Below are 69,852 nucleotides of genomic sequence, written 5' to 3'. Positions count from 1 at the left end.
AGTACAGAGGAGGAAAGGGAAGTAGCTTGGAGAAAAGGCAACAAGGACGAGCTGAGAGTGGAGGAATCCCCTCCACGTTTATCTTCCATCTCTTCCCTTTTCTAAATCTGTAACTCCATTTTTAATCTGATATGTTGGATATTATGGTTTTTGATATTTCTTTTAGCTCTGCATTTGTAAACATAAACTAATTTGCTATAGCTGGGATTATGATGAACCCTGAGTTGTGATGATGCTTAGTTAATGTTTGATGTTAAGTGACATTTTTAATTTCGTTCATTCAAGTGTATCTATCGTATTTACTACTCATTGATGGAAATTAATTTGTAGTTATTAATTGGATTTAACTTTGGAAAAAGATAAATCTAGTACATCTAACTTGGATGATGCAAGATCAGGAAATCTCATTGGAATTTGCTTGATTTGTCACAGTATAGAAATATATTGTTACCTTGTATAACTGCTGGAAATTGGTGCATTAAATGATGTTTTGAAATTAGATTTTGCATAGGCATATGTTAGATCTAATTGAGAAACCCAAACACAAGTAATCTGGGAAGATTATTGTGATTAACGTGTGAAATCCAGGTTGACGGAACGAAAGTTTTGCTACAGCATTAAGCAGCAACACGAGCGGATCTGCATCTTAGGGGGATTCTAAATCCTAGCTAATTTTTACCCTTATTATCGTATCTTATAAGCTTAGAGTGCTTTGAATTCACATTACTCATAGTTTAATACTGTTTGTTTCTTTGAATTACATAGTCGATAATTGAATATCATTTGCGTTTTAGCCAGTCTCTTTATTAATTTGTTTAGCAATAGATCTTTATAATTTAGCTCAATTGTCAATCTCCGTGGGAACGATAACTCACTACTCTTTATTACTTGTTGGCTGTGTACACTTGCATAACAAATTCACATTATTTTGAGCGTAAGATATTGTGCAACACCCCACATATCCCCCCAAGCGCCAGAAGCGTCGACGGATGAACCCGGAGAGGTACGAGGCACTAAAAGAAGAGGTCGACAAATTGATCAACAATGGGTTCATCAAGGAGGCCCATTACCCGCGATGGGTCTCAAATCCCGTGTTGGTAGTCAAGCCTAATGGAAATTGGAGAACATGTGTCGATTTTAGCGACCTCAACAAAGCCTGCCAAAGGATGGTTTTCCACTCCCTCGGATAGACCAAATGGTCGACGCCACAGCAGGACATGAAATGCTAAGTTTTATAGATGCCTACTCTAAGTACAACCAGATCCACATGCACCCAGCCGACGAGGAGCACACATCCCTCATAACCAACAGAGGCCTCTACTGCTACAAGGTAATGCCTTTTGGCCTAAAGAATGCGGGGGCTACTTACCAAAAGCTTGTTATTAAGATGTTCGCTCAACAGCTCGAAAAATCAATGGAGGTTTACGTTGACAATATGCTTGTGAAAAGTGCCAGGGCCACCCAACACGTCGACCATTTGGGTGAAATGTTTAGTATATTGAGAAAATACCACATGAAACTAAACCCCCGAAAATGCGCCTTTGGAGTTGGATCAGGGAAATTCCTTGGTTTCGTGGTCAGTAACCGGGGGATAGAAGCTAATCCTGAAAAGATTAAAGCCATGCAGGATATGTGGTCCCCAACTAAACCGAAAGAGGTGCAGAGGTTGACAAGGTGCGTCGCTGCTCTAAACAGATTTATATCAAAGGCGACGGATAAGTGGGTCCCCTTCTTCGATACTTTGAAAGGGAGTAGGCACTTTGAATGGACACCACAATGTGAAGAGGCCTTCCAGAAATTGAAGGAGCACTTGGGCAAGCCCCCAATCCTGTCAAAGCCCGTCCCCGACGAAGAGCTTAGCCTATACCTCTCCGTGTGACAACACGCCGTGAGCTCTGTGCTAATAAGAGAAGAAGAAAGGATCCAGCTGCCAATCTACTATGTGAGCAAAAGACTCCTCGACGTCGAGTCAAGATACACCAAAATGGAACGCCTGGCCCTCGCCTTAATGGTAGCCTCGAGGAAGCTTCGACATTATTTTCAATCTCACACAATACGGGTTCTCATAAATCACCCGTTAAGACATGCGCTGCAAAATCCCGAAACTTCTCGTCGTCTTCTCAAATGGTCGGTGGAGTTAAGCCAGTTCAACATTAAGTATGTACCAAGAGCAGCGATCAAGGGCCAAGCGCTGGCCGATTTTCTGGCTGAATTCTCCCATAGACCGGCTCCCACCACACCAGAAGAAGTCGAGAGGACAGAATGGAAGCTCTACGTGGATGGAGCGTCGAGCGATAACGGGTCAGGAGCCGGCGTCTTGTTGATCAGCCCAGAAGGTCACAAGATTACCTCAGCGGTTCGATTTAAATTTCAGGCATCGAACAATGAGGCAGAATACGAGGCGCTAATTGCGAGGTTGCGACTGGCTAGTCACTTGAAAATTGAAAGGCTCAGCATCTTCAGCGACTCTCAATTGACCGTCGGGCAAGCGAGAGAAGAATACCAAACGCGCGGTAAGAAAATGGGTGCGTACTTGAGGAAAGTAAATGAAGAACTCGTCAAGTTCAAAAAATACGAGATACTTCAGATACCGTGAGCCGAGAACACCAACGCCGATGCTCTAGCAAAGCTAGCATCTTCAAAAGACTCTGACGCACTAGGGGTCGTTCCTATTGAAGAACTGGAGCGGCTGACCATTGAGGAAATAATTGTGATATTAATAATCCAAACAGACGAAAGTTGGATGATGTCGTCGTCCAGTACCTGATGGATGCAAAACTACCAAATAATAAATACGAGGCCGGACGGATCAAGTATAGAGCTGGTAGATACTTATTGTATGACGGTTTGCTTTACCGACGAGGCTATTCGACACCTTTATAGCGGTGCCTAGACAATAATGAAGCCCAGAAAGTCTAGCAGGAAATCCACGAAGGAGTCTGCGGTAATCATACAGAGGGGCAGTCTTTAACTCTTAAGATTTTGAGACAAGGGTACTACTGGCCCACGCTTAAGAAGGACGCATACCAATACGTTTGATGTTGCAATAAGTGCCAAAGATATGCCACAATTGCTAGAGCACCCCTAGAAAATCTAACCTCCATTCTCAGTCCATGGCCCTTCGCCAAATGGGGGGTCGACTTAATCGGGCCATTACACCTTGCACACGGAGGCTTTAAGTTTGCCATCGTCGCAGTAGACTACTATACAAAGTGGGCAGAGGCAAAGGCTCTGACTACAACCACGGAAGCAGCCTGCACCAGTTTCATATGGAACAGCATTGTGTGCAGGTTCGGGGTCCCCCACTCGATAGTGTCCGACAATGGGAAACAATTCGATAATGCCTCAACACGAAGATTCTGCAATAGCTTGGGCATTCGAAAGGACTTCTCGGCGCCGATACATCCACAATCTAACGGGCAAGTCGAAGCAGTCAATAAAATATTAAAGTATACCCTAAAGAAGAAGCTCGACGATCTAAAGGGAAAATTGGCTGAGGAACTTCCTAAGGTCTTGTGGGCATACAGAACGACGAGTCGAAGTACCACGGGCGAAACGCCCTTCTCCATGGCGTATGGCGTCGAGGCAGTACTGCCCATAGAAATTGAGACGCCGACTCTAAGAACTGTAGTCTACAACGACGACGGTAATACGGAAGGCATGAATAGAGAACTCGACCAATTAGAAGAAAAAAGGCTCGACTCCCAGTTACGCCTCGCCGCCTACCAGCAGAGGGCAGCGCAATATTACAACAAAAAAGTCAAACAATGAAGGTTCATCCCAAGAGACCTAGTATTGAAAAGGGTAACACAGAGTACAAAACCCAAAAATATTACTCCTCTGGGCCCAACTTGGGAAGGACCCTCCCGAATAATAGAAGTGTTGCGTCCTGGCACCTACATTTTGGAAAGCCTCTCCGGTAAGAAGATTCAGCATCCATGAAATGCAAAACAGCTAAAGCTGTACTACCAATAATGTATGTAGTTTTCTAAACACATCTTAGTTACATTTTTGGCAATTTAAATAAATTATGAGTTTTTAGAAATATTGTCCAAAAGTAAGAAGAATTCACCCCTTGAATAAACTTGTCTACTTAAAAAACCAAGGTATATTAAACAGACAAGGAGGCAGTAAGGGATTTACGGATCACCAAAAAAAAAACTTAAAAAATTTTACGAAATTCTCTAAGGTGACGACCCCAAGGGGCAAAGCTGACGCCGACTCTTCCAAGGAGGAGAGGCGAGGAAAAACTTAGAAAATTTATGAAATTTTCTAAGGCGATGACCCCAAGGGGCAAAAGCTGACGCCAACTCTTCCAAGGAGGAGAGGCGAGGAAAAGCTTAGAAAATTTTACGAAATTTTCTAAGACAACGACCCCAAGGGGCAAAGCTGACGCCGACTTTTCCAAGGAGGAGAGACGAAGAAAAACTTAGAAAATTTTATGAAATTTTCTAAGGCGATGACCTCAAGGGGCAAAAGCTAACGCCGACTCTTCCAAGGAGGAGAGGTGAGGAAAAACTTAGAAAATTTTACAAAATTTTCTAAGGCAACGACCCCAAGGGGCAAAGCTGACGCCGACTCTTTTAAGGAGGAGAGGCGAGGAAAAACTTAGAAAATTTTACGAAATTTTCTAAAGCGACGACCCCAAGGGGCAAAAGCTGACGCCGACTCTTCTAAGGAGGAGAGGCGAGGAAAAGCTTAGAAAATTTTACGAAATTTTCTAATGCAACGACCCCAAGAGGCAAAGGTGACGCTGACTCTTCCAGGGAGGATAGGCGAGAAAAAACCTAGATAATTTTATGAATTTTAAAAAAAAAAAATGAACCCCAAGGGGCAAAAACTAACGCCGACTCTTCCAAGGTCCTTCTAGAGAATGAGATACAGATAGGGGAAAATATTATAAAAAAAAAAAAAAATATATATATATATATATATGTCACATTACACAAAAATATATAAAGAGGAAAGCTTTAGGCCTCGCTGCTAGCCACTGAGTTATCACCATCACCAGGCAGGGAAGAATTATCATCATCAGTAGGAGGAGGAGGAGCAACATAAAGGAAGCTCAAATCCCACTCAGGATGCTCTTGTTTTATCAGATCAACGATTTGTTGACCAGCAGAGTGAAAATCCTTGGTGCGAATATCGATGAGCTCTGGAGAAGCCTTGAACTCCTCAATGATCTCCACACACTTGGCGTCGAACATTGCTGCAACCTCGGCTTCGGCTTCCTTCTTCCCCTCAGCTTTTCCTTCAGTAAAGCACCTCTTCACCGCCTCGGTAGCCTCGGCTGACTTCTTCTCAGAGATTTCTGCCCGCTTTGTAAGATCCGCAACCGCAGCAGTTAAATTGGTCAACTCCTTCTAAAGGTTTGACATCTTGGCCAATTCACCTTCCAAACTCCTCAGTTGGGCCACGGCCATATCCCTCTCCTCGACGGTAGACGAGCACTTATTCTTGGCATCGTCAAGAAGAGAGTTAAGCTTGGCTTCCACGCTGTCCATCTCCTTATTACGTTATTCAACCTTGACTAGATCAATAAGGTTGAGAATGGCAAGGACTAGGCCCTGAAAAATTAAAGGTCAGAAAATAAAGATACAGACGACGAAATCAACAAAAAGAAGAGGCAGCTCGATCGAGGCTTACGTGGATCTGGAAGGAGATCTGCTTGCGCTGACGATCAACCAGAGAAGACTGGGCGGCGGTGATCCAGTGCGGCTTGAGAAAAGACTCATATAGAGCCTGGAAGATGAGGGAGAAACGAGGGGGAAGTTTCAGCATAGCCCCAATCTCGGCATCAGAAATATCCGAGACTTAGAAGTTGGAATCCATGATTTTTGCCCCCGGGATAAGCACGCGTTCTCTCGGCACCGGAGGAACATCAGTAACATCAGGAATTGGGACCGTCAGCGTCCAAGTTTTGGTCACTAGTGCCTTCTCTTTGCACCTCCTTTTCAGCGCATGAACCTCCTCCTCCGACACCGAAGGGGCCTTTGTGGCCTTTGTGGTTTTCTTTTTCCTCGGCGCCTGGGAAGAAGAGTTGGCATTCTCCTTTCCCTTGGATGAAGGCTGTTGGCTTAGCGGGAGCTGCTGGCTTGGCTGAGGTGGCTGATTACCGAGAAGCTGAATCCTCAAAGACGCCATTTCTGTGCAAACGACGAGATAAAAATATAGTCGACGTTTGGATAAACAATGCCAGAATAAGAAAGGCGGCGAGCCAAGGGTTTACCTTCGTCGCTTAGGTGAAAAAACTCACGAACGGCGTTAAGATTAGTGGGGTCTGGAAGATCAAGAATCAACCCAGTCTGTCGAAGGTTGGCCTCTATCAAGAGGGTGTCAATATGTCGATCGCTCGTCAAAAACGAAAAGGCCTCCTCAACCCTCACCAACCTATTTCCAGCAAGCTTCAGCCGATCGTGGCTAACTGCAGATAAAAGAACTGTCTACGTTAAAAAAAAGATAGAAAAGTAGGGGGAGGAAAAGAGAAGTTAAAACTCTCACCCATATTCCCAAACGACGCTTGCACCTTCCTTCGGCAGGGCAAGCGGTCGTCGGGATGGAAGTTAAAAGGCCCTCATATCATAAGGAACATGGGTTTTCACCCGTGCGACGATGAGGGTATACCCAGTATTAGCTTACCAAATCTGGGCTGAGATCTCCCGTGCCCACTCGAAAAGTACCACCCTTCGCACTTTGCGACGTGGCATAACCTATACATAAACCTAAACTCGTCCAACGGCAGATCTGTATCAAACCGTTGGCTCCACAAAATCCAGGCGCCGGTGAAGCAATACCAAAAATTTGGCGCCAACTGAGCAGGGGAGATGCCATAGAAATGGCAATAGTCCTTTACAAAGGGATGGACCGGTAGGGTCATCCCCGCCGTGACAGCCCTAGTATAAACAGGGAGGTATCCGGTCGGAGGCATGCTAGTCCTAAAATGCATATCCGGAAGGAGGTATTCGAACCATCTCCCATCAATGCAGCCTTCTTTGACAGCCCAGCTGATATCTTTGTTCTGGACCCTCGACGCCACAACATCGGCCGTAGAGAACGGCCTGTCCGGGTCTCCGCTTGTAGCAGCTAGGGGGGCGTCCACCAGTGAAGCAGCGACCCCACATATGCTGCCGCCTGTGAAAGGCCTCCTACTAACTTCTTCATCAATCATTCGGCAGACGTTCTCATAATCATCACTACAGTCATCGCTTGGACCGGCCACATGTTCCTCAACTTCCCGTAATAGTGAGTCGCAGTTTGACGAGGAAGATGACCATGAAATCTCTGCCACAGAAGGGGAGTCTGGTCGTACAATAGACGGTTCCTCTCGACGGATGTTTTTTGGGGCCATTATTCTGATAATAAAAAAGACAAGGAGCTAAGTCAAAATCCTAAGTCGAGAGGAAGGAGAAAACGGTGACCACTTTAAGCGACGACCATTCTAGACAACGACTATTGAAATGCCTCAACATAACGTCGACCATTCATATAAATATGGTAACGACGAACGCTCGTAACAACCAAGGTTCATCAGAACCTAGAAGCCAGAGACTTACGTTCAACCAAAAATCAGAAAAAACTATCCTACGTGGATCAAATAAAGCATAGTAAGTTACTGTCCTCTACATTTTGCATATCAATACATACATATGATTCACAGGGAAAGCCAGTAAAGTCATCCAGCAACGCAAATAAGCAATGATTAAAGCATACCGATAAGTCAGAGTCTGGGCGGAGTCTGGAAACCAAGTAGCTTCACGATGCACCAAAGTAAGCAAGGAGTGCAACTCAGAAATTCACGAGGGGAAATTCAGGCAGAGCAACGGCAGTTGTAAAAGTTTGGGAAAGAACGGCTTCGGTGCGAAGAATATTTAAAGGAAAACAGGCCCTCGACCCCTGACCGTCAGATGAAGCTCATGAAAATCCAATGGCAGGGGCAGTTTTCCCAGATTGAACGACAGCAAAACGAAGGTGAGAAGATGAAGGGATATGATCCGAGGGCTTATATTCATCTTTTCAAAATAAAGCCTTACGTCAGCATGGGGAAGCGGCCGACGCGACGATTGCATTCCTCGAGAAAATCTGAAGCATCCAGACCATCATTGCAGATGAAGGCTCAGGATCAAGTTCCCACACCCGAAGCATGAAGGTACGACCGAACCTAAGCTCGAGGCTGTCTAAAAGAAACCCTCGACCTGGGGGCAGCTATTGTATGGAAAAATGTGGATGACGCGTGAAAAAATAACAGTGTGACACGTGGCCTTACTTTCTCTCAAAAGGCAACAACCCTCGACGGTGGGGACTCCATTTCCTTCTGCTGCAGAGGAAGCCCAACTTTGGACGCCGACTCCTCATGATGACGACAAGTCGTACCGTCGACCTTACGACGGGAATCCTTCAGGAGGAAATCAATTGCCAAGAAAGACAATTAGGCTGAGCAAATAGAGATGGCGAGAGAAATGCTCCAATAGGGGAAAGCCTGACATTGCAAGTTCCGTGCAGAAATGAGAGATGTCTGCAGTACAGGCATTAATTGCAAACCCTTAAACCGCCCTACAGGGGACAGAAAAGGGTTACGACTACACACAGAGCCGTAATGGGAGACTATTTGGCTGAGTGAACAGTTCGCAAAAGTGATTAGTGGGCTACGGTCTGGGCCTAGAAAGGCAGACCACTTGAGTGCTTCTGCCTACAAAGGAAACCCACCCGACGAAGGAAGCTCGGCTATAAAAGGGGTGAAGCCTCATACAGGAAAGAAGTTGGTTTTTCCTGAGAGAAAAGAACGAGAGAGCAACAATTGATGTAAATTGTAACAATCTCAAAAAGAATATAAAACTACGGTGGATGTAGCTCTTGATTAACAGAGTGAACCACTATAAATTTCGTGTGTTCTTCTACTTTAAGCATATTCTTCTTATATTGCTCACCACTCAAAAAATACCACAAACACTTCACTCCATAAACTGAGTATACAGTTAATATCAAGCCGGTAATCTAACGGGATACCTAGAGGTGACCCGGCCTATTTCTGTTGACGAGTTTTCACCATCAACAATAGTGAATACGATTATACTTTTTATAATAAATTGCATCTCAGCAATTGAGGAGTGATAATTAAGGGCATTTAAGAGCATTTAAGAGCGTACTCAAATCATAATTTAAACTTTTTATATGAGATAAAATATTATAGTAAAAAAGTTGAATTTTAATAAAAGAATTTAAATTGTAATTTAAATTTAGAAAAATAACAAAATTTGGTGCCATGTCGACAAACTAATTTCGTGGTTACATATAGTTTACCGATCTATCCCAAAAGCTTAGCTGTTAGGATGTGAGCCAATAATAGTTTTTTACTTTAACACTCTTCCTTATGTGTATGCTGGACAATACACAATCGTGTGGGTAAATTAATTGAAAAGCCCAATACGTGAATATTAAAGACCTAACACATGACAATTTTTAAAAGCTTAAACTGTTAGGAGGTGAGCCAACAATAGTTTTACACTTTAACACATTCCCTCACATGTAGGCTGGACAATGGGTAATCGTGTGGGTAAATTAATTGGAAACAATGGATAATCGTGTGGGTAAATTAATTGGAAAGCCCAACACGTGAATATTTAAGCCCGAGATATATTAAAGACCTAACAGATGACAATTTTTAAATGGGGATAAAGAGTGCAATTACGAGGGTTTGAACTCAGGACTTCCCGCTTTGATACCATGTTAGTTTACCAATCCATCCCAAAAGCTTAAGCTTTTAGGAGGTGGGCCAACAATAATTTTATACTTTAACACTCCCCCTTACATGTGGGCTGGACAATGGGCAATCGTGTAGGTAAATTAATTAGAAAGCCCAACACGTGAATATTTAAGCCTGAGATATATTAAAGACCCAACACATGATGACAATTTTAAATAAGGATAAAAAGTGCAATTACATGGGTTTGAACTCAGAACCTCCCGCTCTGATATCATGTTAATTTACCAATTCATCCTAAAAGCTTAAACTATTAAGAGGTATGTCAACAATAATTTTATACTTTAACAGTGAGATTCGCAATGTTGTGAGCTTCACTTCTTTACAAGTTTTTTTTTTTTTTTTTTGGTCGCACTGGTAATTTGAAAATTGACTGAAACTATAACATGACGGTCAATGTAAATTTGGTGCTATAATATTTATCATCAACCAGTTGCATTTTATAATTCCCAAAAGAAAAAAAAAAGCTTAGTTAAATTGAGAATTTCCAGCTAAACTGCGTTCAGAACACCCTAGTAATAACTTGTGTGTCTATTTATTTAGTACAGCAAGTTTGAGATAAATGTAAGGATTTTTGTTCTTATTATTTTATTTCCCCACAAATAATCATAGATTACGTGGTTGTAAGCTTAACCTAATAGCAGTTACACTAATCACCATTAATGTTTTATCAAGTTCACCCCGTGAATCCCCTCCGTTCTCCAATATATAAAATTACCAAACTAGTCATATCAAGTTAATACTGTTATATACAAAAAAGAAAGTTTTTTTTTTATGTTATTGAAGTTCCATAAAAAGAATATTCTCAAAAAAAAAAAAGTTCCATAAAAAGAAATACAAGCAAAAAAACTTTCACATATAAAAGCATAATTTCATCAGGTGCATTGTTGAAACATTTAAAATTAGGGGAAAAAAAAAACTCTATTAAGTTGATGTCGGGACACAAACAACCATTTGGACTGCATGGTCATTTTATTTTTCTTTTTTTGGGTAAACATAAACTCAGTAGAAACAAAAGAAAACCAGCAAACAAACAACACCGACAAACAAAGAATACAAGGAGAGCTTTAGACAAAACCCAATGTTGGTCATTTATAACCTATGTAACTAATTTTTTTTAATGGTACTGGCCTGCAAGTACATGTATATTATGTTTAATTATAAGATAGCACGTGTGAGAAAAGTGAATGTTATTATTGTTAGTTTAAAGTAAGAAGTTGGACATAAGAGTCATGCCGTCAGTTTCACGTACGAATTAATCTTTAAACTTTCATCTGCATTAATTGACGAATTAAGACGTAACAAAAACATTGGGGAGAATGTACTAAATGGTGGCTGCCCGTGTTACTACATCTTGGAATGAAACATACTTTTTTTTACGAAGCATTATTTTTGAGACAAAGAATATATATGTATACATATTGTTGTAAATTTTCGGTGAAAAGGTTATTTCACTTTACATGTAGGAATTTTTGTTGTTTTGAATTGTTGGTACTAGTTTTTTAACGCCCGCATCGATTCATGTTCGCATTAAAAATTTATCACGCACAGTACAAATCTATTCATGTTACAAATTAGACCATTTAAAAAATAATCAAATGCTTGTAACAAAATTTTTTACGGTGAGGTAAATCGCATTCTCCACTATAAATACGTACGAATAAATACCAATTATTCAATCAAGTTGTTTGCTGAAAGCAAAACCACGTAGCATTTTCTTTTTAGGTGGATATCATGTATTTTCCGCTGGACTCATTTTTGTTTGATTATCCCTATGGCGATTATCAACATTCAATTGCATATGTTGCTAGTACAATATACTTTAATCATATATGTATTGTATGACAAAATAATTGAAATGTCAGACAAAAATATAATATATTTCTTTTTTGGTGTTATAATGGAATTTCCCAAAATATTTTATAAAATCGGAATTTTAGTACAGCGGAAAGAGAAAATGGCTGAGGCCGAGGACGAGGGTAAAAACAGGAAAATGACAATTAAACACATCGCAGTGTTAGCAGACATCTAAAGACGCTTGCTATTATTTTTATATAGGGCCGGTAATATAGGTCACGACACGATGATACGACTCAAAAATGACACGAATTTTATGGGTTAGGGTTGAGAAAAAAGAGATTCGGGTCAGAATTGGGTCGACCTGAAATTGACACAAAAAATACGGGTTAATTTTAGATTGGACCCGCCTAACCCGAACACGACACGAAACTCGTAAAAAACTAAAAAATACATATATTTTTCATTTCATATTTTAAATTTTATTATGAACTTGTGATATCATGATAGTTATACTCAAAATCTTATACTATTATTTGCTTAATTTTAATGGATGTTATTGTAATTTAGTGTGTTATGAATTTTAAATTATTTCTAATATGTAAAAAACTAAATAAAAGTATACAATTTTCGTGTCAATTTCGGGTTCACGGGTCAATTTCGGGTTCACGTGTCAATTTCGGGTTGTGTCGTGTCAGCTCATAAAGTGGTCGTGTCGTGTTCGTGTCGCGTTTTTTAAAAAATTTCGTGTCACGGGTCGTGTTCGGGTTGACTAAAAATTTTAAAAAAATGATCAAAACACGACACGTGACACGAATTGCCACCCCTATTTTTATCATTTTTTATTTTTTTTATTTTTATTTTAACAAGAAACCCATGAAGAAGCGTAACGGTCCACAGAGTAGATTGCCACCTCATTTGTGGCCCAACAAGATCCACGTGTCGTCTCTGAACTTCTTTCCCTACGATGCTCCGACGCAGAGACGGTCGGGCGGCACTGGAAAACTAACGCCGTTATAAACTTTGACGAAAAAGTGTGTGGACGTCCCAAGGCAGGGTGTTTTACGGCGACGTGGACAGTAACAGAGCCGCCTTTTTCCATAAATCCCCCCGCCATGCTAAGAGGACGTGTCGCTATCACCGTCGTAATTGCTCCTGCCATTTTGTCCTTTTTACCCCCTCCCCTACCTGCCACTTTTCAGAATCATCATTTTTCCGTTTAAAAATAATTAAATAATATTTGTCCTTTTTTCTGTTCGAAATTAATAAAATAAACTAATATATAATTCGAACTTGGATGGTTCCTTTTTTGGCTACAAAAGTTGATTAAGACATTGTTGGTTTTACATATTTGAATTGAAGTTTTATAAATTTAAATTTTTAATTAAAGTTGAGATATGATATTTTTTAAAAAAGTTTAATTATAATAAAAAAATTAGATGTGATATTTTTTAAAATTTTTAACTGTAAAAATTTAAAATTAAAAATTTAAATTGGTGAAATGAATTAGGCATATTTTTTTTGCTACTTAATTTGAAGGAGAAAAACTCTGAACACACGCAGCCAATTCCAGCAACGTTTGCTCTCCATTGCAGGACATCTGCTTGCTTTAAGGCCGACACTTTAAATTTATTTCCTTTTTAAATAAAATTGGGTTGTTTAATATATAGTGTTTTGGGGTAGATATAGATAATCCAATTAAGAGGGAATGTGTACCCCAAAACACTAACAAGTCCGTTCAACACATACAATAGTAAGTAAAAGTATATTTCTTAAATTTTCAAGCCAAAAAAAAAAAAAAGTTTAGTTCTATATATTATTTATAATTTTTTTATTGATTTAGTGCAGGTGGACCCCACCAATTGTAACATGGTATCTAGCTAGGCCATTTATATACATATACAGTTTTCTATTTTTCTTTTAACCTTGCTCGGGAAAATGAAAGGGTGATGGTATTTATGTCGGGAGTACAAATGAATAGTGACGGCTATAAAATTTTTAAAACCCTTCCTCGTTGTTTGAGAAAGAGAGAGAAAAAATTGAAAGGTGAGGATTGGCGGAGAAGGCCATAGAAAAGGGAGAGACACGAATCATGCATTTATATGAACAATATTGAACATGCAGAACAATAATAACAATAGACGCATAGAACTTATCGGCGTGAAGTACTAGCAAATATCGCCAAACCCTTTGGAAAAACAAGAAAAAATGGAAGAAGAGGAGGCATATATAGTAGGGAACACATATATTATATTTTGTATTTATATATCTATAGCGAGAGAAATCTAGCTTAATTAGCATTAATAATAATATTAAGAAAAAGGGAGAGAGAGAGAGAGAAGAGAAAGAAGACAGGAAATGCAGGTGTACAAAACGCACCTACACATTACACACCCAGTACGACCCACCTCATCACACATTAACCCCTTTGCCTGCTGCCTTTGCCCTTTTTTTCCCTTCCTTTTCCTAGTTGTTTCTTCTCACTCCTCCAAGAAATATATATATTTTATACATAATATAGTTGTATTTATACTTATGTACGAATATAAACGTTACAAACAACATCATTTCTCTTCATTTACGCACACACTTGACCTCTCTCTCTCTCTCTCTCTCTCTCTCTCTCTCTCTCTCTCTCACAAAATATATATAACACATACAAACAGGGCGTGTACTGTGAGAGACGGGAAAAGAGAGAGAAATGGTGTAGTATATAGTCCTCTATGTGTGTTGTGGCGTGTTGGCGGGGGAGTGGAGGTGGGCAGAGAGAGAGGGGTTACAAAGACCCACACATTGAACGCTTCTTGTTGGACACGGGACACCCTATTGTTAAGCCTTTTCTTAATTTGTCTTCTTTCTTTCTTGTATTTTTTTTCTCCTTCTGGGTCTTTTTCTTCTTCTTCCTTGTTTCTCTTCTGGGTTCTTCTTCTGCATTGATTCCCATATTCTTCTGAGGAGATAAAAGGACTCCGGCTTTTGAGTCTTTTGAAAGAGAGAGATGGGTGGCACGGAAGGAGCGACTAAGGAGAGCAAACGATGTTCAGGAAGTGCTAATTCGCCTGCTAATAACAACAACAAAGGTGATACATATGAACTTCAATATTTTATGTGTGTGCATATATGTTTGTGTGTATATCTATATATATATATATATATTGTGTCTCATGAATTGTTGGGGTGGTACTGTACCTAGATAAGACATGTGATGCTGAAAGCTATTATTTTCTTTTTTCCAAAAAAAAAAAAAAAAAAGAAATCAGGCAGGCCTGTATCAGAAAGTTGTATTTTTTTAGCCATATTTCTCAAGAGATGTTAAAAAACCGTCGTGCATGTGATGAGCAACATTTTCACACGGACATTCATTCTCTTTTGAAATAAAAAAATCTTGATTTATGATTGTGATGAGCATTATGATTCTGCTAGAGACCCTCTTTCTTTATCTAAGAAACACAAGCATATAAATATATATATATATATTTGTATGTTATTTATAATATAATATTGATTTAAAATTTATTTGACTGATTGGAACGTTAAATCTAGACTGGCCTGGCAGTGACTTATTGTTCGGGTGTAACCGATTAAAATGTTCTTATAACTCATATATATACCCATGTAAATACACTTCTTGGGCTCTCCGTGTAATACTCAATCGCCCTTCAAATGGGTTTTAATTGTTTTTTATTTTTTATTTTTTATTTTTTTTTGGCCCACTATGTATTGATTTATAGGTGACGATGAGATAGATGATTTGTACATTGAACTATGGCATGCATGTGCGGGCCCCCATTCTCACGTTCCGCGGCTTGGTGAGAAAGTTTACTACTTTCCTCAAGGTCATGTTGAACAGGTTTTGCTCCGCCCTCGCTAATATTATTTTTCTACCATGTTGTTTCAACTTTCATGTAAACTGTGGGCCGTTCGGTTGCTAATTCGAGTTTTTAATTTGAATTGAGATGTGATATTTTGTGAGTTTTTTACTGTAGTAAAAAAGTTAAATGTGACTGTTTCTAAGAGCTTTTTACTATAACAAAACTCGAATTTTAAACTCGAATTAGTGAAAAGAATGAGACTTAAATATTCCGCATGAGTACACTCAAAGTGCAACCTCTAATCATTGCTAACATGGCTTCATTATGGTAAAACATGAGAAAGATTAGCTTTATTTGCTTGGAAACTCAAAGGATTTCATTATGGGTGATAATCTCTTTGAATGCCCACAAATATGAGAAATATTAGCTTCATTTGTATCTCACATGTTAAATGATATTTGTCACAAAATTTTATTGGTTCGATGCTCTTTAAGGCTGTGTTTGGTGGGAGGGAAAGAAAAATGTATAATCTAAGTGAGGAAAATGGAGAGGAAGGGAGGGCCTTTCTGTTGTTGTGTTTGATATGGATTCTCTTCCTTAATCCTTTAGTGTTGAGAGAGAAAAAAATTGTTGTGTTTTAAGGATTCGAAATCCTTTAACCAATCCATTCCCTCCGCTTTCTTTCCTACCAAACACCATGAGTCTCAAAATACTCCACTAATCCCCTCACCCCTCTCCTTCATTCCACTTTTCTCTCCTACCAAACAAGCTCTTAAATTTAGTTGTAGCTTACGAATTTTGAAAACGAGTACTGATGATTCCATTTAACTTCATTTATAGTCTAAACATTCCATATGTAATATGATAATAGATAATGAGTTGACAGAACCATAACTGCCTTGTTTACTTCATGCGAGCTTGCATTAACTTGACTGATTCTCTGGGACAGGTTCAAGCTTATGCTAACCAAGATGGTAATATGGAGATGCCAATCTACAATTTGCCATCTAAAATCCTCTGCAAGGTTGTTTATATTCAGCTGAAGGTACATCATTTATCCTTGAATTTTCACCAGCCAAGATATATAATTTACTCTTCTGAAATTCTACTTTTTTCATGATGGTACATTGGAGTGGATTAAAATTTTTGGCTCATGAATTTTTGTATGGTGTCCATCTATTTTTGCAGGCTGAAGCTCACACAGATGAGGTTTATGCTCAGATCACTTTGCTTCCACTGACTGAGGTTTGTTTCTTATCATATTAAAAATAGAAGAAAATATTAAAAAAAAAAAAACCATGTTAGCTAACAAGTGTTCTTATGATTCTGCTAAAAAACTAAAACAACAATAATCCAATGTCTCAGTATTTTCAAATTTCTTGTGTTTTTGTTCTATGCATGGTGCATACCCTTTTATCATTGTAGAAATTCATTCACACTTGTAGCCTTCTCTCTCTCTCCCCCTTCCTCTTCTTCTTTTCTAGTTAGAATTTGCCACGATAGATGAGTACTAGTTATGATTTCTGTGCCTCGCAATCATGAATTTTTTAAACTCATATATCACTCATTTCCTTTGGTTTTCAAAAGCGGTCCGTTTCTTTGTATGCATGATCATAACAACGATACTGCTGAGTTCCTGCAGCAAGAGCTAAGCTTAGAGGATGAAGAAGTGCTACCTTTTCCTCAGAAAAGCAGTGCATTCTCTTTCAGCAAGACTCTCACTCCTTCAGACACAAGCACACATGGTGGATTCTCTGTTCCTAAACGATATGCTGATAAGTGTTTTCCGCAACTGGTCAGTATTTTCGCATGAGTTTTTACACAAACGACACCCTTAAGTTTTTTTAGTACACAGCATTTTCTTTCTACAATCATTTTATTTGAAACAAGGAGTGTTACGCTTGTACTTCACAAAGTTCGCATCAAAAGGATTTAATTAAGACATCAAAGTTTTTTTTTTTTTTTTTTTTTTTGGAAAATTATGTTGGCAGGTCGTTAACAAGTTATGGTTGGTTGCTTGTTGCAGGACATGTCGCAGCAACCACCGGTACAAGAACTGGTTGCAAAGGACCTGCAAGGATTCGAGTGGCACTTTCGTCATATATTTCGCGGTATCTTTTATTTTAGACAACTTTGAAGACAGGCCTAAATATAAGATTTAGGCATATAATTAGTTTTTAATTGAACCTCTAAAATCTATGATTAGTTCATTACAACAGTAAATAGGAGTTTAAATTTGGACAAAACCATCACTTTTCATTCATTCCTGTCTTAAATTTCTACCTTCTCCGTCTCTTGGAAAACTAATTTTGTAGTTTAAACTAAATATTCACCAAAAACTATTGCAGGTCAGCCAAAGAGGCATTTGCTTACTAGTGGTTGGAGTACATTTATCTCATCAAAGAAGCTCATTACTGGGGATGCTTGCATCTTTCTTAGGTCTCTCTCTCTACACACAAGCGCGCGCGCGCGCACACACATATATATGTGCTATTTTTTTTCTTTACTTTCCAAGAAGCCATAAGTCATGTTTTCGTTGTTAAACTAAGCTTGGTCAGGAACGTCTAATGCTGAGCTAGCTGTCTTCTGTTTTGGTTACTTATAAGTAGGAACCCTTGTTTTGCAGAGGAGAAAATGGAGAACTTCGGGTCGGTGTTCGTCATGCAATGAATAGAAGAATCCCGAGCAATACATCAACGTCTGTTATCTCCGGACACAGCATGCAACATGGTATACTTGCCAGTGCTTTCCATGCCATTTCTACTGGAACCATCTTTACTGTGTACTACCGTCCCTGGTAAGAGATCTTAAGAGAACTAGCGCCCTTGTAGATTGTTTTTCTAGCAGTATGTATCAATTGGCTTGTGAATATCAGAAGTGAAGACCTTTTTATATATGCTTCGTACGCAGGACTAGTCCCGCTCATTTTATGATACCTCGTGATCAATACCTGAAGTCAGCTGATCGTGAACATTTGGCTGGAACAAGATTCAGATTTGATCTTGAAGGTGAAGAATGTATAGAAAAGAGGTACAATTAAGGCCAAGCATTAAGTTGGTATTTTGGCTAACATTTTTTAGTCTAATTACATTAGGAGTAACTTTTCTTGTCAAGTTTGTCAGAGACACAAATCTCATTCAATGGTGGACATATAGATTATTTGTAGATAATTTTGGAATCAATTATATTCTTCTGATTGAATGCATTCATTTTGTCAACTAGGTTTACAGGTACTGTAGTAGGTGTTGAAGATCATGATCCCATAAGATGGCCTAATTCAGAGTGGAGGTGTCTCAAGGTAGTAATTTAGTATCCAACTCCTAGGTAGATTTTCTCTGGGTGTTTTTTTTTTTTGGGTAAAAAATTTCTCAACCTACATCTCCTTTTAGGTCAAATGGGATGCCAGTTCAAATATGTCTTCACTTCCTGACAGGCTTTCTCCTTGGAGCATCAAGCCAACAGATTCTACTCACAATGCTGATGCTTTTCTCCGATCCCCACCGAAGAGGGGGCGTGAACTTGATCTTTCATCGCCTGGATTTTCTAGCTTGGCCAGAGAAGGTTACTAGTCCCCTAACATCCTCTTTCTTTTTGGAGAGACTCTAGATTTAGAAAAGAAGTTACCTTTTGTTATTTATTTTTGCCATGACTGATCAAACTCGCCTTTTCCTTTAAGGTTTCTTGCTGAGTTCAGTCAAGCGGATTATGCCACAAAGACAAAAGGAGGTCTTGCAAGGTCAAGAAATTAGCAATGTGCATGTTCATGAACCGGGTGCGAAAATGGCACCAATGTTGCCACAGTTCATTATGCCACCAAATCCCAACTGGAAGAGCCTCTTGCAATTGGAAAATCATCTCCAGTTTCCAATGCAAGCCCAAGTTTATCAGTGTCCCAGGGGTGAAATTGCATTTCCTGGTGAGACTATGGTGCCTTCAAGCCTCACTAACCAGTTGTGCTCAAAGTTTGCTACTTATAGCAGAAGCTTCTCAGTTTCAAATGGAAACTCTACCAATTCTGGGTCTCAGGAATTTGCTGAGCAGAGGAGCAATGACGAAGCTCCTCGCCAACCGAATGGCTGCGGCAAATACATGCTTTTCGGTGTCAATTTGTTCCATGGTCACCCGGAGCTCCCTTCACCACAAGTTGCTACTTCTAATGAGCTGTTAAGCTCTTTTTCCCTTCCTCCAACTTCTCAGTCTAGTGTTTCTGAACCACCTGTCCATGTTTCAGATTCATCTAATAACAATAGTGTTTTTGGCCTCCTTTCTGAGAAACAATGCAAGCAATGTTGCTCAATCACTAACAGGAGTTGCTCAAAGGTACATACATGAATTACTTTTTTTTTTTTTTCCTCTTCTCTCTTTAAGGTGATAGAATAACATTATCTAAAACCTTAATGGTTGACTTGGTTATGGAAGCTAATGTTTTTGGACTTCTCAACACTCATTCCACAGGTGCTCAAACACGGAACTGCCCTTGGAAGATCCGTGGACCTCACCAACTTTGGTGGGTATGAAGAACTCATCTCCGAGCTCGACGAGATGTTCGAGTTCAATGGAAGTCTGATAGATGGAAGCAGTGGGTGGAAAGTGACCTACATGGATGATGAAGGAGACTTGATGTTAGTAGGAGATTATGATTGGCAGTTAAGTCACAACCAGTACTTTCCCAAAAATGCGCTTGTTTAACTATTATAGCCTTCATTCTTACACACTACATTGATCTAATTTTTCCTATTCAGTAAATCTGTTTTACACTTTCAGGATGTTCAGATCCGCGGCCAGAAGGATGTTCATCTGTCCAAAAGAAGAAATCAACAAAATGAATCCAGGGTCACTCAAGTCCACCATTTCTCTACTTGATGAGTGAAAAATGGTTTCAATAAAAGTACTCTTTTAAGAACTTGTCATCTTTTTGTTGAAAACCTTTTGTTGTAACGCCTGAAGGATGGTAACCGCTTTGTGATAGGCAGCAGGACTGTTATTGCTGCCCTGAATAAATCCCCTTAAAATAGGAAAACACCACCTTTATTTCAATAATAATGGACAGCTTGTTTAGAAAATAAATTTTATCTTTAGCTGTTTTATATCAAAACTAGCTTCATTTATTATCTATTATTTTTTTTTGGTGAAGATTACGTACTCTCAAGTGAGATCAGTTTTAGTAAAATTGCCGCATCAATTGTTGTTCAGCATTGATCACGTATATTTGTTTGTTTTTTTGGTGAATGAAGTATGCTTGATGTATTTGATATCTATGGATAAATTTAAATCCTTAAGGTACCAATATATGAGTAGCTTAAGCTGTTCGTGGTTTTTTTTTTTTTCCTTTAAATGTCTTCTTTTTGTTTTAAATATAAGTAGGTTATTTATAGCCTAAACATCAATTATTCAAATTACTTTTACTATTTTCTGCAAGTTTTTATATTTTATTTTTTTTGAAAAACTTCCCTCTGTAAAATGACATGTAACTTGTTTTATAGTGTAAAATCGTTGACAGAGCGGTATGTCGTTTTCTCGTTAAGTCGAAACGACATTAGAGAGGAACGACACGCACGACCCCCTAAAAAGGAAAATAGCAATAATCAATCGTTCCACAACTGTTAGAGAAAAAAAAAAAAAAAAAAAAATCTCTCTTTAATCTTCTCGGACAGGCCACGTCTTCATCCTTACAATCCTCAGACAGAGAGTCCAGCTTCTGTTTTCTTTCCCGCCACCAACAATTTCCACTCTCAAACTCAAATAAAACAAGGACAAAGAAAGAAAGAGAAGAAAAGTAGGAAACCCATTGCCCCCAAAATTCCCAAAACCATGAATTCTTTGCTGGGCGTTCGTCCAATTACTGCCTGCTCAAACTCCAATTCCTTCTCTCGCTCCGCAATTTTCGTTGCACTCGCCGTCGCTTCGCCTTCCCTCAATGTCTCGGCGTCGTCGCTGAGTCTGACGATTCCGACTCCGAAGAGAATCCATCTCTCGCACACTGCTCTGAGATCTCGGTCTTTTTCAAATTCCCAAATGGGTCATCGGGGAGGAGAAGAGGAAAAAGAAGAAGAAGAAGAAGAAGATGTCCAAGTTGAAGACCTCAGGGTTCCAGACCATTGGTTGGAACCTTCCAAGGCCTTGGAGGTATGAATAAATTTTCAATTTCTTCTTTTGATTTTGCATGATCTTTGTCAAATCTGAGTTAGTTATTTTTTATTTATTCATTTATTTTCATTGAACTGGGATTGCTGGAAATTTAATAGGATTTTTGGCATGTTTGCCCATGATTTTTTGGGTATTGACGAACTTCTCTCTTGAACTTTTAATTTTTTCGCTTTACCCCCAACTTTTCAAATCCATATAATGTGCCCCCTTTTATCATTTTTGGGTCGGTTTTGGCAGTTGATTTGGAATCCTCATGTGAGACGGTCGTTGACTTTTCTGTTTAACTAATTTAAAGGCCAATGGTAAAAGGGACACATTGCGGCAATTTTCCAAGTTAAGAGTGAAGAATCAAAACTAAAAGTTTGCGGGGTGCAAGTTATCAAAATACGGAAACTTTAGGGGCAAAAGTGCCAAGAAACCTAATTTAGAAATGCAGATTTAGTATTAAGTCAGTAGAGCATCTATTATGTTTTTGTGATTGTTATCCTTTAGCTGATTTCGAGACGTTTTCTGGTTCTTAGTGGTGGTTCAGTTATAAGTTGTTCGTCAATTCTGAATAAGCAGAACTAGTTTAAGGAATTATGGGCTTTGCTTTGTGAAAGAAGGTTTCGGTAAAAACCAGAAATACCACTCAAGATGATAAAAATATTATTTATGTCACTACACTCAAAAATAAACAATTGTCATTCCATTAATAAAAGAGAAAATAAAAGGCGACAATGCCACCCAATTATTTAAAATGACACGAAGTACAAAACCATGGCAAACCATGTACTTTTTTCAAGAGGGGAGGGGGGAGGAGGGAGGAGGGGGAGTGGTTTTTTGGCTGTTATGCATATGAATTGGCATAAAAAGCTTGTCCTAGGGTCTTCCTTGTTTTCTTTCTTTATTATTTTAGAAAGAAAGATAAGTTTGGTGAAACTTTTTAGGCCTTTTCAAAGCTGTATCAACATGATAAAACATGTGACAAATAGATGATACTGACAGCAATTGCATGTCATCACATGTATTCAGTTTTTTTTTTTTTTTTTTTTTTCTTTTGATAAATTATTCAGTTTCATGTTAAATGCTGCTCAATGGGGCTTTTAAGGATCATTAGGTGGCAGCCTGTTAGCAAGAAACGTTTGTGTAACTAATAGGTCTGAAAATTTTAGATGTTATTATATGTTAGTAATCTCATCATGAAATATGGTCTATCATTTGTGCTAAGAATGTCCTAAAACATTATCTCGAACTTGACATTGGTTTACCTCGGCTCTATACTGGTCCACTTATTGCGAACTTGATGCTTTTCCCGAATATCTGTTCAGGAATCAGAGTGGCTGAGGGTTACACTGCATAAATGGTTGGATGATGAGTACTGCCCAGAAGCCACCAACGTCAAAATAAGCAAGGTTGCTGCTTTCTCGTACTACAAAAGTTTAACAGAAAAGCAGACAGACCTCGGTGAGATTCTGCTGAAGATGGCCAGAGAATTGGAAACCATTTCATATCAAGAGAGTTTTCATGGGGCATTCTCATCAGCCAACGCAGCTATAAACTTGATTGCTGAACGCATAGATCAGCAGGCCTAATTTTCTAGCTAATTGGAGGTTTGGACCCTAACCACACCTGCCTTTTCCTTTGCTAATTGTCATTGCACTCCCTTCCCGTTCTGTGAAATTCAGTTTTATGACACCGATGTAGTAATAATGACGACAGGTAGCTTACAAACTTTCAAGAAAATCAAGATTCTTAAATCAATCTCATACCAAAAGCCGATCCTATGTCAAAAACTACTTCTGCTATGGGGAGACCTATTCCTATTGTGCTTCAATTTTTTATGTTCTATACTTATAGTAGACACATAAAAACGACGATATGAGGCTTACAAACTTTACCGTAGTCCAAATTTTTAAATCGATCTCCTACTAAAAAGTTGACAAGATTGTTTGTAAAAGTCCTATAATGATTTTGGACGACGATAATGCTGCAACTTCCTCTCTTCTATACTTGAGAGGCATAACAATGCATACAGCATTGTTCGAACAATGAGAAATATGGTTTACAGACTTGGTATAAAATTAAATTCTTTGATAGATCTTGTGCACAAAAGCAATTATATGTTGTTGTGTGGGAAAATATGAGCTGCCACGTCAGAGACGGCCGACCCTTCCAAGGAGTAGAGACATCTAGACGGCCGACCCTTCCAAGGAGGAGAGGCTTCCAGACGGCCGACCCTTCCAAGGAGGAGAGGCTTCCAGACGGCCGACCCTTCCAAGGAGGAGATGCCTCCATAAAGAAGGTTCTTAAACCTACCAAGAGCCCCAATGCGCATCCATGAGGCCGCCCCCTCCAAGGAGGAGAGGCCTCCATGAATAAGGTTTTTAAACCAATATCCATGAGGCCGACCCCTCCAAGGAGGAGAGGTCTCCATGAAAAAGGTTCTTAAACCTGCCAAGAGTCCCAAAGGGCATCTATGAGGCCGACCCCTCCAAGGAGCAGAGGCCTCCATAAAGAAGGTTCTTAAACCTGCCAAGAGCCTCAAGGGGCATCCATGAGGCCGCCCCCTCCAAGGAGGAGAGGCCTCCATGAAGAAGGTTCTTAACCCGGCATCCATGAGGCCGATCCCTCCAAGGAGAGAGGCCTCCATGAAGAAGGTTCTTAACCCTGCCAAAAGCCCCAAGGGGCATCCATGAGGCCGACCCCTCCAAGGAGGAGATGCCTCCATGAAAAAGGTTCTTAAACCTGCCAAGAGCCCCAATGGGCATCCACGAGGCCGACCCCTCCAAGGAGGAGAGGCCTTCATAAAGAAGGTTTTTAAACCTGCCAAGAGTCTTAAGGGGCATCCATGAGGCCCCCCCTCCAAGGAGGAGAGGCCTCTATGAAGAAGGTTCTTAAACCTGCATCAATGAGGCCGACCCCTCCAAGGAGGAGAGGCCTCCATGAAGAAGGTTCTTAAACCTGCCAAGAGCCCCAACGGGCATCCATGAGGCCGACCCCTCGAAGGAGGAGAGGCCTTCATAAAGAATATTTTTAAACCTGCCAAGAGCCCCAAGGGGCATCCATGAGGCCGCCCCCTCCAAGGAGGAGAGGCCTCCATGAAGAAGGTTCTTAAACCTGCCAAGAGCTCCAAGGGGCATCCATGAGGCCGACCCCTCCAAGGAGGAGAGGCCTTCAGGAAGAAGGTTCTTAAGCCTGCCAAGAGCCCCAAGGGGCATCCATGAGGCCGCCCCCTCCAAGGAGTAGAGGCCTCCATAAAGAAGGTTCTTAAACCTGCCAAGAGCCCCAAGGGGCATCCACGAGGCCGACCCCTACAAGGAGGAGAGGCCTCCATGAAAAAGGTTCTTAAACCTACATCAATGAGGCCGACCCTTCCAAGTCGGATAGGCCTCAATGAAGAAGGTTTTTAAACCTGTCAAGAGCCCCAAGGGGTATCCACGAGGCCAACCCTTCCATGGAGGAGAGCCCTCCATGAAGAAGGTTCTTAAACCTGCCAAGAGCTCCAAGGGGCATCCATGAGGCCGCCCCCTCTAAGGAGGAGAGGCCTCCATGAAGAAGGTTCTTAAACGTGCATCCATGAGGCCGACCCTTCCAAGGAGGAGAAGCCTCCATGAAGAAGGTTCTTAAACCTGCCAAGAGCCACAAGGGGCATCCACGAGGCCGACCTCTCTAAGGAGGAGATGCCTACATGAAGAAGGTTCTTAAATCTGCCAAGAGTTTCAAGGGGCATCCATGAGGCCGACCCTTCCAAGGAGGAAAGGCATTCAGACGGCCGACCATTTCAAGGAGTAGAGGCCTCCAGACGGCCAACCCTTCCAAGGAGGAGAGGCCTCATAGGAAGCCGACCGTGTGAACATGAGTCCACATCTCCTGAAAGGCCACTGAGTGGACAAATGAGTTACGTCTGGGTTTGACGAATGTCAGTAATGCAGGCATTAATTACAAGCACAGAAACCACCTTTTAATGGACTGTGGATGATTAAAGGGGGATGTCGCAATAGGGGGCAAATTGGATGAGTGAACAGTGAAAAATGTGGTGACATGCTATGGGTCTGGGCTCATCGGCTAGTAGGCCACTCAAGTGTATGATCCTACCAAGAAAATCCACCCATGATGTAATCGCTAGGCTATAAAGGGGCAAGGTCCCGAATGAAAGAGGAGAGGATTTTTGGCTATTTTTCATATGTAATCAGATAATAGAGAGCTGATTGTATGTAATCCAAAAAGAGCCCAAAGAAAATACAATACACAAGTGGATGTAGCTCTTCATTAACAGAGTGAACCATTATAAATTTCGGGTGTCCTCTCATTTAAGCATTATTCTCATGCTTTAAAAAATATAACAAACACTTTATAGCATAATTTCAAATATACAGCTAATTTCTAGCCGGTAACCCCACGGGATACTAGAGGGTGATCCGGCGTATTTCTGTTGACGAAATTTCACCGTCAACAATTGGCGACTCCACTGGGGTCGAACCCAGAATCTCTGGTTCATACATTTGATCCCCGACAACAAAGAAGTAGTCAGCAACCATACCTCTAAGAAAAAGAGATGTTGCCATCAATCAAGGCAGCCAGATGGAGGAAACAACCACACATCCCGCGAATGACGGGAGTGGCAAAAACCAACCCCCGATAAGAAACGATGATCCACCCCAGGGGTTCCACAGCTTGACCCAGTGCAGATGCAGGCCCAGCTCAACACTTTGACTGACTTGGTGCGGGGACTAAAGACCGTGATCGAGCGATTTGATGGAAGAAACTTGATGCCGCCTCTGGAAGACGCCCCGAGACCACTGGAGCTGCCGTGGCTAGAAATCAAAATCTTGGTGACCGCCAGGATGCCCCAGAAGGAATCGTGGAGAGTAAAAACAGAGGCAATCCAAGGGCTCGACCTTCTTAATCTCTCGACAGCCGTCAAAGAGCCACCAGGCGCCGAGCCCAGGAAAACAAAGCAAAAAGAGGCAAGCCGAACCACGAAACGCCACCACAAAACCCAGGTAGAAATATCTCTGGAGATTCGAAGTCGGTGCAAGAGGGTGTAGATTCAAGGGGCGTCCGAACAGCCAACTCCTCCAAGGAGGATTCAACCAAAGATTCATTATAATAGCAAATAAATTGGCAAGCAAAAAGAGGCGCTAAAGAAAAATCCCAACATAGCTCGAGGCGGTCCAAAGGAAATCCTCGACCTGGGGGCAGATGTTGTGTGGGAAAATATGCGCTGTCACGTCAGAGACGGCCGACCCTTCCAAGGAGAAGAGGCATCCAGACGGCCGAACCTTTCAAGGAGGAGAGGCCTCCGGACGGCCGACCCTTCCAAGGAGGAGAGGCCTCCAGACGGCCGACCCTTTCAAGGAGGAGAGGCCTCCATAAAAAAGGTTCTTAAACCTGCCAAGAGTCCCAATGAGCTTCCATGAGGCCGCCCCATCTAAGGAGGAGAGTCATCCATGAAGAAAGTTCTTAAACCAGTATCCATGAGGCCGACCCCTCCAAGGAGGAGAAGTCTCCATGAAAAAGGTTCTTAAACCTGCCAAGAGCGCCAAGGGGCATCCATGAGGCCGACCCCTCCAAGGAGGAGAGGCCCCATGAAGAACGTTCTTAAACCTGCCAAGAGCCCTAAGGGGCATCCATGAGACCGCACCCTCCAAGGAGAAGAGGCCTCCATAAAGAAGGTTCTTAAACCTGCATCCATGAGGCTGATCCCTCCAAGGAGGAGAGGCCTGCATGAAGAAGGTTGTTAAACCTGCCAAGAGCCCCAATGGGCATTCATGAGGCCGACCCCTCCAAGGGAGAGATGCCTCCATGAATAAGGTTTTTAAACCTGCCAAGAGCCCCAAGTGGCATCCACGAGGCCGCCCCTCCAAGGAGGAGAGACCTCCATAAAAAAAGGTTCTTAAACCTGCCAAGAGCCCCAAGGGGTATCCACAAAACCGACCCTCACAACGAGGAGAGGCCTCCATAAAGAAGGTTCTTAAACCTGCCAAGAACCCCAAGGGGCATCCATGAAGCCGCCCCTCCAGGAATGAGAGGCCTCCATGAAGAAGGTTATTAAACCTGCATCCATGAGGCCGACCCCTCCAACGAGGAGAGACCTCCATAAAAAAGGTTCTTAAACCTGCCAAGACCCTCAAAAGGCATCCACGAGGCCGGCCCCTCCAAGGAGAAGAGATCTCCATAAAGAAGGTTCTTAAACCTGCCAAGAGCCCCAAGGGGTATCCACGAGGCCGACCCCTCCAAGGAGGAGAGACCTGCATAAATAAGGTTCTTAAATCTACCAAGAACTCCAAGGGGCATCCATGAGGCCGCCCCCTCCAAGGAGTAGAGGCTTTCATGAAAAATGTTCTTAAACTTGCATCCATGAGGCCGACCCTTCCAAGGAGGAGATGCCTTCATGAAAAAGGTTCTTAAACCTGTCAAGAGCCCCAAGGGGCATCCATGAGGCCGACCCCTCCAAGGAGGAGAGGCCTCCGTAAAGAAGGTTATTAAACCTACCAAGAGACCCAAGGGGCATCCATGAGGCCGCCTCCTCCAAGGATGAGAGGCCTCCATGAAGAAGGTTCTTAAACTTGCCAAGAGCCCCAAGGAACATCCATGAGGCCGACCTCTCCAAGGAGGAGATGCCTCCATGAAAAGGGTTCTTAAAACTGCCAAGAGACCCAAGTGGCATCCATTAAGCCGCCACTCCAAGGAGGAGAGGCCTCTATGAAAAAGGTTTTTAAACCTGCAACCATGAGGCCGACCTCTCCAAAGAGGAGAGGCATTCATGAAGAAAGTTCTTAAACCTGCCAATAGCCCAAAAGGGCATCCATGAGGCCGACCCCTACAAGTAGGAGAGGCCTCCATGAAGAAGGTTCTTAAACCTGCCAAGAGCCCTAAGTGGCATTCATGAAGCCGCACCCTCCAAAGAGGAGAGGCCTCCATGAAGAAAGTTCTTAAACCTGCATACATGAGGTCGACCCCTCCAAGGAGGAGAGTCCTCCATGAAAAATGTTCTTAAACCTGTCAAGAACCCCAAGGGGCATCCAGAAGGCCGACCCCTCCAAGGAGAAAAGTCCTCAATGAAAAAGGTTATTAAACCTGCCAAGAGCCACAATAGGCATCCATGAGGCCACCTCTCCAAGGAAGGGATGCCTTCATGAAGAAGGTTCTTAAACCTGCATCCATGAGGCCGACCCCTCCAAAGAGGAGAGGCCTTTATGAAGAAGGTTCTTAAACCTACCAATAGCCCAAAGGGGCATCCATGAGGCCGACCCCTACAAGTAGGAGAGGCCTCCATGAAGAAGGTTCTTAAACCTGCCAAGAGCCCTAAGTGGCATTCATGAGGCCACACCCTCCAAGGAGGAGAGGCCTCTATGAAGAAGGTTATTAAACATGCATCCATGAGGCCGATCCCTCCAAGGTGGAGAGGCCTGCATAAATAAGGTTCTTAAACCTGCCATGAGCCCCAAGGGGCATCCATGAGGCCGACCTCTCCAAGGAGGAGATGCCTGCATGAAAATGGATCTTAAACCTGCATCCAAGAGGCCGACCCGTCCAAAGAGTAGAGGTCTTTATGAAGAAGGTTCTTAAACCTGCCAATAGCCCAAAGGGGCATCCATGAGGCCGACCCCTACAAGTAGGAGAGGTCTGCATGAAGAAGGTTCTTAAACCAGCCAAGAGCCCTAAGTGGCATTCATGAGGCCGCACCCTCCAAGGAGGAGAGGCCTCTCTGAAGAAGGTTCTTAAACATGCATCCATGAGGCCGATCCCTCCAAGGAGAAGAGACCTGCATGAAGAAGGTTTTTAAACCTACCATAAGCCCCAAGGGGCATCCATGAGGCCACACCTTCCAAGGAGGAGAGGCCTCCTTGAAAATGGTTCTTAAACCTACATCCATGAGGCCGGCCCCTCCAAGGCGGAGAGGCCTCCATTAAGAAAGTTATTAAACCTGCCAAGAGCCCTAAGGAGCATCTATAAGGCCGACCCCTCCAAGGAGAAGAGTCCTTAATGAAAAAGGTTATTAAACATGCCAAGAGCCCCAATGGGCATCCATGCGGCCGCCTCTCCAAGGAGCAGAGGCCTCCATGAAGAAGGTTCTTAAACCTGCATCCATGATGCCAACCCTTCCAAGGAGTAGAGGCCTCCATGAAGAAGGCTATTAAACTGTCAAGAGCCCCAAGAGGGATCCATGAGGCCGACCCATCCAAGGAGTAGAGGCTTCCATGAAAAAGGTTCTTAAACCTGCCAAGAGCCCTAAGTGGCATCCATGAGGCCGACCCCTCCAAGGAGTAGAGGCCTCCATGAAGAAGGGTCTTAAACCTGCCAAAAGCCCTAAGGGGCATCCATGAGGCCGCACCCTACAAGGAAGAGAGGCCTCCATGAAAATGGTTCTAAAACCTGCATCCATGGGGCTGGCCCCTCCAAGGAGGAGAGGCCTCCATTAAGAAGATTATTAAACCTGCCAAGAGCCTTAAGGGACATCCATAAGGCCGATGCCTCCAAAGAGAAGAGTCCTCAATGAAAAAGGTTGTTAAACCTGGCAAGAGCCCCAATGGGCATGCATGAGGTCGCCCCTCCAAGGAGGAGAGACCTCCATGAAGAAGGTTCTTAAACGTGCATTCCTGAGGCCGACCCCTCCAAGGAGGAGAGGCCTCCATGAAGAAGGTTCTTAAACCTGTCAAGAGCCCCAAGAGGCATCCATGAGGCCGACACCTCCAAGGAGTAGAAGCTTCCATGAAGAAGGTTCTTAAACTTGCCAAAAGCCCTAAGGGGCATCTATGAGGCCGCACCCTCCAAGGAGGAGAGGCCTCCGTGAAAATGGTTCCTAAACCTGCATCCATGAGGCCGACCCATCCAAGGAGAAGAGGCCTTCATGACGAGTGTTCTTAAACCTGCTAAGTGCCCCAAGGGGCATCCATGAGGCCGACCCCTCCAAGGAGGAGAGGCCTCCATGAAGAAGGTTCTTAAACCTTCCAAGAGCCCTAAGGGGCATTCATGAGGCCGCACCCTCCAAGGAGGAGAGGCCTCCAAGAATAAGGTTCTTAAACCTACTACCATGAGGCCGACCCCTCCAAGGAGGAGAGGCCTCCATGAAAAAGATTCTTAAACCTGCCAAGAGCCCCAATGAGCAATCCATGAGGCCGATCCCTCCGAGAAGGAGAGGCCTCCATGAATAAGGTTCTTAAACCTGCCAAAAGCCCAATAGGGCATACATGAGGCGGACCCCTTCAAAAAGGACAGAGCTCCATAAAGAAGGTTGTTATACCTACATCCATGAGGCCGACCCCTCCAAGGATGAGAGGCCTCCATAAAAAAGGTTCTTAAACTTGCCAAGAGACTCAAGGGGAATCCACGAGGCCGACCCCTCCAAGGAGGAGAGGCATCCGTAAATAAGGTTCTTAAACATGCTGAGCGCCCCAAGGGGTATCCACGAGACCGAGCCCTCCAAGGAAGAGAGGCCTCCATAAAAAAGGTTCTTAAACCTACCAAGAGCCCTAAGGGGCATCCATGAGGCCGCACCTTCCAAGGAGGAAAGGCCTCCACGAAAGAGGTTCTTAAACCTACAGCCATAAGGCCGACTCCTCCAAGGAGGAGAGCCCTCCATGAAAAAGGTTTTTAAACCTGCCAAGAGCCCCAATGAGCATCCATGAGGCCGCCCCTTCCAAGGAGGAGAGGCCTTCATGAAGAAGGTTCTTAAACCTGCCAAAAGCCCCAAGGGGCATACATGAGGCCGACCTCTCCGTGGAGGAGAGGCCTACATAAAGATGGTTCTTAAACCTGCCAAGAGCTCCAAGGGGCATCAAAGAGGCCGCCCCCTCCAAAGAGGAGAGGCCTCCGTGAAGAAGGTTCTTAAACCTGCATCCATGAGGCCGATCCGTCCAAGGAGGAGAGGCCTCCATGTAGAAGGTTCTTAAACCTGTCATGAGCCCCAAGGCGCATCCATGTGGCCGACCCCTCCATGGAGGAGAGGCCTCAATAAAAAAGGTTCTTAAACTTGTCAAGAGTCCCAAGTGGCATCCATGAGGCCGCCCCCTCCAAAGAGGAGAGGCCTCCATAAAAAAGGTTCTTAAACCTGCATCCATTAGGCCGACCCCTCTAAGGAGGAGAGGCATGCATGAAGATTGTTCTTAACCTGCCAAAAGCCCCAAGGGGCATCCATGAGGCCGACCCCTCCAAGGAGGAGAGACCTCCATAAAGAAGGTTCTTAAACCTGCCAAGAGCCACAAGGGGCATCCATGAGGCCGCCCCATCCATGGAGGAGAGGCCTCCGTGAAGAAGGTTCTTTAACCTACATCCATAAGGCCGACCCCTCCAAGGATGAGTGGCCTACATGAAAAAGGTTCTTAAACCTGCCAAGAGCCTCAAGGGGTATCCACGAGGCCGACCCCTCCAAGGAGGAGAGACCTCCATAAAGAACTTAAACATGCTGAGAGCCCCAAGAGGTATCCACGGGACCGACCCCTTCAAGGAGGAGAGGCCTCCATAAAGAAGGTTCTTTAACCTGCAAAGAGCCCTAAGGGGCATCCCTGAGGCCTCCCCCTCCAAGGAGGAGAGGCATCCATGAAGAAGGTTCTTAAACCTGCATCCATGAGGCCGACCCCTCCAAGAAGGAGAGGCCTCCATGAAAAAGGTTCTTAAACTTGCCAAATGTCCGAATGGGCATCCATGAGGCCGACCCCTCCAAGGAGGAGAGGCCTCCATGAAAAAGGTTCTTAAACATGCCAAGAGCCCCTAGGGGCATCCACGAGGCCGACCCCTCCAAGGAGGAAAAGCCTCAATGAAGAAGGTTCTTAAACCTGCATCCATAAGGCCGACCCCTCCAAGGAGGAGGGACCTCCATGAAGAAGGTTCTTGGATGGGTCGGCCTCCATGAAGAAGGTTCTTAAACCTGCCAGGAGCCCCAAGAGGCATCCACGAGGCCGACCCCTCCAAGGAGGATAGGCCTCCATGAAGAAAGTTCTTAAACTTGCCCAGATACCCCAAGGGGCATCCATGAGGCCGACCCCTCCAAGAAGGAGTGGCCTCCATGAAGAAGATTCGTAAACCTTCCAAGCGCCCGAAGGGGCATCCGCGAGGCCGACCCCTCCAAAGAGGAGAGGCTTTAATGAAGAAGGTTCTTAAACCTGCCAAGAGCCCCAAGGGGCATCCACGAGGCCGATCCTTCCAACGTGGAGTGGCATCTATGAAGAAGGTTCTTAAATCTGCCAAGAGCCCCAAAGGGCATCTATGAGGCCGACCCTTCCAAGGAGGAGAGGCTTCCAGACGGCCGACCCTTCCAAGGAGTAGAGGCCTCATAGGTAGCCGACCGTGTGAACATGGGTCCACATCTCCAGAAAGGTCCCTGAGTGGACAAATGAGTTACGTCTGGGTTTGAAGAATGTCAGTAATGCAGGCATTAATTACAAGCCCATAAACTACCCTTTAATGGACGGTGGATGATTAAAGGGGGATGTCGCAATAGGGGACAAATTGGATGAGTGAACAGTGAAAAATGTGGTGACATGCTATGGGTCTGGGCTCATAGGCTAGTAGGCCACTCAAGTGGATGGGACTACTAAGAAAAACCACCTATGAAGTAATCGCTAGGCTATAAAAGGGGTAAGGTCCCGAATGAAAGAGGAGAGGATTTTTGGCTATTTTTCATATGTAATCAGATAATAGAGAGTTGATTCTATGTAATCTAAAAAGAGCCCAAAGGAAATACAATACACAAATGGATGTAGCTCTTCATTAACAGAGTGAACAACTATAAATTTCGGGTGTCCTCTCATTCAAGCATTATTCTCATGCTTCCAAAAATATAACAAACACTTCATAGCAAAATTTCAAATATACAGTTAATTTCTAACTGGTAACCCCACGGGGGATACCAGAAGGTGATCTGACGTATTTTTGTTGACGAAATTTCACCGTCAACATATGTCATTAATTATTTTGGTCCCCATTTATGGTACAGCTTCCTCTGTTTTGTCTTGTAGATGCATAATAAGGCATAGTGCTTAACATGTAAAAAGAGGCGATTACAGTGAGTGTTCCAAACAGTGGGGAAAAAAAACTGCCATTTTGTTCTGTTTTCTTTTATTGGTTTAGTTTCTCATTCCAAATGAAGAGTTACAGGTTAAGTTATTACTTGACATGAAACCTCAAATTCCTCATGCATTTTAAGTTAATTCTGCAGCTTTGATCAAAGACCAAGCAAGAAGACAAGACAACCCATGAAAAGAAACTCGTTCTCAAGACTGGCTTCCTCGGAAGTTGTGCAGTGAAGTAACCACCAACCAAGTCCTTGAACATGGGGTTCAGTCAGGTCCTTATTCTGCCACTTCTAATTGCAATTTTGATGTTCTCTTGTGCTGAACTTGCAGAAGACGTTAAAAGCAAGAGCCAAATATGTCAGTTTCAGTTTCACCACTCTGGCCCCCCAAGACGGGTCCCTAGTGCTTGATGGTCTCAATTTCACGTGATGCTATTTTTTAGGACAGACAATTCATAAACACTTCGAGATTCAAAAGCTCCTAAAAAATTCATCTAATAAATTTAATAATGAAGAAGTCATTCACTTCATCGTACTGTTTATTATAATAAATAGATGTACACACCCTATCACAACTAGAATCAAGAAAAGGGATGCAAAAAACAGTGTGATTCTTGCAACTAAAATAAGGGCAAAGCTATGCTACATGCTACCCATGTATCATATATGTATGAGATGAGAGAGTGGCACGTGGAGTTATTACCAGTGACAGTAAAATTGCATTTTATGTTATCACGTGTTACTTGATAATTTCGTCAAGATTATAATTTTTTTTTTTTTTTGTATCACGTACTATGTGAAGGGGTTTGTTTTTTATCATGTTGTAACATTTCTATTGTGCTACATCATGTGTCGCTGCCGTTACAAAGAGGGTGAAAGAATCATTGCGCCACTGTAGCAAATCTCTTAAATCGATGCATATTTGATCGTAGTTGGACTAAAAGGATCTTCAAAAGTCATGATAACAGATACTCGGTTTTGATTTTTTTAAGGAAGTCACAAGATCTCCCACTGAGGCAGGATTCTCGAGATCAGAACCCCAATTGAAAATACAAAATGGCAGAACTATTCTTATGAAAAAGAAAATAATATTAAACAAGCATACCATAAAACAGCAGGTTGGCAAAATTGTCCCAAATCCTCAACCAAATTTGATTGGCGGCAGTTATATTCAGAAACAGTTCTCCAAAAAATGAAATAAACATAAAATAAATCAAACAATGACCTACGTGTTCACTTTCCACCCAAGAAAAAGGAGACACTACAAGCATGATTTAGTCAGATTATTGATGTTGCTATCAAATTGATATTTTATTCAAAATAAAGACTTGAACCACAATTTTTCCCCCTATAATTTATAGGATTGGTCTTATCACGCACCAGTTGTTTTTGTTGCAAAATGCTTTTTTTTAAAGCTAAAACAATATTGATCCCCATCTAAAATTAAAATGAAATGAAAAAGAAAGGGAAATAAGATAAATCAATTATATATATCTTATTTTTTCACAACTCAAATTTAATTTTCACTGTGCTTTTTCTTAAAAAAAACTCAAATTTAACTTTTCATTATAATATTTTTCTCTCACACATACAACTTAAATTATTAACTTGAATTGTGAAATAAACATACTCCTAACATTGAAATCTCTCTGCTAAAAAAAATATTAAAACTCCAATCAGACGCCGGAGAGTGGCATAATTGGTATAAAGTCCCTCAACCAAAGTTCTGATTTTTCTTTGGCTGCACCTACCCAAAGCTCAAGTGGTGGCTGTGCTATTATTACTACATATCTCTCTCTCTCTCTCTCTCTCTCTCTCTCTCTCTCTCTCTCTAACTAACTACTCACACAAACTCAATGGCACTTCAGAAAAATCTGCTGGTTTGCAAAAATCTGCTGATTTGCGCCCCAATAGAATGTGGAAGCGTGGAAGAAACATTGGCTTCCATGGACAAAGCCAAGGCAGAAGGTGCAGACATTGTGGAGCTTCGTCTTGGTTCCATGTCGTTTTCTCACATTTCCCAACTTCAGAACCTCATCAACCAAAGAACTCTCCCCACAATTCTCTCTTTAAGGTACCACCCCCTCTTTTTCTTCCAAGTTAAGATATTGGAGCATGCATTAATATTAATATTAGCCTTAAAGCTAAGTGTCATTCTTCTAGTTCTCGGAGCATACATTATTATTAATCTTAAGCTAAGTGTCGTTTTTCTTTTGGCAATTAACCTTCAAAAAAACCATGCCGATAGCTTATCATTTATGAGCTTGAATTATCTGAATACATGGCATAAATGCTTATGGTGAATAAATAAGTTCACTTTTCAAAGAGGGTGAGATAGCTCACGGTTCGAGACGCTCCTCTTTTGTTTAAATGGAGTGACGTACAAAACATTCTAGAAAGAAATCACCGAAAGCATATTTTTTTTAATAAAAATGTGGGGGGAGAAAAATGGAAAATAAAAGTCTAGCTTGTACAAAATGCACGTACCAATCCTTTTTTAATTAGACACTAAAATCACGAGTACTTGAAGTTAAAAAAACATTTACATCCTCACCTAACCTGTAATCAGGTGATAAATGAGAGCTTTGAATCTGTGGTGGCCGTACTCTTTAATTTCTTTTGTACAATTATAAATACGTGGTTCTTTTTCGTACAGTAGGGTCCTAATCATTTGGCTTGTCTTGTAGCTAATATATTATTTACATATTTATTTTTTAGAATTTGGTATTTTATGAGTTACCACTAACCAATAATTGCAACAGTGAACAGCCTGATATTCAGTGGAAGAGAAATATACTTATTATATTAGTGTCGGTATTTTTTATTTAGATGAGAAATTTAAACTCTAAATCTTAATATTAAAAGTAAAGAGTGTGGATCAGTTTATTGTTGGTATATTATTGGATGTAATTGATTAGTACGATAATTACATTTGAAAACACATTTAATCACGTGGTAGATGAAATCAGTAATATTGTCTAGGAGTAACAAAATTGAGATGTACTTTATTATACAAAATTATTAAATAAATAAATAAAGAAAAAGAAGAGAATTGCGATGTGATGGGGTGCATTATTGGGTAGGTGTGGAGCCAAAATACATGTAACTTGTACGTTGAAAAAAAAGTAAAAGTCTTTTTAATGGGAGGATCATTTTCAAAATTTTAAATTCGATTAAAATCATAGTAAATTAAAAAATTATGTAAAATTGACATTTTTTAATGCAATTTATTTTTTAAGATCTGCTTAAGAAATTCTAAAAAACAAACAAACAAACAACATTTGGAAAAGTGGACGTACAAAGACAGGTCCATAGTTGGAATCATGCGGAGAAAAGACGAGCATGTGCGTGGCTAAGTGGCTACTGGCTAGTATTTTCTCCGTTCTCGGAAAGAAAAAATGACGATTTTCTTGATTTACTAGGCCTGTTTATTCAAGTTTTTAATTTAAATTAAGATGTGATTTTATATTATAAATTTTTATTATAATAAAAAAATAAATATAATTTTTTATAATAATTTTTTATTATAATAAAATTTAAATTTTAAACTTAAATGATTAAAATAAACGGAATTATTATTATTGTTTCGTTGTTATTTTGTCAAGAAGTGGCTTTTATTTGCTTGTCGCTGAAGTGCCCATTACAGCCTCCAAACTTTTATGCATCCGCTGAATTTTTCCTTCGTTTATTTGTTTAAGCTGTAATTTCCGCGCTGTAAAATACCCTTTTTTTAAAGTTCTTGCTGTAAAATACTAATCCGGAGGGGTAAAAAAAAAGTCTAGTTAGAAAATTATTATTATTATTACTACTACTGTTTAATTATTATTATTATTACTGCTTTATTATTATTACCACTTTATTATTATTATTATTATTATTACTGCTTAATTATTATTATTTATTGTCCCAATTGTTTGTGTTATATATGATGTCCAATATGGCTTAGATAGTGTTACTAGGGATATTATACTTGCAAGATATCATTGTGTAGAATCATAGCATAGCATTTTTTATTTCCGGAACCATTAAGTGCTTTCATTAAAACAAAAAAAGAAAGGGAAAAAAAAAAAGATTGCTATGACACCGTGAAGATAAAGAAATCTAGAAGAGCATGACATGTATTGTGTCGTTTCTCATCTCGGCAGAGTCAACGAATCAACGAACGGTGGCAAAGTTGATTCCATTTCCAAGAACACTGGCTTGCAAGTATTGAGAGTGGCACTCCAACTAGATGTAGAATTCGTTGAAATAGATTATGAGGTATTATTACAATTCACACACCATATTCATTGACATGCGACACCAATTGCTTCAAACAAGCTATATATGCATTTCAAATTTTATTTTTCTGTTTTTAGTATTTTTTTAGGACTTCAGTGGATTGGCAAGTTAACCTTTAAATTTTTAATTTTGGAAGATTATTCTCTGAGCTTTGATAAGATATTGTAAAGTATACCAAAATTAAGAAAGAATGTTATAAGTCAGGATACAACGGGATATGATGTACTCCATCGTCATCCAAAATTTATATTTTAATGGTTCTTTCTTTAACTTTGAAAGTTTCTCTTCAAGCTATATGCCTTTGAAAATTTTCATACATTTTTCATATGAGGGCTAGTGTTCTTTTTGCATTAAATAAAACGGAATTTGTTTTTAGGTGGCTTCTGATATCATTATGATTGAAAACGACAAGCCTTCCAATAGTCAAATTATTGTATCAAGCTATGTAAATGGTGAGAGACCTTCAAGAGAGAGACTTGGTAATCTGATTGCTTGTATGCAATCAACTGGAGCAGATGTGGTCAAACTCATAGTTGAAGTAAATTACATCACAGAAGTAGCTCCAATTCTCCAAATGCTTACTCATTCTCAGGTAATGAAACAATTCTATTAACTCTATTAATTTAAAGTTGCCATTTTATATTAGAATAAAAAACTATAATTGGACTACTTCCTAATTTTCAGAAAATTGGTAAACTAACATTTTACACGAACACGAAATCCATTTTGGTGTAAATAATGCAGGTTCCTTTAATTGCTACAGCAGTGGGTAGTAGAGGTCTTATAAGCCAACTATTAGCCCCAAAATTTGGTGGATTTCTAGTCTATGGTTGTCTCAAAAGCCAGACAATTCCTGGCATACCAACTTTGCTTAGCCTTAAACAAGTTTATAAACTTGACCATGTAAATCCATGGACAAAAATTTTTGGCCTCGTTTCGAATCCGGTCAGCCATAGTAAAAGCCCTCTTCTACACAATTATGCCCTTAGACATATCGGATACAATGGAATTTATGTTCCTTTGCTGGTTGATAATCTCAAGGAATTCTTCAGAACCTATGAAAGCATGGACTTTGCAGGTTTCAGGTAAGCATCAGTTCTTCATTTCAAGTCCTTTTGTATCTCATTACTTTTTACTATGATATTCATATGTATTGCTGAAGGTATTTGTATCAATTCTAAATTGTTTAAGTTATTTGCATAAACTGTTTTGGTGATACATTGTCGGTTTCTCTCCTTATGGAACCAGTGTTGGAATACCACACAAGGAAGCAGCGGTGGCGTGTTGTGACGAAGTCCATCCGCTCGCTAAGGTTTGGAGACTATGAGCTTTACTATCCTTTTCTAGGAAATGATAAACTTTTTTTTGGCCTCATAATTTTCCCTTACCAAACTAGGGCCATATGCATTACATTTGAATGGAAATTAGTTGTCAGTATACTTAGCAGTCAAGGGTTGGAACGATTTGCTCTTGGTTTCAGTCCATAGGAGCTGTAAATACCATAGTAAGAAGGCCAACTGATGGAAAGCTGGTTGGTTACAATACAGATTGTATGGCTTGTATCACTGCAATAGAGGATGCACTAAGAGGTATTGCATATTACCAAGTCTTCTTTTCCCTTTTCAATGCGCTTTCATTGCATCTTTGTGACTTTTAGGAGAAATGATATAGCCCACTTCTGGTATTGGAAGTTGTGAGAATATAAAACTGCCCACTTCTTAATCGCTTAAGCTTTAGAGAGAATTGATAAACTAACATGACATCACACTTGGAGGTCCTAAGTTCAAGTCCTTGTTATTGTACGAGCTAAAATTATCATTATTCACAGTAATCGCTTGAGTTTTTGGGAGAATTGGTAAACTAGCAAACTGCTAGAATTTCTGAAGTCATTTGCTTTCCAGTACTATTTCAGAAGTTCAATTTAGCAGAATCTTAATTATAGGTCACCTTGAGAGGAGAATTTGATAGAAACCGTGTCGATTATATGTTTGATTCTCTAGCTAAAATCATCTATCCACATCTGAATTGGATGAAACAGAAAGAGAAGTTGAGAATGGGGGTATATCGCATTCTTCTCCGATAGCAGGGAAGATATTTGTTTTGGTGGGAGCAGGAGGAGCAGGAAGAGCACTGGCATTTGGAGCCAAAGAAAGAGGAGCTCGGGTTGTCGTTTTCAACCGAAAATTTGGTAAACAATGTTGCTTCTATCTTTTTAGCATTATATGAAAGCAATTCATGAATCTCTGACTGAGACAATCTTCAAATAGAGAGAGCAAAAGCTCTAGCAGCAGCGGTTTCCGGGGAAGCTCTTCCGTACGAGTGTTTAGACAGCTACTGCCCCGAGGATGGGATGATACTTGCAAATGCTTCTGCCATTGGCATGGAACCGCATACAGACAGAAGTCCCGTTCCAAAGGTTTCTTTCTATATCAAGCACAATGTAGAATGTATTAGTAGATATACACACTGGCATACATGTAGTATCCAATCTGTGCTTACCTGTTCATAATTGTGCAGGAGGCTTTAAGGGCGTACAAGCTGGTCTTCGACGCGGTTTACACTCCTAGAATTACGCGGCTCTTGCGCGAGGCAGAGGAGGTCGGGGCCATTGTGGTGAGTGGAGTTGAGATGTTCATCAGGCAGGCCCTTGGGCAGTTCAAATTGTTCACTGGCGGCCCCGGTATGTACAACTTCTTCCTCCAGCTTTGCTTGAAACATCTTCATTGACTTCAATTAGAAAACTCCAAAAGTTTATAAAAGCCCTTTTGTCTACTTCAAGTTCTCAACATTTTATATTGCCTTATCTGCAGCTCCTGAAGATATCATGCGCAAGTTGGTTCAAGAACAGTTTTGATATATTAGTGGTAAACACATGTGGGAGATTTATGAAAGAGTAAAGTAATCCAGGTTACAATCCACTATTTATGTACAAAGTTAATAAAAGAAAAAAAAAAGGTGGGGGTGGGGGTGGCAAGTAGTCAATTGCAAGCACCATAGGAGTGGTTGCACGTGTATGAGTAATTGAGGGGAGAATTTTTGATACTAGAAATTAGAGTCACTTGCTAATTGTTATGATCTTCTTTACTCTCATAAACTAGTGTCACAACAATAGAAATCTCAAAACATTGTATGTAAATTGTGATTGATGGATTAAGTTTTCTATAACACTAATAAAATATATTTAACAAGTAATACTGGTTTTGATTATTTCTTTTTATGTCACTGTCATGTCAATAATTATCACCTGTTAAAGTTACTGACCATTACACTATAAGATAATAACTTGTGCTACTTGTTATAATTGCCGAAATAACATAAAGGCACAGAAGAAAATAATCAAAACCAATGAAGTTTATAAAATAGCTTTTTTTTTTTTTAAGTGGTGGTACATGGAATAAAAAAAATCAAACCCGTCTATTTTTCATTTCTCCTCATTTGGTATGGCAAGTCCCAAGCTCTTGAAGGCTGTAAAACCTCCATCCACGACTAAATTATGCCCACTAACATACTTAGCCTCATCCGAGACAAGATAAAGAGCTGCATTGGCCACATCCTCAGGCTCACAATTTGCTCCTCTCAAAGCACCTGCATTGTGAATCATCTCCGCGATCCGGCGATCATCAAGTCCCGGGAGGAGGTGGCGCATCTCCCCCAACACGAACTGCGTTGGGACCGCAAATGGCGACACACAGTTCACCCTGATCCCGTGCTGGCTGAGCTCAGAAGCCACGGACTTGACAATGCCAATGACTGCGGACTTGGACACTGAATACGTGTGCTGCGCCATGCCCCCCATGATCCCCGTGACGCTGGCCGTGCAGAGGATGGTGCCGGTCCTCCGCGGGATCATGACGCGAGACGCGTGCTTTATCCCCGCCACGACTCCCCGCAGGTTGACGTCGATGATCCGATCAAACGACGCCATGTCGAGGTCTGAGATGCTTGGTGGAGTGTTGCAGGGCACCCCTGCGTTGTTGTGCATTATATCGAGCTGGTTGTGGCGTGCGAGGGTGAAGTCCACAGCGGCAGAGATGTCAGACTCCTTGGTGACGTCGCAGGGTATGAAGACAGCGTTGGGGCCGAGCTCTTCAGCCGTGGCACGGCCCAGATCATGTTTGATGTCGGCTATGACGACTTTTGCGCCATTGTTTATGAACTTTGTTGCGGTTGCTTTGCCTATGCCGCTTGCTGCTCCTGTGATCAGTGCCACTTTGCCTTGAAGCCTGTTTTATTATAAACGACAAGGATGTGAAAAACGGCAACAATTCAATGAACGCCGAGTGTTCAAAATACAGAACGTTTTCTGAACACTTCAAACAAAAAAAACAAAAAAAGATAAGAACGTTTTCTGAAAACGCCGACGTCCTAGAACAGCACACTTACTTGAAAGGGCTAATCTTTTTTATTAAGCAGTATAAAAAGAAATGTATTTCTGGTACGAATTACAATCATTTTCTTTTCTTTGTGTGTTATTATATGCTAGGTTATTCTAGCAATTAAAACCTATCATAATAATGTATATTATAATTATTTGTGGTATCACTGACCTGATAAAGAAAAAAAAATTATAACTATGGTTATTTAATCTATAAAAAAATTTAACTTTGTTCAAAACCAAAAATAATTAAAATAAGGCAACAACAACAGAAACTACAAGAATTAAGGTAGACGGCAACATCAATAAACGACGTTCCACATAAAATCACATATGAGAAAGGACAACTTAGTGAAAAAATAAATAATAAAGAATAACTAAAGATAAAATTACAGAACTTATTCTTAAAAGTGCATAGATTTAATTTTTACCTTTTACTCTTATTTAATACCCTTTCAACTAATATATTTATTTCAATAAAAAGATATTAATTAAGAATAAGAAGTAAAATCTTGACTTTAAAAGAGTATTTGTCTCATTTCAAAAAAATAAATGAATATAAATATTTATGAAAAACGACAAAATTTGTTAGAAACGACGACGGTAACGACCGCATTTAATTAGAGTTGGGGTCTGTATGGATGGCATTTAAAACATAAACGATAATAATTCGATGAACACAAGAAGTACAATCAGGGATAAGATTGCCCTAAAAAAAACGTCTTCTAACGTAAAGGACAAAATGTCTTTAAAACGACAACGTCTATTTATAGACAATTAGCACATACGACAAAAAAATAACAAAGTCCATAAAAACAAGTAAAATAACATTTATCATGTATACTTATTGAACCTATTAATTAGAACAACACTGCGATAAGAAACGACGATATTTAAAAAACGACAATATCCTGAAGACGACCTTAACATGCAGACGACAAAATTTTCCACAAAAAACAAGGACAGCTGAATCAACACAATTTTATTACACGGCATCATCTTCTAAGGACGACATCACAAGATAAGCGACAAAACTTGCAAATAACGTAAACGACAGCATTTAAAAACGACGATACCATGTACGCGAAAATTGCACAAAAACTTCCTAAGAACGACAAGAACATCCGAACAACATAAGATCAGAAATTCTTCCTCTTCCTTCAATAAAAATAAAAAATAAAAATAAAAATAATACTGAGAGTGAAGTTGAGACAATGCAAATAAGGTTGGTTTTTCTTAGGAAAAAAATTAGGTTCATTTTGAGCTTGACAAACCTCCCACTCCCAGTCTGCGAGGACACTCCCCTGGTGAAGATCTGAGCAATCAAACCTCTCGAAACGGCGACTTTTTGGCTGTTTTAATAATTATCAACGTTATGAGCAAATGGGTTTTCAGCAAATTCTTAATTTGAAGACAACGATGAATTCCTAGGAGCAGAAAAGAGTGAAATTCCCTTCTTTTGCACAATAAGCATAACGAATTGGTAAGCCGAACAAATTAGAAAAGGGAATCCCTACCTGAGCATTCTTGTCCGCATAAAAACCTAAGAGAAGGAGAAAGAAGCAACAAACCCTTGTCCTTGTCCTGAATGGTGGTGACTGGTGTCTGAGCCTAGTTGAGAACACTAATCACTTTTGGCGGCTTTTTTTCGGTTTATTTCCTTCGAGTGGGTCCGAGATCCAGTAATCTAAGAGCCGTTTAGTTCGCTACTGATTCAAATTTTTAATTCGAGTTGAGATGTGGTTTTATATGAGAGTTTTTTATTATAGTAAAAAAGTTAGATGTGATTGTTTGTGAGAGCTTTTTACTATAGCAAAACTCGAATCAACGAAATGAACAGGGCCTAAGTGCTCGTGCATTTTGAGCCTGTTTTGTTTTCGATTTGAGTTTTTAATTTGAGTTAAAATATGATTTTATATGAGAATTTTTTATTATAATAAAAAAATTAAATGTAATTATTTTTGAGAATTTTTTACGATAATAAAATTCAAATTCTAAATTTAAATCAATAAAATAAACGAGACCATTATAATTGGGTTTTTTGAATTCAACATTTGATTTTTTAACGAGAAAATTACATATTTTACCCCATAATCACTAAACCTCTTAATTATACCCTTTTTAAAAACTATACTCCTTTCTTTCATTTATATGAGATATTTTCATCATAAAATGAAAAGATTAAAATATAGATTGTGGATCATACATAACTAATCCTGGTGACCAGAGGTCGGCACCCGGTGTAACCTGTCAAATTATAAATCATAATCTGTCAGGTTATGGCCAGAGACCCGCTGATGGTTAATGTAATTTATCATGTTATGGATCATAATTTTCAAGTTATGATGAGTCATCCAAATACCCATTAGCGGCCTGCTAGAGACGGGAGACCGCCGGTTTATTTTATAATTTACCAATGAATTATTGAGAGTAACTTTAAAATTTTAAAAATATTTAATTTAACTATTTTTATTATTTTAATTGTAAAATAATAGAAATTAATGAACTAATATTTAAGATTGGAAATAGATTGGGATACATATTTGAAAAGTATTTTCCTTATTTTCTCTTTTGTTATCATGCAAGAAGGCCCCTGATGTCACTGCCACTTTGTTTGGAATGGAACACTTTGGACTTTTAAAAGAGTTTCTGATGATTGAATTTAATTAAAATATATGTAAAATATATAATTTTTTTATACAGATATAACTGTTGAAAAAAAAATACTAATATATTTTTTTTTTTTTGTCTTACTAGAGAAACTTCATTAATTAAAACAAAAACAATAACAACAACAAACTGTTAAAAACCATTATCCTGAAAAATTGTACACCAATAAATAACATGATTCAGTTGCTAGGTGGGTCTGGCCACTTCTGTGTACAAGGTTGCACAGTTTAGCTCAAACTGCCCGTTCAAACTGAATCGACGATTTTTAGACTATCAGTTCGACCAAATAGTTTAAAATTGGACTGGATTATTTAACAGCCCAGTCCGATTTACAATTTTTTCTAACAATCCAAACAAGACCATTAAGGATATATATTTAAAAAAATAAAAAAAAACTCGTTATTTATATTTAGAATTTGGATGACCGTAATATTATTAGTTATGAACTTTTATTTTGGATTGCATGTTGTTATTATTTATTACATTTTGATTTCGGATGATTGTAATATTATTACAGTAAAACCGCAAAAAATGAATGTTCTATAAATTAATAACTTTGATTAAATAATGAAACCTTTCGGTCCCGACTTTGACCAATGTACTAAATTAATAACACCCAATAAAAATATAAATCAATAATCAACTAACTACAAAAAATAAATCACATATAAAATTCATAATATTAATGTTTTTTTTCATTGACAACTTCAATTTTCTCAATTTAATTATTTTCCAAAATATGAAAAATTCTAGATGTGATACAAAACTAATGATAATATGTTTTGTGTACTTCAAATATCTAAAATACTTTGGGCACGTTTGGAACTCGTTTTAAAATGATTTTATTTTTTGTATGAAAATAAAAATGAAAACGTTTTCAATATCATATATAAATTATTTTTAAAAATGCGTTTAGTAGTTTTATCAATAGATTGTTTTTAGTATAAAAAAATCCATTAACGTCTCTCTCTCTGCTCAAGAGAGGAGAAAACAGAAACAAAAAATGAAAAATAACTAAAAGTCATTTTTCATTTCTCTCTCACTTTACACTAAACCAAAAAATCGTTTTCATTTCCATTTTTTGTTTTTAATTGTGCCAAACGCCATTTTTCTTTCGTTTTCATTTTTTATTTCTCAAAAAACGTGAAAAACAAAAACAAAAACAACTCCAAACACAGCACTTATCTTCTAGGTATTAAATTTAAAAAATGCGTACATCAATTTTATGTCTATATATGTACGTACTTAATATCATTTTTAGTTACAATATACTTACATTAAGTTTTGGCTTTCTATGTACATATATATAACATTTGTTATATACATGATAACTTTGAAATTCTAGTTAATTTTGACTACATCCACTATTTATTTTATTTATAACTCATACGTGAATCTTAATCAAAATACTAATACATATACCAAAATGGTAAAAGTCATTAAAATATAAAACTCTTATTAAATTGATAAATATTCATTTACCAACAAACTAATAAATTATTAATTTATCAATAAATATATAAGCTTGCTAAAATAATATTTTTTTCTTAGTTCCAACAATATTGTTTTATAGAGGTTTTATTGTAATTATGGACTTTTTTTTTTTTTTTTTGCTTTAGATTGCTTGTTAGTATTGTGGCCTGTTGAATGATTGTAGTATTATTAGTAAATAGTTATGTACTTTTGTTTTGGACTACATATTAGTGATGTTTAAAACTTTTAGAATGCTAATTTTAAAAGATAATATATATTATGTAACATACGATTTTGTTATTTTTTTTTTTAAATAACACATAACAGTTTTAACTGCGGTTTAATACGGTCAATTATGTCCAATCTCATTTTAAAAACAGTCTAATTCGGTCACAACTTTTACAAACACTATTAAGACTTGTACAAATAAATACTCCCTCTTTGATTTTGTGTTGTCGTCGTGTATAATAAACTGAACAGCTTTGTTCAGTGAGCGTCACTCGTCTTTAATGTCTGCACACTTAAACTTGCTTCAAATTGCAAATCGTCCTCTTCTAAAGAGAGTCAATTCTTCTCTCAAAAAATGATGATTGGTTAAACTCCCTTCAACACTGTAAATTGTTTTTCCTTAAAGACAACAACTTTTTATCCTGAAGAATGTAGAATAAAAATACTCAAAGTTATATACGTGAGTATCCTTCTCAAAGTACATCGTGTGTAAATTCTAGAAGCCTTCAATCACATATGATTTGAGTATTCTATAGATCAGCTTGAAATCCTAGGTCAATTTTTGAATACGGATCTCTCAAAATTTGAAAATTACAGATTTGTCTCACGATTTATTGAGACATAGTTGTAACATTATTAATTTTGATTTTTAAAATAAATCAAAATCTTTATCTGATTTTTCTTCCCAAATCTTCAGCAAAAATATCGTATAATGAAATTAAAACTCTCTGGGAATTTATAGAACCATAACTAAATCCTTACTTTAGTTTTTTTCGAATTCAACTTATATTAGGATTATCTCTTTCAAATCTTTCCATCTTTTCCAGATCTCTTAAATTCTTTGAAAGATGTAGTATATCTTCAGTGCATATCTAGATATCTTTTTTGAATTTATCTCTCTATAATTCTAGCTAATGCATATCTCTAAAATTTATCTAATAGAATCTTCTCTTAAAATTCAAATGTGTCTTACACTTTTTTTTTTTTTCACAACAAGTAACTAGAATTGCAGAATATTTTCTTCAATATTGTTGCCATAAATGCCAACAAAAAAACCTAACAGCACTCAGCAAACAAAAAAGTTGAACATCGGTGCGATTTGTGTGCGAAGCTAAGGGGTTATTCTTTTGGAGTGTGACTTGAATGTAATTTTTGAGTTGAATTTGAGTTATAACTTGAGTTAAAGTTGTAACTTGAATAAAGTTGAGTAAAGTTGAATAAAGTTAGAACTTAAAAAAATGTGAACTTGAATAAAGTTGTAAGTTGAGTTTAAATTTTTTCTGAGTTTTGTTGCAAAAGAACAACCCCTAAATAATTAACCGTCTTTGCATTTCTTGACTTTTTCGGTGTTTCTCCATTGAGCAAAATTTCCTTTTACACTCTTAAAAATTTGTCTCTTAGAAACATCTATCTTTCAAAATAATAATAATAATTAAATCGACTAAATTCAAATCCGAATTGTTACATGGCATTGGCAAACCCATCACGATCTATGATGTATTTGGAACAACAATATAATGTAAGAACAAAACTTTTTTAAAAGGGTTCTCAATAGACGACATTGACGTTAATATATATATATATATATATATTTATTAATGATTATTTTCATAATTACCCTTGAAACATGGATCAATTTTCAAAGTGCCATCGATTTTTCTATAAAAAATAAATCAATATGTCCCTCTATTCAATTCCGTCTATAACATTAACATATTTGTTGATGCGGCATTGCCATTGAAAAGATTTACTGACACGACATACCATTAGAAATTAACTAAAACATTTGTCTTTAAAAATTTATTAAATATTAAAATAATAATAAAGAAGAAACTAAAACAAAAAACCATTATTAAAATAAAAATAAAAAAAAAAAACCTAAGGCGTCGTCTCCTCTCCTTCTATCACCAATGCGGCTTTGTTAAGTGCAATGTAGGTTTTCTTTAGGCATTTAAGGTTTTGGTTCAATGGTCCAGATTAAAGCATCTTTGATCTAACAGCTGATATTATTCTTTGTATTTTAATTATTTTGTTTAGTTTTTTTTTTTTATAGATTTTTTAATATTTAATCTTTTCGTATAGATTTAGTTTAATACTTTTTAGTTAAAAACGAAATTGTTGATGCTTGTTGCATCCCCTATGGCCGAACATATTATGAAAGAAAAGGTTGTTCAACTGTACCTGAGGAAGAATTCTCAGCACTACTATTGAGATTATGATATACTATATATAAAAAGGACATACTTGCAATCCTTAAATGGCATTTGAAAAAATAAATAAATAAATGCATTTATAAACTTTGAACGTTTGACATGTAGAACCATTAAAAAAAAAAAATTGATAGCCCATCAAAAGAAGTTGACTAACAACTTACTATATTCTAAATTGTCTTACTAAAGAGGAGAATAACAAGCGAAAATAGAGTACCAATTTTACCATATCTACCATAAAAGCCAAGAAAGTTCCCTCTTACCAACTGATCTCATCTTTAGAGATTTGAAAGAATCTGGGGTGGATCCACACTCCTTTAAGGCGACGACCATCGGATTGCTCCCCAAGACTCTCGTTAAAGATAACAAAATCATTGTCGTTTGACTTCACAAACGTCCCGCAAGTGGAGATGGAAACGTCGTCGGGGATCGCCGCCCACTTCTTGTCATTCAATTGGTCCCTGTGGCAAGAGAACGGAATCTTCTCCGTCGTACTGGCGTTTTTCGTGTCGTTTGGACTGCGGGGAGGAACCACGCGATAGGTCTTCAGCTCCTGACTCTCGAGGGAGAAAATCGCCAATCCGTCCTTGCTATCAAAGAAATAGAACGATCCGCCGCGATACGCGCCGCAACTCACGGTCGTCGACAGCGACGCGTAGAACTCAAGCACCGTCCACTTCTCCTCCCCGCGGCGGATCAGAGTCAATCCCAAAACACTGGGGCTTTTGCGGCGGGCCACCGCCACGGCGCAGTCGCGGGACGACGGCGGCGCGGAGAACACCGCCACGTCGAGGTCGGAGAGCTCCGGTCCGTCGAGTCTCGGGAGATCGATTCTGGCTCTGGAGAATGGGCAGAAGAAGAAGATCGCGCCATGGTTCTGCAGCACCAGGAGCCAGCCGTGGCTGGAGGCGAGGCAGGTAGCGCCGCCGTCAAGCTCCGGGACGTCGACGGTGAAATTCTTTGCGGCTTCGCTTATCAGACGGCACTGAGAACCGTCGGCGTACATGAGAAACCACGGCTGTCGGCCCGGAGAGGATTCGGACTCGGCGGTGGAGGTCGAAGAAGCGACTTTCCATTGCTTGCAGACGGCGCGAAAGCGGAGCAAATCGATTAGGTGTAGGCGATCGGAGATTTGGGAGAGGAGTTCGAAGGGAAGATCGGACCATGGCCTCTTCTTCTCCGCCATGAAAAGCCCAGTGATTTTGCTGGTTATGGTTGATACGCAGCCCATCCCTCAAAACCCTTGAAAAAGAGAGATTTGTAACTCTGTATATATGTATGTGTATATATATATATAATATATAACGAATTTCCTTTCGTAAAATGGATTTTGTGGGCCAATGTGATAAATCCATGGAATAAAGTTTGATACTCTCCTTTTCAAAAAAAAAAAAAAAAAAAAGGAAAATCTATCGTAGAGAATGTACTTTTTGAGTCAGAATTTGTAAGCCATCGGATTAGTTTTGAATAGTTTATGGGATTAGTTTTGAATAGTTTATGGGATTAGTTTTGAATAGTTGATGCCATGTTTGTTTAAAGGGTTTATCTTTAGTTTTAAATCATAGTTATTAGTTTTTAATATTATTTTTCTCTTATAAAAAATTTAAATTTTAAAAATTAAAATCATGAGTTGTAATTCTGAATTTATAAATTAAACGTCTTATTAGATTAAAAAATGCACCTTTAGATCAAAACTAAAAATACACATGATTAAACAATATAAAAAAAAAACATTTTTAGGTGCGTTTGAAATTCGTTTTAAAATGATTTTATTTTTGTATGAAAATGGAAATGGAAATGAAAACGCTTTCAATTTCAAACATAAATCATTTTTAAAAATACATTTAGTAGTGTTATCAATAGATTATTTTCAGTATAAAAAATTCATTAATGTCTCTCTCTACTCGAGAGATGATAAAATGAAAATAAAAAATAAAAAACAACTAAAAGTCGTTTTTCATTACTCTCCCATTTTACACTAAACAAAAAAATCATTTTCATTTTCCTTTTTTTTGTCTTTAATTGTATCAAACGTCATTTTTCTCTCATTTTCATTTTTTCTTTCTCAAAAAACATAAAAAATAAAAATAAAAACAACTCCAAACACAGCCTTCCTTTCCCTCTTCTTCGCTCCCCTCCCCTTATCCTGCCTGCGATTAACTCTTCCAAATTCAATCCACAACATTTTCCCAATAACTATAACTAAATGGACGTTTAGTTCACGGATTCAGAATCATGATTCAAAATTATTATCAGTTTATGTGTGTTTTTTATGAGAAAAAATACTATAGCGATTCACGAACTATAATTTAAACTATGACACAAATTCTCATATCAAACACATCTTAAATTACCTACAAACCAACGCATTTTGGAGTTAAAGTCGAATTCTAAATTCATAAATGCATAAATTTGTCCCATAAAAAAATGTAATAAATTCTAACTTCGTCTTCTTACATTTTATTCATTTCACTAATTTAATTTTTTAATTTTTAATTTTTACAATTTAAATTTTTAAAAGAAATATCACACTATTAAAAATTTTAAAAAAATATTATATCTCAACTTAAATCGGCAGAGGAACGAGATTTTAGAAATTTGTAGCGTGGTGGCAGTTGGGCACATCTTTGAATCCGCACTCAACAGAGTTTGGCGGTGGGGTGGTTACAACTAAATAGAAAAATAAAAAGAAGAAGAAGAATTAAGAAGTACGACAATGAATTAGAATGTTTGTTTTTTATATTTGTCCATTATTTTAAATCATGATTTATGATTCTTTATAATATTTTTTATCATAAAATATATACGTAAAATGAGAATAATTTTAAATCATGATTCTGAATACTTATACCTAACGTCATCTAAAATAAATTTTCATTTTTGAAAAAAAATAATAATAATCGTAGATGCCATCGATGGTCATGAGGAACGGTGGCCACGCTCCCTCGATCTCCCTTCTCTCTATCTTCCCTCTTCCTCTATGCCCATCTACTCCCAATCTCTCATCAGGACAAACGGCGACCATGCTCCCTCACGAACGCCGATCGACGGAGATCTCGAACTCCTACGAATCGATCTTCATCTCTCCAAGGCGATGCGAGCGACTCCGGCCCCCTCGAACCCAACATCCCTCTCAAAGGGGGGCGAATCCTCGGCATCTCCACTGGCAAGAGCTCATCGGCAATGAAGAACACAACATCGCCATCAGTTTTCTGTACTTTTTTTTTTATAAAAAAATTAAATGTTAAATCTGGCATTGAAATCCTATACGAGAGAGGTTTCATATTAATTTAGGGCCCGTTTAGTTCGCTGATTTGAGTTTTTAATTCGAGTTGAGATGCGATTTTATGTGAGAGCTTTTTACTGTAGCAAAAAAGTTAGATGTGATTGTTTATGAGAGTTTTTTACTGTAGCAAAACTCGAATTCTAAACTCGAATCAGTGAAATGAACGGAGCCTTAGTACACATTCACCTTCTTTTACCGTCCAATTTAAATCCAGAGGTCATTAATGCACCCTACCGGTAGGGGGAAAGTGCACCCCAATGGTTTGATACTATCTCGTTTGTTATTTATTAATTTAAATTTTTAATTTGAATTAAGATGTGATTTATGTGAAAATTTTTTACTGTATCAAAAAAAAATTAGATGTAACTTTTTATAAGAACTTTTAACTATAACAAAATTAAAATAAAAACTCAAATCAGTGAAATAAACGAAGCATCAATCTTTCGAAGGATTTTCTACAATAAGTTGAGTTTCTAACTATTGATATAATCAAAATTACATTAAATTAAAAAAATACAAAACAAACCATTTTTAATATCACTTTAACAACTAAAAGTACAAAGCTATCATTTTAGTTTTTTGATAAATTAGTTATTAAATTATGACTTTTTAGCAATTTTGATCCATGACAGATTGATGATTAATTTTTAAAACTTACTAATAGTAAACGATATATACATAGTGTGAAAACTTAAGAGTTTAGTGAATTATCTATATAACATGTAAAAATCCTCGAAGTTTAACATATTTTACATAGGAGACGTTTGGTTCATGAATTAAAACCATGTGATTATAATTATTTTCGATTTACGTGTATTTTTTATGAGAGAAAATACTGTAGCGAACAACGAACCATGATTCGAATCAGGGGACAAATTCCCTAACCAAACAACCTCTAATGTAACTATTTTTTATAAAATTTTCATATATTGTGCTATAGAGATAATTTTTTTTAGAGGTTGAATTTCACAAATTAACAATTGAAAAAAGAAAAAAACATTTACCGACAATTTTATCGTGTGGAACAGAAGGATAGAAAAGTGACCATTCAAGGACTAGTTATGATAATAACTTGTTTTTTATACATAAATCTATAAGGAATCCCAGAATTAAAAAAAAAAAGAGAATTCTAAATAACTTGTTTTAGTACTAATAGTAAGGAATCCTAAAGTTTAAAAAGATAATATCTATTATTTCATTCGAAAAATGTGAGATAGCATTAATTTATTTTCCAGCGGATTTTGTTTACTTTTTCAAAGGTTGAAAAAAGTAATAAGATAAAAACATTAAGATAATAATTTACAAAATATATTACATGCTATTTAAAAAAAAAGAATGATTATTTTTTTGGCTAAACAATTTTCTTTTTTATTCAGATCTATTTAAAAATACCTAATTCTGAAACTGTCTTTTAATAAATGACAAATATTTTAAAATATAAAAAATGGCCGGTCTTTTAAAATAGAGATAATTAAATAACAATCGTTGAGTAGCTTTTATTAATTTACTTTGGTATGCAAATAAAAAGTTACTTTGATACAGAGTCACAAAGAGAGTGAACAAGGTGGAAGAAAAAAGATGATAATTAAGAGGATGAGGAGAGATTGTGAAGAGAAAAATAGATAAGATGGAAAGAAGAGTGATATATAGTAGAAAAATATGAGTATCTATAAGAACAAAACCGACATTATATAGAAAAAGCACTTTTTTAAAATAATAAATAATAAAAACGTGATGGCAATGTGTTTCTTTCCTTGTGTCTATTATTTTTTGAGGAATCATTTTATCATGTGATTGATTATTAAAAAGGGTCAAGAATGTGAAAACTGAAATATTAAACTGCTAAAATAGGAATTTACACTTTCTATTAAAGAATTGTGTATTTTGCTTAATTAATAAGTTAAAATTTTAAATAATAAATATGGGCATTTGGTCTAGTGGTATGATTCTCGCTTTGGGTGCGAGAGGTCCCGAGTTCGATTCTCGGAATGCCCCATTTTTTAGCCTCTTTTAGCTTTTCTTAATCTTCCATTCCTCTCTATAAATTAGCAACTTACAAAGCAAATAAAAGAAGTAATATTTACGTAGATAAATAATCTCGATTCCAGAGGCCATTTTTTTGAAAACGGTGGCAGGGAAAAAAAAAAAAAGGCAAAAAAGAAAAATTGGACCTCAGTCCTGCATTGAACTCAAATGAACTGGGCAGAGAAAAAGAAAAGCAAAAATGAAGATGTGTTTAGAATTGATCATGTTTTTATTTTTTACGGTTTTCAAGAAAAAAATGAAAATATTTTTAAAACAGTGTTTGATGTAATAAATATAAAAAATATAAATGAAAATAATTTTTTAATTTAGTATAAAATGAGAGAGAAATAAAAAATAAATTTTTTTTTATTTTCTCATCTCTCGAGTAGAGAGAGAAAAAAGAGACATTAATAATTTTTTTATACTAAAAATAATTTCTTAATAAAATTATCAAACACATTTTTAAAAATAAATTATATATGAGATTAAAAACGTTTTCATTTTCATACAAAAAAATAAAATTATTTCAAAACGAGTTCAAAACTCTTCTAAAAAACATAAACGAAACGTCGGGGGCTTGGCAAGAATAGAACTCGGGACCTTTGGCACCCTAAACGAGAATTATACCACCAGACCAAATGGCCGCTTGAACTGACAAATGACAAATTAATAATTTCTAAAATATACGCATCAAATATTTCCCTCCAAAATACAGACCTGAAAATCTCCCACTCATTCTCCTCTCCTCTGATTTTTCCCCCCTCCAAAACGCTTCCCCTGCCGTTCCACAACTCTTCAAATTCAAAATCCACACCACTTTTTAATTATTTTTCAGTCTATATATTTCAGCGATTTTCTCTTCAAGAGTTTGTGTGTAATTCTTCGATTTTTGCATTCTAAAATGGCCATCGATCTCAATAGCACCAACAACATCCATCGCTTTGATTTTCCGTCTCATCGATTCTCAATCTCATCTGGTAATCGTCACTTTCATCTTGTTGAAGTATTTTCATCTTTTACGTCAAATTTTCCCTTTAAAATGAACTTGCTAAGATTGCTTTTCCAAGAATCGGTTTATGCACAACTGCTGTAGAATCCGTTTAATCAGAGTTTTCTTGTTTTGGCATGTGAATCAGAATGCGGAAACCAGAAAGGTAATGAAGACGATCGCGCACAATTGCAGGACACTGTTCCTCTTGATAGCCCCACGGAGGAATCCGAGTTCTGCAATATAAATTTGGACACTGAACTACAGTGCGATTCTGATCGCGGTGGTGGCGGTGAAAAGACGACTGAACCGCCATGCGAGTACGAGGAAGAAATAGTGCTTGATAGTGAGGACGAAGAAATCAATGGAAGTCGAGTAGTGGCTGTGACCAAATCCTTACCTGACAATGAGGCTGAGAAAAAATCCGAACAACGTTGCGCAGGTATAATATTCACTATTTTCATCTTCTACAAGATTATTATTAGGCTTTTTTGGGTATCTTATACTCTGCATTTTACATTTATCAAAAGTATATACCATGCATTTTGGATACTCTATACGTCGTGACTAGTAAAGTCTTAATTTAAGTGGTCAAAATCAGCAATTGACATAAAAAGATAATGTGAAACTGACATCCAATGATTATGCATGGTATAAATAGTAAATAACCCCTATTATTTTAAGTTTTGTGTGTGTGTGTGTGTGTTTTTCCCCCCAAATGTTATGTTTTGTGTGATTACATACATACATACATACATACATACATATATATATATATATATATATATATATATTGTTTTGCTGTGTCCTGTGTGAAATTATCTTGTTCATTTTCGAATTTCAATAATGCTTCGTCTTGAATACGTTGAAGGGAGTGAAGTTTTATTAACAAGTTTTGGGAACGAAAAGGATCTGCCTGAGCAGCCTGCATGTGAAGGGGAACTTGTGAGGTTAAATAACAAAAGTACTCAGAAACTTGAGGAGTGGTCCCAAGCTGATGCACTCGGTTTTGTTGACCACTTTGTGTTGATTAACAAATTTGGCATGTCACCAGGGACTGAGACTGACTATAGAAAGACTTGTAGAGAGAAATCTCCTGCTGTGCCAAGTGCCGAAGGACCTCGAAATCTGGCCAGGAGAATTAGTCAGCAAGCCCACATAGAGGAAAAGTGGAAGCTTGAATTTATGGTCAATGACCCTTATGAAGGATTGGATTCCTTTAGAAAGAAGAGATCTTTTAGAAGGAAGCGGATAGACATTTTGGATGATGAGGGCAGGGATAGAAAAGGGATTTCCGATCTTGGCAAGGAAACTAAGGATTTAAGTGATTTGGACAAGGGATTTGCAGGGCATAGTTCGAAAGTTGAAACCAACACTGAAGTTAACTCTTCCAAGGAGTTGGAACTAACAGGGAAGAAGTTGGATTTTAGTGAGATGGGAAGTGATACTCTTGACATCTGTGATATTGGTTTCAACACCCAAATAGCTGCGGAAGCCATCGAAGCACTAGCTTATGGTTATCCTTTTGGCCATGGTTCTGCCAATGCTTTTCAGGATATGGAAAACAACGCGGATGGTTCTTTAAGAGGTGTCGGAGAGAATAATGCTAAACTGAAACTTCCTTCCATTCAAAAGAGTGCTTGTTATGATACAGGAGACATTTTGGGAAGTGTAAAGCGAAAAAAGAGGTCCGACAGGAAGTTTGGTAGAGGCATTTCCAGTTTGTCTAGGAAACAGCCTGGAATCAAGGAGTGTAATCCTGAGTTGACAAAACTGGGGTTAGTGAAGTGGAAAAAGTTGTTAGCTGAGTCTGGGTTATGTGGTAATAATTCTGCTAATTCAAATGAAAGTTCAGGACGAAGTCCTCCCAACCCTGTTATGCAAAGAGAGAAAGGAGTTCTTGAAAATAATAGCAATATGATTTCAGCAACACCGGTGCAAAATATCCCTCAAGTTAATGAACAGTCCGAAGGGCAAGGTGTGAAAGTTACTCCTTTTTCCTGCAGAACTAGACAGCACGACTTAGGGGTTAATCCAGGAGAAAAGGTGAAAGATACTGTAGAACAGGGCATCCTTGCGTACATAAGAAAGCGAAGATGTTTGAATGCTAATCCATTGAAAGTCTTGAATGTGAGAGGAAAAAGCTTGAAACTTCGTTCTTCAAGTAAGGGAGCTAGACAGATCACATGGCACACTTTTTCAAAATCAGATATGTGGAACTGTCCCAAAGGTAAAAGAACAAGTCGCCAAGTAGGGAAACATTCCACCAGAATCATTGACCTGAATGTCCCATTCAATCCACATAATCATGATAGGATGATAGGCAAAGCCAATATGAAGGAGGAAGCAGAGTCCAAATCTTCTTCAAGAAATGATTTCCCAAGAAGCTTGTCAGGAAAAAGTTTTGCTGAACCAGATTTAGCAGTCTCCATTTCTGAACGCGAAACAGCTGTTATGAGAATAGTTTCTACTGATTCAGAGTGTATCGCATCAGTGGCTATTGGTGCAGAAAAAGACCATACCATAGTAGCATCTTCAAACAAGACTCTTGAGCACTCTGGTTCAGAATGTACTACATTTAGCTCTAAAACAGGCAAAAATGCAGTGCCATCCAATAATACGTATAGCCACTACGACAAAAGACCATGCCAAAAAAATGTACCAAGAAGATCCCTTTTGAAAGAGCTTATCAAGCTAGGTGTTCCCGAGCAAATACCTGAATTTGCATGGAAAGAGTTGAGAAGACGAAGAGATATGGCACATGTCCGCATCTTGTTTAGCCAGCATTTGGATGCTGATATCGTCAAGCAGCAGAAAAAGGTAGACTTTTGATTTCTGTTTTATCACAGAAAACTTTACTATAAATCAGAACTGAATGTCATTTTTATCCTAGTAGGTTGCGGCAAGGTTAGGCACATCCATTGCGTCATGTTCTATGGATGCAACACATTTTGTAGCAGATACATTTGCACGCACCAAAAACATGTTGGAAGCTATTGCTCTTGGTAAACCAGTGGTGACACACCTATGGCTGGAGAGTTGTGGAGAAGAAAACTGTTTCATCGATGAGAGAAACTACATTCTGAGGGATGCTAAGAAGGAAAAGGAATTTGGGTTTTGTATGCCTGTTTCATTGGCTCGCGCAAATCAGCATCCTCTCTTAAAGGTGAACATACAAGCTGTATTGTCTTAATAAGATTACAATACTTTTTTGCTAATGGTTCAAATTAGTTTAGACTTAAGCGTCTTAGTTACTTTTGCCTAATTCTTTTTTGCTCTTTTGGTTATATGCTTATATCTGGTATATTATTTACCTGTTTGCTGCTCCCTTTCAGGGCCAAAGAGTATTTGTCACCCCAAACACTAAGCCTGAAAAAGAAATAATCATAAATTTGGTCAAGGCAGTTCATGGCCAGGTAACTATAGGTAATTTATTAACTACTTGTTTATAGGCAGTTGGTTTAATTTTGCAGTATTTTGCTATCTGCCTCACTTATGAATTATTGAGATAATGCCTTGAAACGTTCCTCAGCCAGTGGAGAAACTTCAGATATCGGCACTAAAAGATGAAAATATCCCAGAAGGTCTATTGATTCTTTCTTGTAAAGAAGATCATTCAATCTGTCTGCCATTCCTTAAGAAAGGTATAAATCTATCCCTCATCGTTTCTCTCTATAAAATACTAACCCTTTGGCTAGACACGTTAAAATTCTCCGGCTCATAATTGCAGGATCATCAGTTTACAGTTCAGAGCTTCTACTTAATGGGATAGTCACACAGAGACTGGACTACAAAAGGTCACCACTAATACAACTAGAATAAAAACTCACACCTTTTGGTTCTTAGGATTTCAGTTTTGCATGTGCAAGGCATAATTAGAGCTAAAATACAGCTTTTTGAAGGCCAATAACATTTTTTTTTTTTCCTCCAGAAATTATTGGTCCATAACAACTGATTTTATTGCATTCCTAACTTTAACTTTTGTTGTTAAATTTTGAACACATCTTCAGGCCAACCAATTCATGAACATTTTGCTCTTTTCTAATACTTGTTTCTCAGACATCAGCTCTTTGATGTCAAAAGGAATTGCTTCTAGCACACAACACGGAAGATGCGACTGTTTTGCTGTTTCGGAGAACAAATGTAAAGAGATTTTCCCTTTTTGGGGTGAGTGCTCTATCTAGCCAAACCGGTAGCCACCGTGCTCTAAAAGAAAAGAGGTGGGCATTCGCATTTTTTGTATGCACAATTATAGGAGTGATTTTGTAAATGCAAGCCCTACGAATTTGCTCGCAACCGAGACATTTTTACTCAAAAGTGTGTATTAACGTTATTTCCAGCGGTACTTAAGTATTCTTCCTTCTGCTTAGTGTTTGCTTGGAAACACAAAAATAGTTTACAAATTTTAAAGCTCAAGTAACTTACATGGAATCTAAAGGACAAATTACTAATTAAGCATTTAGAATGTTTCCCCATTCACTAATTTTCTTCCACTCAAAGAAATGGACGTTATTATAATCTGGTCTTTTTTCCCCTCAACTTTCAGTGATTTAGTATTAATTTTGAACTTTTAATCATGATAAAATTGGGAAGAAAAAGCCTTTACATACACGACATGATGCATTCCATTGTCATTGATGTTTCAGCCTCTAAACATAATGGGTATAAAAGTGTTTTTTGCCGAGATTTTAACATATGTAATCAATTTGAGGGCATTTTATAACACTTTATTGGATTCAATGATAATTTACTCAAATTAAAATTGACGCGGTAATTATTGTAAACTTGTGGAAAATTTAGGGAGCAAAAGCACAAAATACTTTTATTAGAATTAAGAGAAACCTCCAACATTCCAACCATCCATATAAGTCAAGTGTACGGTGTACTCAGCCAATACGAAGGGCCAATCTACAGAATGGTTCTGATTTCTAAAACCATAAAAGTTGGAAATTGATCTTCTATTCATGTTGTGTACAATCTAGACAACCAAAAGTTGCAGAAGTCATTGACATGCTTTAGTCAAATCTCTTGAAACTTATGATTTTTATCTTTAACACATATACACTTGACATCTACATAACAAATTACTTTCAAGGATAAAGGATTTAAAACGTGTTTCCCACCATTCAAAATTTAATCTTTTTTAGTAATTAAAACTATTTTATTTTCTTCGGCTTTCTTTTCTCGCCAGAACGCCAACACGATAGTAAATTTGTCTTTAAAAGACAAAACGACCTCGAATCAGGCCTTTTAGATTTAACTAACGATTTTACAGGCGAACAAAGAAACAACTGGCGCAAGTCAGCAAAAAAAAAAAAAAACCGCTCGATATTGTAATAAGCACCAAACATTCTACGGAGAAGCAAAGAGCCTGATAAAAACGGTTACGAAAAATCGCAGCTTTCAGGTTCGATCAGTCACGTATTTCCTTTTCCAGATCTTAATTTTTGTTTGGTTTCCGAGAAAACAGAGGAAAGAGGGAAGGAAAAAACAAGCAACGATCGGTTTTGATTTGAATCTTGATTTTCGACTTCGTTTCCTTTAGCTGGTGGTGACAGGTCGGGTCTCAAATTGCAGAGAAAAAGACGAGCTGCTTCGTCTTTTTCTCGGCTGCTAAACAGAAAAATAGCTCATATATATACATATATAAATATGTTTTTGCTTAATCGCGATTTGGTTTGAATTTTCAGGGACTATGAAAGCCAATGAGAAGCAGAGTTGGGCGATCTCGCCGTCCTATGCTGCTTACCACTTCGGTACCAGTGGAATTTCTGTGGCGGTTGCGACAGGAATCACTCATCCTCTAGGTAAAATCATGACGCCAGTGATTACAGGAAAAAAAAAGGATGATTTTTCCAGGGTTACAAATCACAATTTTTGTTGGCTTCGATTGGCTTATCTTCTTGTCATGCCTATTTCTTGAACTTACTTTCTCAATTTTAAAATTATTTGGAAGGTGGAGAATGCTACTTGGTTGATTTCAGACAAATTATGTAAACAAAAATTGTGTGACTTCCATATTGTAGGTTAAAGACAGACCCACCCTCAAAAGGATTTTACTTTTGTTGAATTTATTTTTGTGGGATCTTCTTATTTTTGCCAGTGTAATGTGCTGAACATGGAGCTCAGTTGGGAGCTTTCATATGTGAACTCTCGTGTATGACAAACTTAGAGTTCATCATTAAAGGGTGTATATCGCATATTAGAGAAATTAGAGGCATGGTATGCATATACAACTATTTTTGTATTATAGAGAAGGGGTAAATTTTAGTAGAAATTTGTTTTATAACCTTTGAATAAGGTAATAATGACTGAGAATTTGAGCACCTCCACTTTGGTATGGCCAAGTAGAGAGCCTTATCTTTTCTTTGTTGGCATTTCAAATGGTCAGCTTTATCTTTTCTTTGTTGGCATTTCAAGGGCCATTTTTGTGATTTGACATTTAAAGTGGCAACAAGTGGGGTTTAAGATTAAAGTTGAAATCAGTGCTCTTGTCACATTTGTACGAGTTACTAAAAGATGGCATACGGTTGGGCATATAGAAGAACTTTTCAAAAGAAACATTTATAGTGTCTTTGCATTATTAAAAAGTTGATGCACTTTTTTTGGCAATGCAGATGTACTCAAAGTTAGGCTGCAAATGCAACTTGTCGGTCAGAGGGGTCCTTTAACTGGAATGGTAGTTTGCTTAGCTCTAATATATTTGTTCACGATCTGATTTATGAGTATCGTAATAAGATGAATTGTATATTCAGGGGCAATTGTTTGTCCAAGTATTAAAAAGTGAAGGGCCTAGATCTTTGTATCTAGGATTGACACCTGCATTGACAAGATCGGTTCTTTATGGGGGTCTTCGCTTAGGCTTGTATGAACCCTCAAAGTATGCTTGTGATTGGGCTTTTGGATCCACCAATATTTTTGTTAAGATTGCTTCTGGCTTATTTGGTGGTGCCATTGCAACTGCACTGACCAATCCAGTTGAGGTTTTGAAGGTGATTTCCATTTAAAACCTTTCAAATTTTTCCCCTGATTGTTTGACTCGTTTCTTAGAAATTATTCTCCTGTCACCAGGTTCGTTTACAGATGAATCCGAACCTAAGAAAAGGAGGACCAACAAAAGAATTACGCAGAATTGTTTCTCAAGAAGGGGTTATAGCTCTTTGGAAGGGCGTTGGCCCTGCTATGGCCAGAGCTGCTGCTTTGACTGCATCACAACTGGCAACTTATGATGAAACCAAGCGGGTCAAGTTCTAAGCACGCTATTTTTCACTTTGAATATCCACGAAGTAATTGCCAGATCGTTAATCTGATATTTAATTCGTTGCACATGAAAAGAATTTTTTATTCTCACTTTTTAATTTCCAATTCTATCTGGTACTGAAATTTTCTTCCTTTTTTTTTTTTTTTCTAATTTAAGTGCAGACTTTGATTAGGTGGACATCACTTGAAGAAGGATTTCGCCTGCATCTCATGTATGGCACTACCAAAATTCTTATCTTCAGATGTTTAATGTTTTATTACCTTCAAGCTTAGCTCAAACAACGCTTAGATGATGATGAAAATAAATCAAGAAAAATCATTAGCTCAAAAAATCTAGAAATGGATATATCTCTTAAAGATATTCACAGTTGATTTGAAAAGTTAAATAGCTACATTAGGTTCGAATTTTGTCAACGTAGTCCTAACACTTTCTAGATTGATGATTATTTAATTCAAAACTGACCGAGTTTAATACATGGGTCCCATTTTTTGCTGTAATGAAGTGTGCTGAATTGTTTGTCTAATCAAATCCTATTCCTGGAAACTAACTAAATCCCTGCACTTGATGAAGCTCAAGTATGGTTGCCGGCGGTCTCAGCACCCTCATAACTGCCCCTATGGACATGGTTAAAACCCGTCTCATGTTGCAACGAGAATGTAAAAGGGTTGGAACCTATAGGAATGGATTTCATTGTGCATATCAGGTAGTAATTTTTATATCTTCTTTTTTTGGGTTTCAATTCATTTTTGTTTGTTTCAGTACTTTTAGAATGGGAGGGAGCGCATGCATGGAGATTTAATTTGCAAAAGAGTTTACGGTTTTAAGTAATATTTGGTTGGTGAAAGTTAACTTGGTGGTGTTTCAGCGCATTTTACTTACATTTGGCAACTTGAGAATTCAATTGCTAGCCACTTGACTGTATTTTATTCCTTATTCTGGCATTGGTTTCGTAACGCAGATTTGTGTCTTTCTTCTCTATTAGGAAGTTGAATCTTTAAAACTTATAACAAATAAATTTTCTGATATAAGCGGATAGAAGACATGGCCAAGATTTTCAAGTGTTACAGCTTTCTTACCTGATGAAGTTTGGCGTGTGGTTTCAGGTTGTGCGTACTGAAGGACCCAAGGCCCTTTATAAGGGGTGAGTTTCTCTTGGCTCATGCATTTCTATTTTGTCCATACAGTAGGAGTTTTCTTTACATTTTGTCATTTGTAGTCTTCAAAGTATTCATGGATTAAATTTTGATATTTTCCACTAATGTCTTAACAAACTAGAAACATATCTGCTTTTGTGCTATGATATAGTAGAAATTAACATACAGCTTCCTCAGGATCACATTATAATCTATTTTATTTTGTTTCAATCATCATATTTGAAGATTTTAGTTTTTAAACTCTGCAGGGGCTTCACAATTTTCGCAAGATTAGGTCCACAAACTACAATTACATTTATACTTTGCGAGAAGCTACGGGAGCTTGCTGGATTAAAAGCAATCTAGCAAATTTGCCATGCTTCTATTCTGACAAGACTCAAGAGTAGGATCATAGTTAACCTTTTGGAGTGATAGTGATTTATTCGCGATTAGTAAAAATATCTACTACGACTACAGTTGAATGAACGAAGAACTGTGCATGTTCCAAAATTTGGGGACATTTTTTTAAAAACTTTCTATGGTAGGGTGTCCTTGCTGGTAGTACATGTTTATGAACGTTAGATCTGGTCAAAATAAAAAATATGAAAAACTGGATAGAATTTGATACAAATCTACACTCAAAGACAGTGTTATACTGGTAAGATGTTTTTTCATACCCTGCCATTTTCTTCGATTTCTTGAGTGATTTGGCCCCAGCAATACCATTGTTTTGGCGTTCCAGTTGGAACGGATGGCCCTTTCCGTCAGACTTGAGGGTCCAATTATTTGTTGATCTATTTATAGTTTTGCACATCACCCCACAATTTTATTATTTTTTTATTTTCCCACTCGAGTCTGGCTGTATCCAATTGTAATATTGAATTGGCATCCCCATTAGTATTCTTGCTTCTTTTTGGTGAGGATTATCGTTATATTGCCAACTGGTATGTTGTTCTTGTAACATCAATAATAAGATTCTGTTTTCTGTTGTTTTCTCCTGGACATTTTTTTTTTCCTTTACGCCCATTGTTTATAGAAAATTGCTTGGTTGAATTAGCTGAGTTGGAAGGCTGATAACAAACGACACGAAATCCACTCTTGATTACATTAGGTAAACCTAACTTTTCGTTGACTTGCTCAAAATTTCCGCTATTGTTGATCCAGTTTTTATTCCTTGTCGGCATGGTAGTAGTAGTCTTTCCAGTTATTTTTCTAAGCTCAGTCAAACCTTAAATTCATTTTGCGGAACAATGTCTACTCATTTTATAATTAAATTTGCTCATGAATCTTGTCCTAGACAGGGAAATGACTGATTCTTCTTGTCCTGTTGATCACTATCTTTGAAGCAAAAAGACTTGGAGGTCACAATCCACCAGTTTCAGGATTTTTTGACCAGCTTAGACTTTTCAGCACAACACGCAAAGATTAAGGTCCCGTTCATTTCGCTGATTCGAGTTTAGAATTCGAGTTTTGTTACAGTAAAAAGCTCTCACAAACAATCACATCTAACTTTTTTGCTACAGTAAAAAGTTTTCACATAAAATCACATCTCAACTCGAATTAAAAACTCGAAGCAAAAAGACTTGGAGGTCACAATCCACAACTCCATTCGTTGTTAGCTGGTTCTTGGGTGTGACACGCGGAACTCAAATATATTGCTTCGTGTTTTAATTATATGTGTGTGTGTTAGATATGCAAAATGTATATGATACTATATATTACATTACTAATCTTCAACGTAAATTCCTTTTTTACAATTTAAGTACTAATCTACCTTAGCTCATCATCGTTTGGCTTTTTGTACGTCGTTGACTCATGTTTGCTTGTGGGATCCGCCATTTTAAGTCACGGAGTCTATTTCATTCTATTTGAAAACCGTGTCATCCAAAAACTATAACAAAAGTATAAGAGAAATCATTCATGTAACAACCTTTACATCCATCCAGTTTCAGATTTCGGCACATGTACGATTCAAAAGAAACCGAATTTGGCACAACATAGGTTCTCAATAAATATCATCTGCCTAAATAAATTGCATTTTATAGGAGATACAATTAGTGGGAAGCAATTTTTTTTTTTTCAAGCGACATTAGTGGAATTGGAATTTTGACTAAAATAACAATGCAACTATATATTTTTCAAACTCTCTCTCTCTCTTCCTTCTTTTTATTTATACTTGTATTATTTGTTTTCACGTAATCGAGTTTATTCAATTTTCCTTTCAAAAAACATTTATAAGTTTGAATCCTCAAATTCAGATAGCGGGGCAGTTGATTTTTGGTTTATTTAGGGCCTGTTCGGTTCGCTAATTCGAGTTTTTAATTTGAGTTGAGATGTGATGTAACGTGTGAAAATTTTTTACTGTAGCAAAAAAATTATATGTGACTGTAATTAAAGGTCAAAATTTAAAATGCATAGAAAATTTTTCAAAAACATTCTATATAAAGAGAAAAAAAAGATAAATACCCTTTAAAAATGCATTGGTCAGAATTTTTATCTCTTATTCTTAATTAATAACTTTTTTAGTCAAATAACTACATTAACAAAATAATATTAATTAAGAATAAAGAGTAAAAATTTAAACGTATGTACTTTTAAAAAGTAAATATTATATAATTCTCTTTTTGTCACAGGAGAATTTGCAAAGGCAAAGGTTTAATAGAGCCCATTAGGTCACTTCTCGGCTCAAGTGGCTCCATCCCTGTATATATTACAATGATAATGGTTCATGATTTTAGAGACTTTGAGAAGTAATTACATGATGTCACAACTTATTGACGCTTAAATCAACTGTTTTTATGTAATATTACCTAAATATCTATTTTTGAACATTTTTTATTTTCAATATATATCATAATATTTGTATTTTTATCTTTTAGTTCTGCCATTATCATAATGATGCCCTTTTTATTACAAATACCAAAGCTTAAAAATATAAAATAATAACTATATATTTCAATAAAATAAAATTGTGATTTATACGCTTTATTTTACACTGAATGAATTAAGCACCCATAAAATGAGAGGCGCATGTTTATGGTCACAAATATAATCAATTATATATATAAATCATTAAAAACTCATTCATATATATAACTCTGCATTAGAACATAGATCAATACTAACCAGATTTGGAATAACACAACCACAACTATACAATGATCAATGGAAGCTAGAATTAATAACCAAATATATATCAAGTTTTTGTGTCATTATCATAATGATAACTTATCAATAGAGATCGAATGACCTTAATTACATTAATTATCATAACGACAGAAACGTGATGATAATGAGCATAGGATGAATAAACTATTGTTAAGGTATAAGTGTCGGTTTGATTGTATACAATTTTATAATAATATGAATTCATAAACAATTTTGAAAATGGATATGTGTGCGTGCGTCTTAAAATATTGAGACCTACAAATAATTTTACGAGAATTTTACATGGTTTAACAAAAATAGTTTTTAATTAGTTAAAAATCAATAAGAAGATTGCATTACATTTATACACACACACACATATATATATATATATATATATATATATGCATGTATGTATGTGTACTTTCATTTTTTGGGTCACTAGATGAGGTTTTAAAACGATATTCTTATTCAGTTAACCTTTTGCAAGTTTTATCAATTAGCAAGAGAGAATTTTCTTTTCTCTGACTACTCATCATTTTTTAATTTTAATTATCCAACGAAATACATATATAAAGACTATATTGCAATGAGAAAAGTAAATTACAAAAAATTAAGGACACACATGGTTAAATACTTAAAAAAACACTAGACAAAAAAACCTCATAATACATGTAAGGCTTGTTCAGTTTGCCGATTCGAGTTAAGATGTGATTTTTTGTGAGAGCTTTTAACTGTAACAGAAAAAGTTAGATGTCACTTTTTGTGAGAGCTTTTAACTATAGTAAAACTCGAATTAAAAACTTCAATCGGTAAAATGAATGAGGCCGTATATCACAAAATCTTTCATTATAAAGAGTTTTTTTAGTAAGACCATAAAAATAAAATATGAGTAGTTTTTTTTACTTTTTAGCCATAAGATCTATATCATAAATTATATATTATGTAAAAAAATTTATTTACACTCTATTTGGTAGAAGGAAAGAAAATGAGAGGGAAGGAAAAATTATAAATGATAGAAAATTAAAAGGAAAGTAAAGATTATGATTTTTCCCTCTAGTTGTTTGGTATGATCGGGAAGAATGAAAATGAATTTACTTTCTCTTATTTGGTATGGGAAATGAAACCAAAAAAATAGAAAAAATATTTTAGGAGCAATTACCATATTATCCAAATAGTATTAACCATATATTTTTTAGTTCCAAAAAAAGTAATAAAAATAATTTAGCATCAACATTTGTCATTAACATTCAACCTATAATGCATTAAATATAAAGTTTCAAATACAATGAGAGAGGGCTTTCATACAACTGCTATACATTAACAAATACAAACCACCCGCTTGCTTAATTTTTTAAAATTGCCGCTTAAATTTTTTTGCTTAGATGTTGATGGAGAAAATGGTAGTTTAGTAACTTTGTTCACTTTAATTTTTTTTTTTTTACTAATCTTGCTCACTTTAATTAACTGTCTACATTTTTCATTCCATTTTCCGCCCACTTATGGAAAGAAGAAATATAGTAGGACCCACTTCTTAATTTTTTTACCTAAATTTCTTTCCTATTAAATATCTCAATTTATCAATTTCTATCTTTAAAACCCTCAAATATTTTCCTTCCTTCTAGTTTTCAATTATACCAAACAGTTAATGTGATTTTCACCGTACTAATAATTAGAAATTAAAGTCTGATTCATTTCATCGATTTAAATTTTATTACAGTAAAAAATTCTCAAATACAGTCACATTTAATTTTTTTTTGTTACAATAAAATTTTTTTATATAAAATTAAAATTTAACTTAAATTAAAAATTTAAATTAACGAATTAAACAAATGATAGAGAGACCTACGTAATATTTGAATAAAATACTACATGTATGGTTTTTGTTATTATCCGAGGTTTAAATTTTAGAACTCGTGGATAAGTAAGCATCGAGAGAGAGAGCGGACAGAAAAACTACACAAGTTACAAGCGTGCAAGTTGCAAAGAGGGGAACAGTAAGTGACAGTGGGGAGAACCCTGAAGGAGAAGAAGCTTTGGCGGGACAGTCTGGCGTACTTATCTTTGTACCTCGTTTTTCACGCTAAACTACCATTGTACCCTTCTCCTTTCAATTTACCATTTTGCCCCTCTTCCCCAACCTTGAACTTTCTCTTTCTTCTTCTTCCTGTTCTTGGTCAACTTTACTCCGATCGCAGCCTTTGCCAGTTTGCCTCTTACTGCCTTCTCCTGTCCGCTCCCCCAAACATTAATAAAAAGGTTTCCGTACTGTTAGGCCTCTTAAAGGCCTTTTCCTAGTGAAAATGACCAGATCACAAATAACATATTTTCGCTCAACAGTCAACGCCTAATCAGAACTCACGCAAGCCACGTCCCAAAACAACTTTGTAATGGTTCACGACTCTAAGTTAAAAATTTAAATTCTATGGGAGAAAGAAAAATATTATAATAAAAAATTTTAATTTAATTTTTTTATAAGAAAAAATATTATAATAATAATATTTAAATTGTGAAAAGAATAAGGTAGTTTTCAGATATGAAATGTCTAATGTGTGTGTGCGCGTGTTTTTTTTTTTCACGTGTTTGACTGGGAAGAATGAAAAGAAATGAAAAGGAATCAAGGTTCATTCTCATGTTTGATTGGTTTTAAGAAAATGAATGTTTATTCAAAATAGAATGACTTTTCCATCAAATGGGTGAATTATCATTCTTTCTTCATAATATATAATATGAGAGGAATGCCCATTCCAAACCATTTTAATTTTATTTTCCACCATTACTCTTGAATATTATAATTATTATATTAATATTTATAATATAATTAATGTTATATTATAATAATTTATATAATGTAATTATATCTTATAACATATAATATATTATATTATAATTATATACATATATTATATCATATTTAATATTATAATAATATCTTATATTACATATTATACATTGTAATTATATTTATTAATATAATATACAATATAATTGTGATATTATAATTAATAATAACTATATTTATCATTATAAGATAATATAATATAATATATAGTTGTGATGTTGTAATTAATAATAATAATTATTATATTTATCATTATAATATAATATAATATAGTTGTGATATTGTAATTAATAATTATAATAATAATTGGGACAATAGTATTTTTTATAAAATTAAATATAATAATTATATATTTTATAAATAATATAATATAATTTTATTTTATTTTATTTTATTTTATAAGATATAGATGTGATGTTTTC

At 37.6% G+C, this 69,852-nt stretch overlaps 7 protein-coding genes and 1 non-coding gene across 12 annotated transcripts; 6 read left to right on the top strand and 2 right to left on the bottom strand.

The window, feature by feature from the left end:
- Positions 1-14,462: 14,462 nt before the first annotated feature.
- LOC21403348 (auxin response factor 2A) lies at positions 14,463-20,405 on the top strand. The gene is made up of 14 exons (XM_024176282.1): positions 14,463-14,634; positions 15,286-15,404; positions 16,316-16,411; positions 16,555-16,611; positions 17,009-17,161; positions 17,393-17,477; positions 17,715-17,805; positions 17,993-18,163; positions 18,277-18,396; positions 18,589-18,664; positions 18,756-18,927; positions 19,043-19,686; positions 19,822-20,012; positions 20,131-20,405. Exons 1-14 carry the CDS (start codon positions 14,553-14,555, stop codon positions 20,234-20,236), a joined length of 2,163 nt encoding a protein of 720 aa, XP_024032050.1. The 5' UTR covers positions 14,463-14,552; the 3' UTR covers positions 20,237-20,405.
- Positions 20,406-20,981: 576 nt separating this feature from the next.
- LOC21403347 lies at positions 20,982-34,327 on the top strand. Of its 3 annotated transcripts, XR_002903649.1 has the most exons (4): positions 20,982-21,492; positions 22,824-23,105; positions 33,656-33,744; positions 33,843-34,327. XR_002903649.1 is itself a non-coding variant. In XM_010114420.2 (3 exons), exons 1-2 carry the CDS (start codon positions 21,178-21,180, stop codon positions 23,085-23,087), a joined length of 579 nt encoding a protein of 192 aa, XP_010112722.1. In that variant the 5' UTR covers positions 20,982-21,177; the 3' UTR covers positions 23,088-23,105; positions 33,656-34,327. The 3 variants fall into 3 exon arrangements, 2 of the variants coding, with proteins under 2 accessions (XP_010112722.1, XP_024032056.1); XM_010114420.2 differs by having other exon boundaries at positions 33,656-34,327; XM_024176288.1 differs by lacking the exons at positions 33,656-33,744; positions 33,843-34,327 and adding an exon at positions 23,215-23,364.
- A 1,017-nt stretch (positions 34,328-35,344) lies between these two features.
- On the top strand, positions 35,345-40,942 carry LOC21403346 (bifunctional 3-dehydroquinate dehydratase/shikimate dehydrogenase, chloroplastic). Its single transcript, XM_010114419.2, has 10 exons — positions 35,345-35,585; positions 37,657-37,771; positions 38,169-38,384; positions 38,537-38,877; positions 39,041-39,104; positions 39,273-39,381; positions 39,831-39,980; positions 40,060-40,208; positions 40,310-40,472; positions 40,603-40,942. The coding sequence occupies exons 1-10, from the start codon at positions 35,368-35,370 to the stop codon at positions 40,644-40,646; spliced, it is 1,569 nt and encodes a 522-aa protein (XP_010112721.2). The 5' UTR covers positions 35,345-35,367; the 3' UTR covers positions 40,647-40,942.
- Positions 40,943-41,083: 141 nt separating this feature from the next.
- LOC21403345 (zerumbone synthase) lies at positions 41,084-43,765 on the bottom strand. Its single transcript, XM_010114418.2, has 3 exons — positions 43,685-43,765; positions 43,442-43,519; positions 41,084-42,015 (listed from the first exon to the last, which is right to left on the bottom strand). The coding sequence occupies exons 1-3, from the start codon at positions 43,702-43,704 to the stop codon at positions 41,214-41,216; spliced, it is 900 nt and encodes a 299-aa protein (XP_010112720.1). The 5' UTR covers positions 43,705-43,765; the 3' UTR covers positions 41,084-41,213.
- Positions 43,766-48,887: 5,122 nt separating this feature from the next.
- Positions 48,888-49,998, bottom strand: LOC21403344 (F-box/kelch-repeat protein At1g57790). The gene has a single exon (XM_010114417.2). The coding sequence runs from the start codon at positions 49,977-49,979 to the stop codon at positions 49,008-49,010; it is 972 nt and encodes a 323-aa protein (XP_010112719.1). The 5' UTR covers positions 49,980-49,998; the 3' UTR covers positions 48,888-49,007.
- A 3,959-nt stretch (positions 49,999-53,957) lies between these two features.
- TRNAP-UGG lies at positions 53,958-54,029 on the top strand. The gene has a single exon. It is a non-coding gene; the product is annotated as a tRNA-Pro (tRNA).
- A 931-nt stretch (positions 54,030-54,960) lies between these two features.
- Positions 54,961-59,143, top strand: LOC112094696. The gene is made up of 8 exons (XM_024176269.1): positions 54,961-55,036; positions 55,196-55,489; positions 55,919-57,867; positions 57,944-58,213; positions 58,383-58,463; positions 58,580-58,691; positions 58,778-58,844; positions 59,107-59,143. The coding sequence occupies exons 1-8, from the start codon at positions 54,961-54,963 to the stop codon at positions 59,141-59,143; spliced, it is 2,886 nt and encodes a 961-aa protein (XP_024032037.1).
- Positions 59,144-60,327: 1,184 nt separating this feature from the next.
- LOC21403342 (mitochondrial substrate carrier family protein ucpB) lies at positions 60,328-64,329 on the top strand. Of its 3 annotated transcripts, none has more exons than XM_024176285.1 (9): positions 60,328-60,454; positions 60,738-60,854; positions 61,665-61,726; positions 61,803-62,039; positions 62,119-62,289; positions 62,470-62,519; positions 62,879-63,011; positions 63,412-63,449; positions 63,711-64,329. In XM_024176285.1, exons 2-9 carry the CDS (start codon positions 60,743-60,745, stop codon positions 63,805-63,807), a joined length of 900 nt encoding a protein of 299 aa, XP_024032053.1. In that variant the 5' UTR covers positions 60,328-60,454; positions 60,738-60,742; the 3' UTR covers positions 63,808-64,329. The 3 variants fall into 3 exon arrangements, with proteins under 3 accessions (XP_024032053.1, XP_024032052.1, XP_024032054.1); XM_024176284.1 differs by having other exon boundaries at positions 60,328-60,605; XM_024176286.1 differs by lacking the exons at positions 63,412-63,449; positions 63,711-64,329 and adding an exon at positions 63,338-63,396 and having other exon boundaries at positions 60,328-60,605.
- Positions 64,330-69,852: the final 5,523 nt, after the last annotated feature.

The sequence above is a fragment of the Morus notabilis genome, unplaced genomic scaffold, assembly GCF_000414095.1.
Source record: "Morus notabilis unplaced genomic scaffold, ASM41409v2 Scaffold264, whole genome shotgun sequence".
Lineage (NCBI taxonomy): Eukaryota > Viridiplantae > Streptophyta > Magnoliopsida > Rosales > Moraceae > Morus > Morus notabilis.
This window is presented reverse-complemented; position numbering and strand designations above follow the sequence as displayed.

Bases quoted from the DNA above. Each gene is read 5' to 3' on its own strand.
- LOC21403345 (XM_010114418.2), bottom strand. From the start codon at position 43,704: ATGCGGACAAGAATGCTCAG. The intron at 43,520-43,684 runs GTAGGGATTCCC...TTATTAAAACAG, and splicing joins ATGCGGACAAGAATGCTCAG to CCAAAAAGTCGCCGTTTCGA. The intron at 42,016-43,441 runs GTTTGTCAAGCT...ATAATAAAACAG, and splicing joins TCGCAGACTGGGAGTGGGAG to GCTTCAAGGCAAAGTGGCAC.
- LOC21403342 (XM_024176285.1), top strand. From the start codon at position 60,743: ATGAAAGCCAATGAGAAGCAGAGTTGGGCGATCTCGCCGTCCTATGCT. The intron at 62,040-62,118 runs GTGATTTCCATT...TCCTGTCACCAG, and splicing joins ATCCAGTTGAGGTTTTGAAG to GTTCGTTTACAGATGAATCC. The intron at 62,290-62,469 runs GTCAAGTTCTAA...ATTTAAGTGCAG, and splicing joins CTTATGATGAAACCAAGCGG to ACTTTGATTAGGTGGACATC.
- LOC21403346 (XM_010114419.2), top strand. From the start codon at position 35,368: ATGGCACTTCAGAAAAATCTGCTGGTTTGCAAAAATCTGCTGATTTGC. The intron at 39,981-40,059 runs GTAAACAATGTT...ATCTTCAAATAG, and splicing joins CGTTTTCAACCGAAAATTTG to AGAGAGCAAAAGCTCTAGCA. The intron at 40,473-40,602 runs GTATGTACAACT...CCTTATCTGCAG, and splicing joins ATTGTTCACTGGCGGCCCCG to CTCCTGAAGATATCATGCGC.
- LOC21403347 (XM_010114420.2), top strand. From the start codon at position 21,178: ATGAATTCTTTGCTGGGCGTTCGTCCAATTACTGCCTGCTCAAACTCC. The intron at 21,493-22,823 runs GTATGAATAAAT...ATATCTGTTCAG, and splicing joins AACCTTCCAAGGCCTTGGAG to GAATCAGAGTGGCTGAGGGT.
- LOC21403348 (XM_024176282.1), top strand. From the start codon at position 14,553: ATGGGTGGCACGGAAGGAGCGACTAAGGAGAGCAAACGATGTTCAGGA. The intron at 15,405-16,315 runs GTTTTGCTCCGC...TCTCTGGGACAG, and splicing joins CTCAAGGTCATGTTGAACAG to GTTCAAGCTTATGCTAACCA. The intron at 17,806-17,992 runs GTCTCTCTCTCT...CTTGTTTTGCAG, and splicing joins GATGCTTGCATCTTTCTTAG to AGGAGAAAATGGAGAACTTC.
- LOC112094696 (XM_024176269.1), top strand. From the start codon at position 54,961: ATGGCCATCGATCTCAATAGCACCAACAACATCCATCGCTTTGATTTT. The intron at 58,214-58,382 runs GTGAACATACAA...GCTCCCTTTCAG, and splicing joins ATCAGCATCCTCTCTTAAAG to GGCCAAAGAGTATTTGTCAC. The intron at 58,464-58,579 runs GTAACTATAGGT...AACGTTCCTCAG, and splicing joins TCAAGGCAGTTCATGGCCAG to CCAGTGGAGAAACTTCAGAT.
- LOC21403344 (XM_010114417.2), bottom strand. From the start codon at position 49,979: ATGGGCTGCGTATCAACCATAACCAGCAAAATCACTGGGCTTTTCATG.